Source organism: Lepisosteus oculatus, chromosome 4 (genome assembly GCF_040954835.1).
Source record: "Lepisosteus oculatus isolate fLepOcu1 chromosome 4, fLepOcu1.hap2, whole genome shotgun sequence".
Lineage (NCBI taxonomy): Eukaryota > Metazoa > Chordata > Actinopteri > Semionotiformes > Lepisosteidae > Lepisosteus > Lepisosteus oculatus.
The window spans coordinates 4,732,907-4,804,080 of NC_090699.1; the positions used below are offsets into that span (position 1 = coordinate 4,732,907).

The 71,174-nt window shown below is 44.5% G+C and overlaps 3 protein-coding genes, 2 long non-coding RNA genes and 1 pseudogene across 5 annotated transcripts; 3 read left to right on the forward strand and 3 right to left on the reverse strand.

Moving 5' to 3' along the window:
* The first annotated feature begins 5,721 nt into the window (after window positions 1–5,721).
* On the forward strand, window positions 5,722–11,481 carry LOC138238086 (E3 ubiquitin/ISG15 ligase TRIM25-like). The gene is made up of 6 exons (XM_069187961.1): window positions 5,722–6,364; window positions 9,245–9,340; window positions 9,486–9,719; window positions 9,846–10,005; window positions 10,790–10,849; window positions 11,394–11,481. Exons 1-6 carry the CDS (start codon window positions 5,774–5,776, stop codon window positions 11,456–11,458), a joined length of 1,206 nt encoding a protein of 401 aa, XP_069044062.1. The 5' UTR covers window positions 5,722–5,773; the 3' UTR covers window positions 11,459–11,481.
* A 3,533-nt stretch (window positions 11,482–15,014) lies between these two features.
* On the forward strand, window positions 15,015–15,783 carry LOC138238197 (E3 ubiquitin-protein ligase TRIM39 pseudogene; annotated as a pseudogene).
* A 2,915-nt stretch (window positions 15,784–18,698) lies between these two features.
* Window positions 18,699–19,992, forward strand: LOC138238117 (uncharacterized). The gene is made up of 2 exons (XR_011189276.1): window positions 18,699–19,109; window positions 19,606–19,992. It is a non-coding gene; the product is annotated as an uncharacterized lncRNA (long non-coding RNA).
* A 4,189-nt stretch (window positions 19,993–24,181) lies between these two features.
* On the reverse strand, window positions 24,182–25,734 carry LOC107075992 (uncharacterized). The gene is made up of 2 exons (XR_001477440.2): window positions 25,011–25,734; window positions 24,182–24,695 (listed from the first exon to the last, which is right to left on the reverse strand). It is a non-coding gene; the product is annotated as an uncharacterized lncRNA (long non-coding RNA).
* A 10,072-nt stretch (window positions 25,735–35,806) lies between these two features.
* On the reverse strand, window positions 35,807–38,996 carry LOC138238107 (testisin-like). The gene is made up of 4 exons (XM_069187991.1): window positions 38,797–38,996; window positions 38,456–38,712; window positions 37,654–37,751; window positions 35,807–37,549 (listed from the first exon to the last, which is right to left on the reverse strand). The coding sequence occupies exons 1-4, from the start codon at window positions 38,799–38,801 to the stop codon at window positions 37,241–37,243; spliced, it is 669 nt and encodes a 222-aa protein (XP_069044092.1). The 5' UTR covers window positions 38,802–38,996; the 3' UTR covers window positions 35,807–37,240.
* Window positions 38,997–43,358: 4,362 nt separating this feature from the next.
* LOC138238109 (serine protease 27-like) lies at window positions 43,359–57,896 on the reverse strand. The gene is made up of 4 exons (XM_069187993.1): window positions 56,248–57,896; window positions 45,823–45,985; window positions 45,259–45,530; window positions 43,359–43,441 (listed from the first exon to the last, which is right to left on the reverse strand). Exons 1-4 carry the CDS (start codon window positions 56,300–56,302, stop codon window positions 43,392–43,394), a joined length of 540 nt encoding a protein of 179 aa, XP_069044094.1. The 5' UTR covers window positions 56,303–57,896; the 3' UTR covers window positions 43,359–43,391.
* Between the last annotated feature and the right edge of the window lie 13,278 nt (window positions 57,897–71,174).

Sequence of the window (71,174 nt, forward strand, 5' to 3'; positions counted from 1 at the left end):
CTGTGTTCTTTAGTTCTCCCTGGCAGACTTGCATAGCGCGATCTACGTATGAGCACTGTGAATCAGGGCCCAGCTGTGGTCACTCTTGGTGGTACATTTAGAGTTGTAATAACCATGTTTCGTGAGACAATTTTTTAAACAAGACATGGTGTGATCATTTGTCAAAATTTCAGACACCAGTAATGGAGGCTTGTTCTTTCCCCCTCCTGTAGTACTGAATTTATATTTTCTGCCATTACATTTTTGTGACTACCCCTCCTGTTGCATCCAAGTAAAGGCTCACTTTTTCCTTCCTCCTTAGATGGGCACCTAGAATTCCCATACCCTGTTCTGGGTAAAGATGGGCAGCAAAGGGGTCAACCTGCAAACCCTGTATACATCCGGGCCTCTGGACATGGTCTGTGTCTCTCTCATTATCTTCTGGGTCAACTTTAATTCTACTGTCATATCACAGTGAAGGCATGTTCACTGAACCCCGATGACATCATTTCAGGACATCCTGTGTTAGTGAGATGAATAAACTGAAGCTACAGTTTCAGCTGCCAGGGTTCTACTGTGTGAAACAGTCAGTGTGAGACTCTTGGGCGTAGTTGTGAAAAAGCTATTAACTCATTAAGGTCACCCCCCATCCCAGTGTATTGCCTATCAAATGATGCCATATTCTAAGAATCTTTAAAAACTAAAGAAAAGTTTCACAAGTCAAAGCAAGACCGTGAAAGGTCAAGAGGCCTGCCTACTGTGTAAAACACTCAGTTGAGGCCTCTGGGTGTGGTTGTGTAGAAGCTTTTGACTCGTGAAGAGCCCCTCCTATCCCAGTGTATTTCCTGTCTAATGGTGCCACATTAAAAAAAAAAATCATACAGAAAGAAAAGTTTCACAAATCAAAGCAAAGCTGTGAAAGGTCAGTCTTCTGCGTACAACATTTGCTTTGAACATCATGAACGCTGTTTTTAATAAGCTCTTGAGAACAGAAGAGGATGTTTCCTGCTGTCAGCAGTAATGTGTACGTAGTTACCTGAATGAATACAGCACATAAAGAAAAAGTTTCAGAAATGAAACAAAGTTTAATTCCCATCTGTTACTATCCCTGCCTCCCGGCAACGGAGGAGGCAGAAGTAGGCGTAGCCCCTATCCGTAGTTCACCTATCAGTTTTCCCATTCACCACCACACCCCCGTCTCATCCTACTTAAACACCTGTCGTTCCCTACCTCTTTGCTCAGTATTGGTTTTCCCTTTCGAGCTTCCTGGTTGCGCTACTCCTACTTCTACCTTGTGTTCGTCTTGGCTTTCGGTTTGCGGTTTTTCTCTTTGGACTTCGGCTTTTCGGATCTCGGCTTGGATTGGTTACTTACGCTCTGTTTCGGATCACTGGCTACCCCTGGATTATCGGATTGCTCTACTGACTACGACTTCGGATCACGCTTCGGCTTCGGTACTCGTTCCCTTTCGGATATCTGGCTTCCCCTGGACTCTCGGCTCGTTCCTACGATTACGGCTTGCTTTCGGATTACGGCTTGGCTTTGTTCGCTCCTGCAAGTGGGTTCACTCACTGGTTTCGGTCCCTCTTACCGAATCCTTAACACCATCCTTACAGGCTGGATAATTGGAGACTAGATTAAGTTTCTCTTTGTGCTATTTAGGTGCGTGAACACATACTGAGCAGTATTTCTCGCATTGTGAACGTATGCACACAGCGGTCCCACAGTATTCCAGTTGGCGTGCAATTGCACAACAATCAAAAAGCTAAGGTTTATAAAAAGACGATTAGCTGACTGCTAACTGATGTGAAGGTTGTGAACATTTTTACAAATTGTGATCTTTAAAATGTGTCTGGTTTGAAGGCTTTATGTGTTTCCCTTGCAAAGGTATTGACAACAGAATACTCCCGTGTGGGAAGAAAAGGTGTCAAAATGACTACAGTAAGTGAAGGTGTGAAAACACTCACAAATCATTTCATGCACGATGCAAGTAGTTTTCTATCACTAGGAGGTTTCGTGAAACAGCTCTTGACATGAATATGGAACTTTGAGCTAGCTGTACCGCAGTCAGGAGTCCCTCCATGGAAATTCGAAGGAGAATGTTGTAGCCGATCACCTGCTTAGCTTTGGGGGCATTTTTCCGTAGGCCGGAGAGTTATAGCAGAGTTGTCTCTTGTGAAACTGCCTGCTTCATTTTAACGAACAGTTTGTTACAAGGGTGGGGGTGGTTGTTAATTGGACTAAGCGGGCTTGTCTGGGTTGTGGGTGTTTTTCCTTTGCGGGACTGTGTGGGACTGGCGTGGTGTGTTAGGGCACTGGTGTGTAACCAGTCAGCACTCCGTCAGCAAGGGAGCTCTGCGAGTTTGAAGCCTGCTGCTGGACTCCTGGAGAGAAGGAGGGTGGAACTTTGGTCTGCTAATAATAAAATAAGAATATTTTAGATGCTTGTTGGGTGTCAGGCAGTGTTACATTGTTTTATTGATTTTGGGAGGAGGGGTTATGTTGGAGAGCTGGGATTTTTTTTCTTCTAGGTTTGTTTATTTCAATGTAGCCAGTTAGTTGCGAAGAAGATTTTTTTGGCATTGCCATCGTTGTTGTTTTTCGGGAAAGGGATTTGTGAAAATGTGTGATCGAGAATAGCTTCTCTTTAAAAAAACAAAATCTTCCCAGAGTTCGAGGGAGATAAAAACATATTTTGAATTGGGTTTCATGATACCACTAATCTTTGTTTGTGAGGTTAATGCCACTTCTGGCTGAACCGTCATGGCACTAAGGAGGCTGTTGGTCAGCAGAACTGTGTTTTACACTCCTCACTGTCGGTATTCACACGTTTGCTCATTCACACCTGAAGAAGCTTCCTCAGCCTCTCTTTCTTCTGAATAAAACTTCATCTTCCTGCAGCCTACACATGCTGATGCAACTCCCTGCTCAAACTTTTCTCACTTATGTTCATTCATGTACAGATGCAGCCATTCAAAATGCGCGGACGATACCGCATTATTTTGCGGTACGCTGTACGCAGTCTACCGCGAGTTACCGGTAAATACCGCAAGTTACCGGTAAATACCACTAGTTACCGTAAATTCTCCTATAATACCGCAAGCAAAATAATAGTAACCGGAATTTCCGCAAGGTGGAGCTAATAAAGCTCAACCTCTCATGTTTGAGCTGTCGCCATCAAAGTCTTTAATGAAGATATTACTAATAGTATTAATAATGAACGACCTTGGACAAGCTGTAAACTCAAAGTATTGCCCTGGTCCACATTCTTTTTTTCATTGACCGTCTTTGTAAAAGTAACACCACAGCATTTCACAATCACGCATTTGTTTCCAATCATGCAAAGTACAGTAATTTTTGAGAATCGATTCACCATGCCTTTCACATGCTCATAAAAGAGATTGAATTAGGAACATAAACATATTACTGTATGCAATAAAACCTCACTCACACCAAACAAATTTATATTTCTACATATCACAACATGATCGAATTTAAGTCATTTTAATAACAATGAATAGTCACCTAGGCGTTACAATATAAACATTTATATTGATTTAAATCGCATTTAAATCACCTTTATTTAAAACCCATAAATAAAGCTGATACTGTTTAGACTTTTAATTATTTTAAACTGTATTACAGCAGCACAATGCACAATGCAACGTAAATCGCTATCTTTGTCTTCTGCGTAATAATGTTCACCTCTTTGTCCAACAAATTAACAATAGTAATAATAATTAACTTTATTGTATATGGTGCCTTTAAAGCTGGCTCCTCAAAGCGCTTTACAGGTTAAAAACAATAACAACAATACTGTTAGGCTGGGCAAACGATTTTTTAAAATAGAAATTGATACATATACATACTGTATACAGTACAGTTTTCATATGGTAATATGTTTATGTTCCTAAATCAATCTCTTTTATGAGCATGTGAAAGGCATGGTGAATCACTGTACTTTGCATGATTGGAAACAAATGCGTGATTGTGAAATGCTGTGGTGTTACTTTTACAAAGACGGTCAATGAAAAAAAGAATGTGGACCAGGGCAATACTTTGAGTTTACAGCTTGTCCAAGGTCGTTCATTATTAATACTATTAGTAATATCTTCGTTAAAGACTTTGATGGCGACAGCTCAAACATGAGAGGTTGAGCTTTATTAGCTCCACCTTGTGGAAATTCTGGATACTATTATTTTACTTGCGGTATTATAGGAGAATTTACGGTAACTCGCGGTAGACTGCGTAAAGCGCACCGCAAAATAATGCGGAATCGCCCGCTTGTTTTGAATGGCTGCATCTGTACAATTCCATATTAATATTCCATATGAAGTGGATTTAAGCATGCACAGTAGAGATACAGATTCAATGAAGCAATCGTTTCACTAACATCTAATGCACCACTTATTGATCATCTTCAACCAGCGAACTGCATAACGCAATGCACCGCACGACCTTTACTGTATTAGGAAGATATACTGTGTGTTCTGAGTGCCTGAATCTGGAGTTAGGGGTCTTTTGTTTGAGAACGATTTGAAAGTCTTATTTTTGGTGGTGGCTTGTCTTGGACAAAGGACAAAGTGAGTAATCCTGCAGTTTGGTGTTTGTATTAAGGATCCCATTTGCTTGTGGTTTTCTTCCTAAAAGAGGGAACTTGCTTGTGTCTTTGGATACCTTTGTTTTAAAAGACTTGAGGACAAAATCCTGGCTTTTCTCAAAAATCCAAATTTTCTCAGGACAAAATCCTGGCTTTTCTTACTGTATCCAGACTGATTAACTTCTCAGAGGTGTTGACAAGAAAGTGGGTTTCCATCACAGCACAGGAGTACTACTTTACACAAACAGTGGTGGGAGTGTGAAACAGGTTTCACAACCCCTTAGAGTAACATGAGATGAGATGGTCAGACTAATTAGTTTTTAGCAATTATCAGACACGCGGGGTGTTGTCAGTCCCTTTGGATGGAAGGAGAGCTGCTGCACACAGAGATCAGGGGCTCACTGTTGCGCTGGGTGGATGGAGATCACAATCACACCCACATGACACTACCCTGTCCATCTGCTCCTCCAGCGTCTCTCGGGGGAGAGATGGGCTCGTGACTCTCTGCAGCGCTCCGCAGGTCTGTGCGGCTCACAGGGGGGTCACTGCGCAGGTGAAGCACGAAGCCCTGGACATACCCTGCTGGCCCACACGCTGCAGGGCAGAGCCAGACAGCAGGCTGGGCTCACTGGCCTGGAGAGAGAGACACAGCAGGCTGGACTGCTCGCAGTAAGAGCTCACACCCGGACAGTGAAATCCTCTGAACCATGTGGAGCTGTGACGCCCCTCTGTCAAAACACAGCTGGAGGAGATCCTGGAGCCAAATAACTCCCAACGATTAAACAGCTGGATGGGCCAGCTGGCCTCCTCTTGTCTGTCACCATCATGCTCTGATCTTCTCATGCTGTGTGAGTGAGTTAGTATTTTATTGTTTTGATTATTGGGAACACAAACAACTGGATTGACTCCACATGAGCAGCTACTAACATCCAAGTTTATTAAAAATACTTTAATTAAATTTAAATGTAAAATTAAAACCTTTAATTTAAATTAAACACCTCCCCTACAACACCAGACCTTCTTTTAAACAACAACCACCAACAACCACCAAAGCCGTTTCATAACTGCAGCATTAAACCACATCCGCTAATAACCCTGCAGATCCAGGAAATGTCAATCAATTTCGTTTCAAACAGCCTCACTGCAGCTCTGTCTCTACTGTTCCTCTCTGTGCAGCTTTTACTTGTCAGAAAAATGGCAGAAGGCACTTTTCCATTTTCTCAGGACCAGTTCAGGTGCTCAGAGTGTCTGGATTTGCTGAAGGATCCAGTGACTCTGCTCTGTGGACACAGTTACTGTAAGGGCTGTATTAAGAACTGCTGGGATCAGGAAGATCAGACTGGGATCTACAGCTGCCCCCAGTGCAGACAGACCTTCACCCCAAGACCTGATCTTCACAGGAACACCATCCTGGCTGAAGTGGTGGAGAAACTGAAGGAGACAGGGCTCAGTGGTCCTCCTCCTGCTCACAGTCCTGCTGGCCCTGGAGATGTGCTGTGTGATGTCTGCACTGGGAGACAGAGGGGAGCTGTGAAATCCTGTCTGGTGTGTCTGGCCTCTTACTGTCAGACTCACCTCGATCTACACAATGAGCTCAATCCAGGAAAAAAACACAAGCTGGTTGATGGCACAGGACAACTGCAGGAGAAGATCTGCTCCACTCATGACAAACCTCTGGAGGTCTATTGCCGTACTAATGAGAAGTGTGTTTGTTATCTTTGTGTAATGGATGAACACAGAGGCCATGATACTGTCTCAGCTGCAGCAGGAAGGACAGAAAAACAGGTGAGGACTTTGAGTATGTATTTAAAGTGTCTAGTACAACATGTAAAAAGGATATGTAGTATATCTGGGGCTCCAAGTGATCTCTGGACTGTATTTACTGTATATGTAATGCTGGATCTCCACTGCTGATGTCACGGACGTCCAAAGGGACTAACCGTGGGGAGCAGGAGAGCGGAAAAAGACCCATATGCGTAGCGGCGAGACGGGAAAAAGGCCCGGGCTCGTTAGTGCAAAGAGTTCAGGATTGCCGTATAGAAACCTATGCCCTCAGGGAGCGGACGTGGGGCGCCCTGGTGCTAGGCGGGTCTCAGGACATCCGAACGTCAGTGCTGAGTCAGGACAGAGTGCAAGACCCGGAAATATATAGCCCAAGGGAAAGAGAGGGACAGGAAGGACAGCAGACCGGAAACCAGGGACAGGACAGAGAAGGAGCGCCCTCTGGCTGCAGAGGGCGTGACAGCTGAGTCCTGCTCATGTACTCAGCTGTGATCCACACTGGTTGTGTCTCTGAAGTGTCTCCTGTTCTTCTGTCTGTTGTTCATTATCTCCTCCTCCTCACCTGCACTGTTTCCCTCTTTACTGTCCTCTTGTAGCATCAATGAACCTGTACAACTACACACCACACTCAACACTTCTAGAACAGACTGCACCTTCATTAATGCACAACACACTAAACACCTCTAGAACAGACTGCATCCTCATTAAAGAAGTCCTACTTTAATTTCACCACAACTGTATGATCAATAATAATAAACATTATTTTTATATGACACCTTTACAAGAGGTGGTAAAAAAAGCAAAGGGTAGAAACAGACCCAGTTAAATTTAAGCTCTTGAATGAATGAATAGAAGATTGTGAGTCTGAATTTGAAAGAGCTCAGAGAAAGTGACTCTATGATACCCATAGGGATAGAATTCCAGAGCTTTGGGCTGCAGCAGGAGAAGCCCTGTCACCCAGAGTGCTGGTTTGGAGGACAGACAGGAGACCAGGATTAGAAGAGTGAAGGTTGTAAGGTGGGGAGTAGGATGATAGTAACTCTGACAGGTACTGAGGTGTCAAGCCATGCAGAGACTTTTAGGGGAGCATGAGGACATTGAAGTCGACATGAAACCTGATAGGAAGCCAGTGCAGGGACTCCAGGAAAGGAGTAATGTGATCAGTTGCACTAGACCTGGTCAGAATCCTGGCTGTCAAATTCTGGACATACTGAATTTTGTTCAGTGTTGGTTTAGATACCCCAGTGAGTGGAGTGTTACTGTAGTCAATAAGAGGAAAGATGAAAGAGTTGACAAGCTTTTCAGCAACAGTTAGCTCTAACATAGGACGCAGCCTGGCAGTATTTCTGAGGTGGAAGAATGATGTTTTGATAATTTGTTGAATATGTCATCGTGGATCAGATATCACCCCCAAGTTCTTCAATTTTGTCTGTGACTCCAGTACAGTGTCATCCACAGATAAGGATACTGCATTGGTGTGCCAAGAAGCATGACTTCTGTCTTGTCGCAGTTTAAATGAAGGAAATTGTGAGTCGTCCATGAGTTTATGTCAGAGAAGCAATTAGAGCAGAGACATGTCAGTGTCAGTTTAGTATGGACAGACTGTACTGCAGATTTGAGTATCATCAGAACTCATACATGCTGAAGGGTAGGGGGCCAGTGTCAACACCTGAGGAAGACCAGACTTAATTTGTCCAATTTCAGAGCTACAATCGCCGAGAGAGACAAAGTGAAAGTGATCAGTGAGGTAAGACTGGAACCATTGAAGAGCAGTGTCAGAAACTCCAAACCGTCTCAAGACAAGAAAGTGAGAGGTCATGGCTGACAGTGTCAAAAGCAGCACTGAGCTCAGTAAGAATGAGGACAGAAAGAGAACCAGAATCAGAAGTCATTAGAAGATTGTTAGTGACTTTGACCAGGGTGGTTTTTGTGCTGTGAAGTTGTCTGAAACCAGATTGGAGTTTAAAGAGGATTCTTTAACTGAAATCTAGCAGCACATTCTAAAATTTTTGCAAGAAAAGGTAATGAAAGGGTATGAATGTTGGATATAGGTCGACATTTGTTTAGGTTATCGAGACCCTTGATTCTTTTTTTTTCACGCAGGGGTAACAGCAGCAGTTGTGAAGCCTCTGGTACCACATCAGTGCTCAAGGATTCATTTATTATATTGAGGACTATGGGGCAGAAAACAGAGAAACAGGATTGAAATAAAGTGCTGGGAATGGGATCTAATAGGCAGGTGGTGGATCTCAGACACAAAAAACAGTTAACTGTGGTATAATATCTTCACATGCGCTATTAAATACAAGACTCACGCTGGGCTCTGCTGGAGTCAATCTGACACAGAACATGTTTCCTTTTCTCCTTTGAAATGATCTGAATTTTCCCAGAAGCAGACAGGATGTGAGATGTGGTCAGACACATGGTCTGCCTGGTCCAGAACCTCCTCCAGAGGTCAAGCACATTCAGCCACGGGTCTCAACTGACTGCAGGGGAAACTAGTAGCAACAGGGCTCATCAGCACTGCTGAAATCCTCTGTTTGGAGATGCAGAGAGCAGTCAGGACACTATATTGAGATTAATGAAATCTGAAATCTCTAGATTATGTTTTATATATAATTAGAAACATGATTATTTCATTTTTACATTTCACTTCACATACAGATGTGCAGACCCAGGTGTCAGGTGTCTGCTGCGCTGCACATGCTGCCGGTGTAGATTAGACAAGAAACAGGAGCATGTCAGACAGGACCAGGAAACATCTCGTGTGGATTAGACATCAGGGATAGAGAGTGTGAATTTTCCAGGGTGACTCTAAGGGGTGTCTCTGTGACGTGATTCTCTTACAGCAGAAATGTCCTGAGTGTCTCTGTTTCTCCACAGAAGCAGCTGGGGGCGACACAGACACAAACCCAGCAGAGACTACAGGAGAGAGAGAAGGAACTGCAGGAACTGAGACAGGCTGTGGAGTCACTCAGAGTGGGTATTGAACAGAGGAGTGGACACACTGGCACACATTTCCACAGCTGGACACTGGACAGTACCCTTTGGAAACAGAGTATACAGCATAATGTAGTTTGAGTGTTTTCCTGTGTAATAATCCAGTGTGTGTCTCCTCCCTCAGAGATCTGCAAGCACAGCAGTACAGGACACTGACAGGATCTTTACTGAGCTCATCCGCTCCATTGAGAGAACACGCTCTGAGGTCACACAGCTGATCAGAGCTCAAGAGAGGGCTGCAGTGAGTCAGGCTGAAGGACTTCTAGAGCAACTGGAGAAGGAGATTACTGAGCTGAAGAGGAGAGACTCTGAGCTGAACCAGCTCTCCCACACAGAGGATCACATCCATTTCCTCCAGGTAACATCACTGCTCTGTGACTCTGCAGTACAGAAGGGTGTCTCTCACACAGAGCTGCTCCTGGCTTCTCCCCAGGAATGTGTGTTGTGTTTGACTGGAAACTCCTCTTTCTCTTCCCTGCTGCAGAATTTCCAGTCTGTCTGTGTCCCTCCTGGAGCTGGAGACTCACCCAGTGTCCCTGTCAGTCCACACTTCTCTCCTGAGGCAGTGAGGAGAGCTGTCTCTGGACTGAAAGAGCGACTGGAGGATCTCTGCAAGAAGGAATCAATAAAGATTTCCACAACAGGTTAGTGGAGAAACACACTGATGTCTTTCTGGTTAACTTATAAATGTCACGTTTTTCTCTTATATAGAGTTTATTTAACTAAAGTTCAGGAGGGATGACAACAACCATGCTCAATCATTCCCAGCCGACAGTGATAAGCGATCACTTCCTTCGTCCTTCCTACACCGAATGTTGTAAATACCAAATGCAATATCTCCCTCTCCCTCATGTGCGTCTTTTGCATCCAACCTCCACCCCAACTCCAGCTCTGCAGCTGCCCCTTGGTTACCTTGCAGGGGGGTCCTGGCCTCTTTGTGCAATGGCCAGGAGGTCGGCCCTCAGCCAAGAGGGTTAAGCCAAATATCCACTCCAATAGTTCGCCACACTTTGATTTCGGGGCGTTGTCATTCCTCGTGAAATTGTTAATGGATTTTCTGTGCAGTGACTGTATGTATCAAAGCAGCTTATCAGTCAAGGATTCAAATTCTAGGTGAAATAACTTAAATTCTCTAATCTCACAAATCTTTATGACAGTAACTGTATTGTTATATTGTGCTGTATATAGTTTAACAGGAACATTTTAATATGAGCTACAGGCTCAGTATAGTAGAACAGTTCTGTTACAACGTGTGTTAATTTGATTAACAGTGTCTGTATCTCTGTGTTCCAGTGTGTGTCTACAGTACCAATACAGTAGGACAGTCCTGTTACAATAGGAGCTACGGCTCAAGTGAAGAAGAACAGCTCTGTTATTCCTGTTACTCTGTTACTGCAGCCCTGATGCTACATTTCTCTGTCTCCCCAGTGACTGAAGTCTACAGTCTGCTGAATCCAGAGCCCGGGTCCAGAGCAGAGCTTTTACACTGTGAGTCTGTTTTCACAACAGTTCCCCTCTGAAATATACCTGGAGCTCAAACACACAGCAGGAACAGTGATACAGAAACTGATACACACTCTGACACACACTGATTCACACAGTGAAGCATACTGGTCACTGTGGGTACAGGTCTCTCAGTCAGTGATACTGGTCACTGTGGGTACAGGACAATGATGACTGAGCAATGCTCAGTTCTCAGTATCACAGCTGGTTCTTTATGAAATCACTGCTCACTGCTGTGGACAGACTGTGTTTCTTTCTTATCTCTCTCAATGGCTCAAGCACCAGACTCCAGGGTGTCCTGTGATGTGTCTGTATGTCTTATTGCCTTGTGCTGCTCAGTCTTATTGAGTGAGACTCCAGTCTTACAGCCACTGCTGCTCACACTCACTGACACTCTGATCCACACTGCAGTGGAGACTGGGGATCCTGAAATGGACTGACTGCAGACTGTAGTATAAATTCTGCTATAATGACAGGTAAGAAGCAAGAATGGTCTTTAATACAATAAAGATCTACTTCTCCTCTGCAGATCCTGTGAAGCGAGTTCCTCTACCTAAATCACGTATGTACACAGTGGGAAACTCTGCTGACTGACTGTACTGACATCTTATGACCAGTTTGTGACTGTGATTAACAGTGTCTGTATATCTGAGTTCCAGTGTGTGTCTGTGATTAACAGTGTCTGTATCTCTGTGTTCCAGTGTGTGACTGTGATTAACAGTGTCTGTATCTCTCTGTTCCAGTGTTTGACTGTGATTCACAGTGTCTGTATCTCTGTGTTCCAGTGTGTGACTGTGATTAACTGTGTCTGTATCTCTCTGTTCCAGTGTTTGACTGTGATTCACAGTGTCTGTATCTCTGCGTTCCAGTGTGAAAGTGTGATTAACCGTGTCTGTATCTCTTTGTTCCAGTGTGTGACTGTGATTAACAATGTCTGTAACTCTATGTTCCAGTGTGTGTCTGTGATCAACAATGTCTGTATCCCTGTGTTTCAGTGTGTGTCTGTGATTAACAGTGTCTGTATCCCTGTGTTCCAGTGTGTGTCTGTGATTAACAGTGTCTGTATCTCTGTGTTCCAGTGTGTGTCTGTGATTAACAGTGTCTGTATCTCTGTGCTCCATTGTGTGTCTGTGATAAACAGTGTCTGTATTTCTGTGTTTCAGAATGGCAGTGGCTGTGCAGTGCTGCAGGTAGGTCTGTCTCTTCTTGATGATAGAGATGCTGTTTTAAGCCCTAGTGTCTGGGGTTATTGAGGTCTTGAGTCTATTTAGAAAGTCTATTTAGAGTGAGATGGTTATTCCTGGTGTGTAAACAGGAGATGTATTTCAATCTCATGTTTCTGTAACATCCTACGTGAAATCTCAGTGAGCTATGAAGATCATTCAAAGTTCCATGGTGGGAATTTTCTGTAGGCCTCTCTGTTGTCTGAGAAATGGCTTCTTCTCTTCACATATCAACCAGTCTGATGGGTCAGCAGGAAGAAACATTCAGGACTTAATCTGTCTGGAAAATCAGAGCAAAGGACACCTCTCAGCAAAATCATGTGTCCTTCTATAGTAGGAGAGAGGGTATCTTCTTAATTTGTTGTGAGAGTGAACGACTTACAGTGATTTATGCTTGGATACATTGTGGTAGAATATTCTGGTGTTTCTGCTCCACTGTCTCGTTATTGAAGGTGACTGGTACTGATTTAGGTGAAGTTGGAAAACTTGGTGTAAAGGGTGTTTCTGTTTGTGATTACTGTATTAGAGAGAAATGGAGTAGCTGAGAGGAATTCTCCTGTTCTGGACTTCCTGAGTTTGATTGAAGGTGGAAGAGTTCATCTGAAGAGTGAAAGTCTGAACAGTGTACTCTGCAGGCTTCTACTAAAGGGGACCAGCAGGAAATCTGGGAGCCTGGAGGGGTTCCCTCTGCCAGAATTAATTACAGGACTCTCTGATGTGCACATTTTAATGTGATGTGTTTACTGAGAGCTGTAATTTAAGGTTCATCGTTTGGTGCCACTACACCTGTCTGGTTACCTGTCTGGGGCAGATGCCTATAGCCTCTCAGTCAGGAGGTATTTATTCGGGAATGAGGGACTCTTCCCAGAACAGGGGGCATATCTGTGTGTCCTGACAGAGGTCTCAGGTCCAGTCAGTAAGAGACTAGTGGACTGTTTCAAGAGTCTGAGACTCTTGCCCATCAGGTGTCTTATTAGTACTGGTAAGATTGGGGTGTTGGGGGTATTTATCCCCCACACAGCCTGTTACACAGTTTGTCCATTGCTGGCTTGCTGTTTACTGGGACCAACAGTAAGAGTGACAGGAAGCCAACAGGAGGTATAAGTCATCATAAATGTATTCCATTCAGTGTTTAAAGAGTGAGCAAACACCCTGTACAGGACATGTTTTTGCAGTTTCACATCAAGAGTAACAGACATTTGGAAATCTGTGTCAATTCTCTTTGTCACAGAAATGGTAAAAACGACACACGTTTAACCCTGGAACACTCACAGACAGCTTTCTGTACTTCATGTGTACAGGACAGGACATGTGCTCCTTTAGATTATTGTTTTTCCAGAAAGAGGAGTGTGATGATATTCTTCTGTTGTTAAAGTCAATGCTGCTTTACACAAGACAATATTATTGCATATATAATACCAGATATTCAAACAGTAGGCAGGATTGTTCACAAATTAACTACTGCATTCAAACACAATACTATCTCATCTAACCACAATAAATACTTTCACTCTGTGACACAAAAAAGCTTCTGTAAATTTCAGTTACTCATGCCAGCACTGTGAATGGAAGGGGCGGTAGAGTATTGAGCTGAGAATTGCCCTCCTCTCAGGACAGGGGGTAATTAATTCTGATCTCTCTTTACTGACAGTATTTCAATTAAATGATTTCAGTCAGTGTCTCTGTGGCCTGTTTTCCTCAGCTCTGACATGTCAGAGTCAGGTGCTTATGGTTAGATTAAGAGGGGTATTTACTGGGACTGTAGGGCTCCTTTTACTGGCCAGGGGTAATAACCCAGTGGTGTGTTTCACTAAGAATGACACTGGAGTATCAATATTCTTTCATTAGTCCCACCAGAGTGAGTGTGTATTGGGGTGTTTGCCTGTGATATTGGGGACCTCATTTCAGGACAGGAGTGATCTAGATGTTGTCTGTGTTTCCAGACTGATAAACTCTCCTGTGAATAAGTCAGTGTTTGACACTTTGTCCTGTTCTACACAGAATAAGTGTCAAATATCAGTGGAAGATGTTGGCTTCAGAGCTGCAGTGTCCAGCAGAGGGCACCCTCTCTCATCACTGAAATACAGGTGCTCTGAGTCCAGAAATGAATGTGGTGGTTTTATAAATTCATGTAGGTAGCTGTGTCAGCCTTTCTAGACTCCAGGAGTAAAGAAAAGAAATAAGACCTGAGAGGAATCTCTTTGATTTTCACTAATATTGACAGGCAAACAAAGGGAGAGTATTTATTCAGTATTATATATTAAGAATTAAGAGTTAATACTGCTTCCACTGTCTCCTATCAGAGATTATTATTCTTGTTATTTCTAGTTTAATTTGAATACTTTGGATTTTTTTTCACATTTTCAAAGTAAGTATGAAGTCCTTTATTTCAACAAGGTTTTGCTTTTTCCATTATATTTTTTTCTGTAACAAACAAGCATTATGCAGTCTTTGAATTCAGCACTTTTTTATTCTGCCTCATCAGGAAAATGGTCTTAGAGAAGATGAACGAGCTGCTGAACTGGGATTTGAAATAAACCGGTTTAACAGACAGGCTGTCCAGTTTCTTACAGTATACAGGTCGCTGTGGTGGGTTGTGAAGTGTTTGAAAGCGAGTGGTCGGGCTGTAGTTATTCCTGCAGTCCGGTCGGTCCTGTGTTTATTAATAATGTTGTTTAAAAAAAATAAAGCTTCATCGCTGTGAAAACAAATGTTTAATGTATGTATTTAGAGGATATTAGGGATCACTTGCATGTGTAATACTTAGTGAAAAAATGAAAGAATATATTGTTTCTCTGGAAGGGAAGAGAAGTAATAAGTAACTTACTTGTTTTTCTCTCTTGGTGTGTTTGGGGACAAAGACATTTCACAGTATAATGGAGTTGATTTAGAAATGTAATTGGAGCCTGTTGTGATGTTTTCTGTTTAATTCCCCAGCTGTTGTGACTCTGGACCCAGATACAGCTCACTGTGAGCTCAGCCTGTCTGAGGATGGGAAGAGAGTGAGATGGGGACAGAGGAAGAGTCTCTCTGACAATCCTCACAGATTTGATCTCTATCCCTGTGTTGTGAGCAGGGAGGCCTTCACCTCAAGGAGACACTACTGGGAGGTTGAGGTGAATCAATACTGGAGAATAGGAGTGACCAGAGAGTCAGCAGAGAGGAAAGGATGGATCAGCTCCTCTCCCCAGCAGGGTTACTGGTGTCTGAACTCTGGCTCTGCTGGTTTCTCTGCTCTCACTGCTCCTGTGACCCCTCTCCCCCTCAGTCTGTGGCCCAGGAAGCTGGGGGTGTGTGTGGATATTGAGGAAAGGAAGGTCTCTTTTTACACAGTGGAGTCCAGAGCTCATCTCTACACTTTCACTGACATGGTCTTTGCTCAGGGGGAGAAGATCTATCCTGTCTTCTGTACGGAGGATTCAGATAAAGACCTTGAGCTGCTGCCTGCTGTCAGTTTGGAGATTAATCCCGTCACTGACTCATGAACACAGGCTGACTCTCTCCCAGCTCTCTGACCTACTGCTCATATTGGGAGACGGGTTTACTGAAAGGTAGTAAGATGATGTAATAAATATAATAGTAATTTTAGATGATGACGATGTTGTTTAAACATGTTATATTACAGTAAAGGTTTTAAACAGGGGAAAGCAACATGTACAAAAGAGGGTGAGATAGATAACTCGCCACCAGCCTGCTGTACTCCTGACCTGTAAATATCTCTGGAAACCCTCCCGTGTTTTTTTTTCTAATTTTAAGAAAAACTTTTAAAAAAGAAATCCCGTGTGAGTGTCTCCTGTGCGCCGGTGACTGTGAAGCTGCCAGACCAGGGAGGGACCCGCTGACGTCACCACAGCCAGGAGGAATAGGGACTGTGACGCAGATGACAGGAAGTGGGTCAGGGTGTTTATGGGAGTTGTAGTTTGTAGGCAGCCCTGCGTCTGTGAGCAGTTACAGCCAGTCTAATACCCTGCTCCCCTTAGTCAGGGTTACATCAGCTTATTCTGTATTGTGTATTTTTTTGTTTTTATTGGGTTTATTTTTCCTGTGGCGGTTTGTTTAGTGTGAGAAGTTCTATTTGATTTCTGTCTCAGAGGGAAGTGCGGTATCCTTTTCTCTTTTTTTCCTCTCGTCTTTTCTATATTTTCATTTCCAATCAAGTGTGATAATCGGCCAGTGAAAGCTCTGTTGTTCTTCATATGAAAGCCCAAAACCCTAAAATACCAACCCTCAAAATTTGTGGGATTCCATCCCTGCCCTTTAGCTATTTCTCTATATGGCTGCGTTAAGTTACAAATTGAAATATTAGACAAAGATAACACAAGTAAACACAAAATGCAGTTTTTAAATGAAGGTTTTTATTATTAAGAGGAAAAAAATCCAAACCTACCTGGCCCTGTGTGAAAAAGTGATTGCCCCCCTGTTAAAACATAAATCAACTGTGGTTTATCACATCTTCGGAAAGCGGAATTCAATTTCTAATATTTCAATTTGTTTGATGATCTGAAACATTTCAGTGTGACAAACATGCAAAAAAATAAGAAATCAGGAAGGGGGCAAACACTTTTTCACACCACTGTATATGTTCAGAGTACTTCCATTTGTCCAATCTAGTATACCTAGATTGTCATTCATATTAAAAGGAATGACTCCCAAGGGCAGCCCTCCTTGTAACGTGTGACGTGGTTTGGCAATACATACCCAGCACGAGCTCTGATTATTCCTTACTGACAGAAACAGCCTTTCTCCCTGATCCCTATGTTGTTCCTGGTCCCCTGTTGGACCCACTTCTCTTACATCAAACAGCAAAATGGCAGAATACAACAGCTTTAGCTGGTCAAATCTGCTTCTCTTGGAGAAGCTCGCCGACAGTGAGTGACGTGGATCCAGCGGTCTTTCCCCTCCAGCCTGACGGCCGATGCAGTGGTCAACAGCACCTGGAACGCTCCTTCCCAATGGGGCTGCAAGGTGCTTGAAGGAAACTTCTTGACCCAAACCCACTCGCCAGGGAGCAGATCATGTCCTCCTTCTGGTTGTGTCCTCAGGCCTCCAGCACCCGGTCTCTGTCAACAGCTGTACGTACTGCCACTGACAATCAGTAATTCAACTCAAAGTTCCTTTGGTTAAGTCTGGGCTGCCCTGTGTCCTGACAGCGCTAGAGAGCATCGTCTTGCAGGCCTGAGGAGCCTCCTGTAATTCCTGCAGCCGTTTGCCAGCATGTACCATCCTGACGTGGCCTCACCTTCTCTGTCCTGTTCTCCAGGCCTTAAGGCCGCCTGTCTTCGGCTAGGGCGTTCCCCCCTTAACCACCAGTGAATCACTTTTACAATGTCCCTTACACTGCATTTTTAAAGCACAATGTTTTTGCAAAATTTATAATGGTTTTCTGTGTCTGTCAATGACATTTCTGTAGTTAGCAATCAGCTGACACCTGTATTTACTGCACAGGACCTCCCACTGGTCATGTTAATGGTCTGTCTTTGATGGTGTTGAGGTGCTGTATCCCCTGTGTGTTCAGGAAAGGAGAAGGAGGAGAACTCATAGACTCACAGGACACTTCCAGGAGAGAAGCTGTGCAGGAAGTTGCTCTGAGACTCCTGTCAAGATTCTGATCACCCAGTAATTAAACCTGTGAATTTTGGTTTGACTGTTTTTTTGCCTAAATAATGCTTTTGAATATGTAGTAATATGGTTATACATTAATCAATGTTATACTCAAATAATTTTAAGATCAAAATTGTAATCAAGACTGATAACTTTAAAGGCTAATAAAACTAAATCATAACAAAATGATTACAGTATCTTCACATACATGATTTGTGTGTCTAGGAGAGAGCTGTAATCCGCTACGTCCACATGCATTTGTTCATTACCGTTTTTTATTTCTCTCAGTAATTGCATGCTTTTTGTTTTCTTTTTTGGTCACCACGCGTACAGTTTTCTTCCTGCACATCGCTTTTACGGTTTCGGCTGCCCGCATATTCGGACGGCTTTTTCCACATCCAAATCTTGCTCTCTTAGCAACCTTCCCCTGAGTGCCTGATCTTTTATTACAGGTTCTGTTAACTCTCCACACTCACGTTTTGCTCCGTATTCGCTACTCAGATATCGATCAATCGTTTCACCTGGTTTCTGTGCACAAGTGGAGAATCCGTGTCTCTCATAAGTCATGTATCGTTTCGGAAGGCTGTATTTTCACACGTATCCAGTATAACTTCTAACTTCACGTGTTCTCCGGCTTCAGACTGAAAGCTGTTCTAAACCTCCAGCGCTTCCTCCCCGATTATATGTTTAATCACTTCTTTCATCCGCAACAACTGCCGATGAATACACTTCGAATCGCCGTTTAAATCGATTCCAGTTTCCAGCAGTATTACCTGAGGACTGCAGACTGGGGGCGGCTGGAACTTCTCCACTTTCACCGGAGTTTTCTTCCCTTTGTTCAGTTTGCTGCAATTCCTTCCCCGACCCGTGTTTACTGCAGCAGGACCGCTTCTGACAACATATCGTGATTTAAGGTTCGTTTATATAAAAATATCTCCAACACAAGCAATGTGTTTAACTGAACTTGAACGGTGAGTCAGCAGTTCGCTCACGGGTCAGCCACCTGCGATCTCACGCACTAGCTTACTCCAGGGAGTGTCTCAAAATTACTAGACTAACTAAAACACAAGGGAGTGTGTTAAAACTACCCATCATGACAACCCCTATGTGTGTCTCCAGTGTCCAGCTCTCCCCTGTCCAGGAGCTCTGTAGTGGTCAGTCAGAGTGTGAAGGAGGGACAGTGGTCCTGGATGACTGATCTCAAGCCTGTTCTGTATGAACCCCTCTGTGTCTCTCTTGTGTCCAGCTCTCCTCTGTCCAGGAGCTCTGTAGTGGGTGGTCAGGATGCATCAGAGGGAGAATGGCCCTGGATGGTTTATTTTCAGATCACTTCTGTCAACATGAAACCGAGAGTATTTTGAATGTGGTGGCTCCCTGATCAGTAGTTGCTGGGTTCTCACTGCAGCACACTGCCCGGAACTGTGAGTAACTACAACTGTACTTTACCCAAAATATAATAATAATAATAATAATAATAATAATAATAATAATAATAATAATAATAATAATAATAATAATAATAATTTCTTACACTCTGGACACTCCACTCAAAGCACTTTACAGATAACGGGGATCCCCACCACCCCCACCAGTGTGCTCTCTCTCTCATTACAAGGTGACTCTGGGGGCCTGAAGGACTGGGAGATATGGAGCTGTTATTTATTCTAATTAATCAAAAGAACCGCTTCTTTTACCCTGAAAGTCAACATACTGCTAGTTTGAAGTTACTTCTGTTATTTATTAATTTAAGTCAATACGTTACTGTATACAGAACCCAACGATCTAGCTGTAAAGAGTTCATTCAGCACCGATCACAGACTCACACCTGGAGAATTAGTCTTTACTGAAGTAGACATTCATTATGAATTTCTCTCTCTTATTGTCTTCTGTCTCACTGTCATTGTCTTTCTCTCTTAGGGTGACACTGGAGGCCCTCTGGTGTGCAAAAATAATCATAAATGGGTTCAGGTTGGGGTTGTGAGTTTTGGAAGTGATGTCATCTGTGAAGACCCCAAGACCCTCGAGGTCTTCACCCGGGTGCTCACCTTCAGGCCCTGGATCAAGAAGAATACAGGTGTTTGAAGCTTCACCTAATGCTGGGGAACAGCACCGCCTGCTGCTTCAGAAGCTCATTGCAGGCTCTTCAGTTCACAGATCTGACTGTTTGTAACAAGAGCAGATTATCTGACCTGCTGCACAGTTCCTCTCCCCCCTCCGATCCCTCCCCCTGCGACTCTTGGCTCTGCTCTGCCTGCTGTGAGAGATCACTTGTACTGAGACTCAATAAAGCTCCAGTCATTCACACTCCTGTCTGCAGTGATTTATTCACCTTGTGGTCCATTGTGTACAAACCTGACCTGGGCTCATTCCTCACCTGGCCTGAGTGTGTGTGACATTTCAGAAATAACAGCAAGGAGAGGATGACATCAGGAATAGTGACTGTGTAAATTTTATCATTTAAATTATATTAAAGAGAATATTACAGCTAACAAAAATATGAACAATTATTTAACCAAATACAGTATTTTCTATACACCAGGTTATTTTTTGCAAGAATACCAAAAATATTTTGTTAAACACCAATTTCAAATGCCAAATTTGAAAGGAACAGTGCACACTTTGGTTGTAAGGAAAAGAACCTGACTGTTTTAGCTGACCTGTAAACTGGGGTAACTTGTAGCATCATCTGTCTTGTGTGTGATTAACTGGCCATGTTCATTTTTAAGCTGCACCTCTGAGTGGAGTTTTAAATTTGCAGTATTTCTGTAATTCACACTTTTTCTTTTTGCACACAATCTCCAGACATGATATTGCTTTGTGGATCCTTGTAAATTGACCTTTTATGAAGGCCCTAAAGCCAGTGTTTGAGATATGGAAGGTGTTTCTAAGCTCCTCTTGGACATTCTGGACAGTGTTAAGTTACCTGAGAACAACAGACAACTTGCACAGGTAGTGAAATGTTTTCAAAAACACTTTAATATTGGGGGTGATTAAGCATGGTAGGAAAAAATGTAAATGTGAGGCTTTTTAAATCATGTATGTGAAGATACTGTAATCATTTTATTATGATTTAGTTTTATTAGCCTTTAAATTTATCAGTCCTTATTAAGTTTCAATCTTAAAATGATTAATGTATAACTTTGAATCATGTATAATTAAAAGTATTATTTAGGCAAAAAAAAAACAGTAAAACCAAAGTTCACAGGTTTATTTACTGGGTGATCAGAATCTTGACAGGAGTCTCAGAGCAACATCCTGCACAGCTTCTCTCCTGGAAGTGTCCTGTGAGCCTAAGAGTTCTCCTCCTTCTCCTTTCCTGAACACACAGAGGATACAGCACCTCAACACCATCAAAGACAGACCACTAACATGACCAGTGGGAGATCCTGTGCAGTAAATACAGTTGTCAGCTGATTGCTAACTACAGAAATGTCATTGCCAGACACAGAAAACCATTATAAATTTTGCAAAAACATTGTGCTTTAAAAATGAAGTGTAAGGGAGATTGTAAAAGTGATTCACTGGTGGCTAAGGGAAACGCCCTAGCCGAAGACAGGCGGCATTAAGGCCTGGACAACAGGACAGAGAAGGTGAGGCCACGTCAGGATGGTGCATGCTGGCATATGGCTGCAGGAATTACAGGAGGCTCCTCAGGCCTGCAAGACGATGCTCTCTAGCGCTGTCAGGACACAGGGCAGCCCAGACTTAACCAAAGGAACTTTGAGTTGAATTACTGATTGTCAGTGGCAGTACATACAGCTCTTGACAGAGACCGGGTGCTGGAGGCCTGGGGACACAACCAGAAGGAGGACATGATCTGCTCCCTGGCGAGTGGGTTTGGGTCAAGAAGTTTCCTTTAGGCACCTTGCAGCCCCCGTTGGGAAGGTGCTGCTGACCACTGCATCGGCTGTCAGGCTGGAGGGGAAAGACCGCTGGATCCACGTCGCTCCCTGTCGGAGAGCTTCTCCAAGAGAAGCAGATTTGACCAGCTAAAGATGTTGTATTCTGCCATTTTGCTGTTTGATGTAAGAGAAGCGGATCCAACAGGGGACCCGGAACAACATAGGGATCAGGGAGAAAAGCTGTTTCTATCAGTAAGGAATAATCAGAGCTCGTGCTGGGTATGTATTGCCATATCACGTCCAGCTACAAGGAGGGCTGCCCTTGGGGGTCATTCCTTTTAATATGAATGACCATGTAGGTATAGTAGATTGGACAAATAGAACTACTCTGAACATATCTGCCAATGTAAAGGGAGATAACTTAACGCATATGTATAGAGAAATAGCTAAAGGGCAGGGATGGAATCCCACAGATTCTGAGGGCTGGTACGCACCTCGTTATAAGCACAGTACACGTCCACCTGCCTTGCGCCTTGCCAGGCCATACAGGGGCTGGTAATGTTTTAACAGGACACATAATCAGAATACACAGTTCATGGGAAGAAGTGTGTGTAATCGAACAGAAAACAGCGGAGCTCTATTCTTTATGATGAAAGGCGACAATAATACCTGGGGAGTGAGGAAGTACCCGTTAGATGGGTTACTGTCCAACAGCACCTACTGAGTATGTGGGAAGAATGCCTACCCCTGGCTTCCTGCAGAGTGGTCAGGAACGTGCTATCTAGGCTGAGTGGTGCCACACGCCTGGATATTGGCACATAGTCCATTCTCCCCAGATCACTCTAAAATGCACCCCCGAGCAATTACTGAAGTAGAACGATTCTTTGCTATAGCTTTCCCTTGGTATGGAACAGGGAAACTTGCTAGAGAATCTATTCACACCTGCGTCTTTAGAAAAACTCGCTAACGAAACGTCCGAAGGGTTAAGAACCATCAGTGACGAGATGGTGGCCATGAGGACTGTCGCAATGCAAAATCGATTGGCTTTAGATGACTTGTTAGCCTCTCAAGAGGGGACGTGCGCAGTAATTGGAGCTGAGTGTTGTACCGACATCCCTGACAATTCGGAACACATCCCGGATTTAGCACAGCACATCTATGATGAAGGACAGAAGTATCACACTTATAATCTTGATGATTGGGGCATCAGCTCATGGTGGAAGTCAGTGTTCGGCTCGTGGGGGGGTACTCTGGCTCAATATGTATTGATGGGATTGGTAGTGTTTGTTATTTTTGTCATATCAGGTATTAAAACTTTATGCTCAAAGGTGACCACATCTATAATGATAGTCCATTCTGAAGACAAAAAAACATCAGAACGTTTGTTACATTTGTTTGTTGTGTAGAACATGATTGGCAAATGTGTCAATATGTTCTAAGGGGGGACTGAGGGATCAAACATTTATTTCTCTTTTTTCACCAGTTTGCTTTTACTGTGTAAATAACTGACTAACTATCCTGCTAGAATAATGGAAGATGACTAACTGCAGCTCAAGTGTGAGCTGGCTGCGTGCCTGAACCGTGAAGGGCAGAGCCAGCCTCGGGCAGCCTGACCTGAACTGAGACACGATTAACACAATCTAGAAGTATGTACTGTCTGCTTAAACACTAAATAAAGGAACACAAGAATATTCTTACAGTTTCTCACGTACCAGGGCTAGCCGCCTTGGCTTTACTCCATATATGGCATGGGATTGTACTGGAACTGTTCTGGGTGGGTTTTCTGTCTGTGATTTTGTATAAAAAGCCTCCTTTTGTATCAGTGAGTTGAGTCAGTGCTTCATTGGCTTTGGCTTCCGTGTACACACCTGATAAAGGTCATTCCTTCTTCATACTGTAACGCTCGGGGGTTCACGTGGGTACGCGCCCTCGCCACTGCCACCTCAGGTTGCCCCCCAGCGTTGGGGACTCGAACCCGGACCTCTGGCGTCACTCAACAGGGACCCAGCCACTTGAGCTAAAGGGAAATCTCCCATCAGCCCGGCAGCTGCGGTCCCAGCTATTCACATGGAAGGGAAACATGACGTCACCATGCAGGTAAGCAGGCTCTCACAACTAATGGTGGCCCTATGCGTTACAATATGGATCGTATCTCCTTTGTTGGAAAAACACCCACCGCTGCCACCAAAACCCTGGGCTCGGTTTAGGGTTTTGGACTTTCATATTAAGAAAAACAGAGCTTTTACTGGCCGATTATCACACTTGTTTGGAAACCAAAATACAGAAAAGTCCAGAAAAAAAGAGTAACGGACACAAAGCGTCCATGCCGCACTTTCCCCTGAGACAGAGATCAAATAGAACAGCTCTCACACTAAACAAACCACCACTGGAAAAAAAAAACAATAAGAGCATAAAATACACAATACTGAACATGCTGATGTGACCCTGTCTTAAGGGGAGCTGGGTATTAGACCGGCTGTAGCTGCTCACAGATGCAGCGCTGCCTACAAACTACAACTCCCATAAACACCCTGAGCCACTTCCTGTCTGCGTCACAGTCCCTATTCCTCCTGGCTGTGGTGACGTCAGCGGGTCCCTCCCTGTTCTGGCAGCTTCACAGTCACCGACGCGCAGGAGAGACTCACACGGGATTTCATTTTTAAAAGTTTATTTTCTTAAAATTAGAAAAAAAAACAAAGGAGGGTTTGCAGAGATATTTACAAGTCAGGAGTACAGCAGACTGGTAGTGAGGTATATCTCACTCTCTGGTATATGTTATTTTTCCTCATTTGATTTTTTTAAATTTAATATAATGCATTTAAACACAACACAACATCGTCATCATCTAAAATTACTATTATGTTTATGACATCACCTCACTGCCCGTCAGTAAACCCGTCTCCCTGTGTGAGCAGTGGACAGAGAGCTGGGAGAGAGTCAGCCTGTGTTCATGAGTCAGTGACGGGTTTAATCTCCACACTTACAGCAGGCAGCAGCTCAAGGTCTTTATACTGATCCTCAGTCCTGAAGACAGGATAGATCTTCTCCCCCTGAGTGAAGACCATGTCAGTGAAAGTGTAGACATGAGCTCTGGACTCCACTGTGTAAAAGGAGACCTTCCTCTCCTCAATATCCACACACACCCCCGGCTTCCTGGGCCGCAGACTGAGGGGGAGATCAGTCATAGGGTCAGTGAGAGCAGAGAAAACAGACCAGTAAGACTGCATGCACCAGTACTAAGTATTACACATGGGAGTGATCCCCAATATCCTCTTAATACAAACATTAAACATTTCTTTGCACAGCGATGAAACTTTTCTTTTTAAAACGACATTATTAAACACAGGACCGACTGGACTGCAAGAGAAAGAAAATATTGAAATATGCGAAGAAATATCCAAAGTGTTTAATTTAAACCAGAAATAACACATCCAGAAACCCGGAGAGAAAGACGAGAGAAACAGGGGCGCTCATACTGACTTCAGACTGCTCGCACTCACTGTCCGCCTCTCTGATAGGAGACTCCAGCTGTCAATCAGTGAGCTCTGACCACTGACACACTTCTGGTCAATACGGCAATAGACCTCCAACGGTTTGTCATGAGTGGAGCAGATCTTCTCCTGCAGTTGTCCTGTGGCCTCAACCAGCTTGTGTTTCTTCAATGGAGCAGCTTCATAGTGAGGCTGGAGGTGAGTCTGACAGTAAGAGGCCAGACACACCAGACAGGATTTCACAGCTCCCCTCTGTCTCCCAGTGCAGACATCACACAGCACATCTCCAGGGCCAGCAGGACTGTGAGCAGGAGGAGGACCACTGAGCCCTGTCTCCTTCAGTTTCTCCACCACTTTAGTCAGGATGGTGTTTCTGCGAAGATCAGGTCTTGGGATGAAGATCTCTCTGCACTGGGGGCAGCTGTAGATCCCAGTCTGATCTTCCTGATCCCAGCATTTCTTAATACAGCCCTTACAGTAACTGTGTCCACAGAGCAGAGCCACTGGATCCTTCAGCAAATCCAGACACACTGAGCAGCTGAACTAGTCCTGAGAAAATGGAAAAGTGCCTTCTGCCATTTTTCTGACAAGTAAAAACTGCACAGAGAGGAGCAGTATAGACGGAGCTGCAGTGAGCCTGTTTCTAGTGAAATGAAACTGATCTCTGAGTTTCACTTCCTGGATCTGCACAGAGCTGCAGGGGTGTGATTATTAGGGGGTGTGGTTGTTAGGGGTGTGATTAGGGTTGTTAGGGGGAGTGGTTTAGAGCTGCATTTATGAAACAGCTTTGGTGGTTGTTGTTTGGGGAAGGTGTGGTGTTGTAAGAGATGTGACTTTCTGTGTCATTTTGGATGTACAGAAAGAAGTTTTTTTAATAAACGTCGATGTCAGTAGCTGCTCAGGTGAAGTCAATCCAGTTGTTTGTGTTCCCAATAATCAAAACAATAAAATACTTCCTCGCTCACACAGCATGAGAAGATCAGAGCATGATGGTGACAGACAAGAGGAGGCCAGCTGGCCCATCCAGCTGTTTAATCATTGGGAGTTATTTGGCTCCAGGATCTCCTCCAGCTGTGTTGTGACAGAGGGGTGTCACAGCTCCACATGGTGCAGAGGATTTCACTGTCCGGGTGTGAGCTCTTACTGCGAGCAGTCCAGCCTGCTGTGTCTCTCTCTCCAGGCCAGTGAGCCCAGCCTGCTGTCTGGCTCTGCCCTGCAGCCTGTGGGCCAGCAGGGTACGTCCAGGGCTTCGTGCTTCACCTGCGCAGTGACCCCCCTGTGAGCCGCACAGACCTGCGGAGCGCTGCAGAGAGTCACGAGCCCATCTCTCCCCCGAGAGACGCTAGAGGAGCAGATGGACAGGGCAGTGTCATGTGGGTGTGATTGTGATCTCCATCCACCCAGCGCAACAGCGAGCCCCTGATCTCTGTGTGCAGCAGCTCTCCTTCTGTCCACAGGGACTGACAACACCCCGCGTGTCTGATAATTACTAGAAACTCATTAGTCTGACCATCTCATCTCATGTTACTCTAAGGTGTTGTGGAACCTGTTTCACACTCCCACCACTGTTTGTGTAAAGCAGTACTCCTGTGCTGTGATGGAAACCCACTTTCTTGTCAACACCTCTGAGAAGTTAATCAGTCTGGATACAGTAAGTCCCTCCTGAATCTCCTGCAGCTGAGATTGTGTGAGAAAAGATATGGAGGTATGTGAAGTGAGTGAGGACGGTGTGTTCGACAGAGACAAGTGGAGAAGAGCAACCAAAGCAGCTGACCCCAGGACAGTCTGGGACTAAGGCTGTGAAAAAGAAGAAAAAGCAGTAAAAGTCGGGCAGTGTTTTGGGATATGCAGTTCACTGGCCGATCAATAGGTGGCACTTGTGCTGCATTAGATGTTAGTAAATCGATTTCTTCATTTAATCTGTATCTCTCCTGTACATGTTTAAATCCACTTCATATGGAAAATTAATATGGAATTGTACAACTAAAGGGAAATTTTGGTGGATGAACATAAAAAAGTATAACATAATATATACCTAATGTAATGCAAATTTCAACAACAAATAATCATGAAACAATCTAACTTTACATTTTTATTATTAAAATATATTTCACACATACTGCTCTGTAGTGGCTTCAAAGCCATACAGTCATATGTAACATATACCTTATGTACACACAGTACAGTAGATGGTAGTGGTAGCTAAATAAAAAAATAAGTACACAGTATTCCACCATTTTCATAAATATTTTATGCAGCAAATTCTTTAACTCAGTTACGGTAATGTATGGTGGTTATTTGTAGAAAGTTTTGATGTGCTTGTTCTATGTATATAATGTTTATATACTTCATAAATACTATAATAGTTTATCCTTTCCTAAGAATATGTAATAAGAACACTTCCCGTCATTGTTGTAAAAAAAGGTGTAATACTGTTTTAAAACCACATGATAGGGAACATTAATATGGAATTGTGTAACTAAAGCAATCTGGGCAGTTAAAATTATTACTTGTGGATATTTTGGAAACATTTTGATATTCTTTTTAAAAAGACGTCATTGTCCTTATAGCAGCAATGAACAATGAAACACTCATAGACTGTAATGTAGGGCACTGCACTGGGTGGCAGTATAGCACAGCACTTAAGACAAGTAGTTGCTGTTCTGAGGAAGGTGGTTCAAGTCCCGATCAAAGCTCTCCTTTTGGCTATGTCTTTTACAAAGCTGGATGTATAAAAAATAGTTTATTATTAGAGTTTGTTGTGAGCGTGATGTGCCTCGTTCAGGTTTGCATCCACATCTACAATCTATATTTTGTCTTTATGCAAATTTCAGCAATGAGTTATCATCAAACAATTTAACTTTAAATTCTGATAATGAAAAATATTTCACACTACTGTATGTACTGTAGTTACTTTAAAACCATATGGTATCATAGTATACAGTATATACAGAACAGAGGGGCAAGTAGCCCCATACAGCTCTTCCTTGTTCCTTTATATCCAGTGTATCTTTAAGGCATCCGATCACACTGCTGTTCATTGCCCTGTGTGCTACTGTTTCGGTATATCTGTGGATCTGACTTCATGGGATTTGTGTGTGTGGAACAGCGGGACATAGGACCCAGTGGGGGTTTTGTTCTGATTATACTATGAATGACTCCCTGAGGCATACCATCCAAGTCCCAAAATTATAAAAAAAATAAACCCTGTTAAGTTTGGTCGAGAGAAAAAGGTAAGTTTTGAGAAGTTGTGTACCTCTTGCCAAGATTCTGATTTTGACAAACAGCTGATTTGTTTGAAGAATTTAGAATCTGTCTGTACTGTAGCTTTCATTTAACTGAGCAGAAAGGCACCTTGCTCTTCCAAGCGGCTCTATTAGCAGAGTCTGTGTTAACACACTGCCCCCTTTTAGCACTTTTATCAGCTTTGTCTGTCCGGATGGTGGGGGAGAGTGAAATAAAAGCTCACACCCAGTTTCCCTTCCCCTTACTGCCAGGCGAGGGTGCACTAGCTACAGATGGTCTGGAGGTTCATTCATTCATGTGTTTACTTTATTAATATTAAGATTTTCACTTAGCAGAAATCTGGAATGAGTTTGCATATTATTTTATTGCGAAAGAATCACAATTGTATTTGTCATTGTATGTACAGTTTACAACAGATATTTCAGTCCTGGAAACATGTTTATTGCAGTGTGCTGTGGAACTGAACAGTAGTTGTTCCTGCCCTTTCTCAGCGGAAGTGGGGGTTTACGTTATGTGTTTCTGGGGAAAGTAGTTTTCATAGCTTCAGTTAGCTGCTCAGTGGAAGCTATGCTGTTCAATATAGTTGGCTTTCAGCATGATGCTTGAGTGCCTCCACATTGTGAAGCAGATATAACACAGGCGACGAGGGGGAGGGAAGAGGTAAGCAGAAGTTCTTCTGAAAGTTTGTGATAGGGAGGCTGGAGTGTTTGTTTGTTTTCTCATGCAAGCGACATAGTGAGCCCTGCAAAGAAACGTTCAATTCTTTTAAGTGTGTGCAGTGCAGCTACGTATTCAACACCCAGATCTCTCGCAGGCCCATGAAAACCTACTGAAGTGGCTTATGCAGAATTCATTGAGTGCTTGCAGAAACATTATTGTCACGTCCACCAGCAACCATATCCTATCCCACAAGCGACCTCTCACTAATCAGGCCACACCTACAGGTAATTCCATGAAACACCAGCGCGCTGATCAAATATCCAACCACGACACCACACTCCTGACCTCCACTTCCCGGGATATTTAAATCCTGTCTACCCTCAGATCGGCGCTCGGTATTTTTTAGGAGCTCCTACCTCGCCGTTCTTTGCTGAGAAATTCTCTTCCTGACCGAACCTCTGGCCTTCGATACACAACCTTCATCCCTTGACCTCAACTTCAGCCCAGTGTCTTGGAAAAATAGCCATCGATCTCCTCTCCCTTTACCCTTTTCTCCGACCCTCCGGAAATCTCAGAATAACACACAGAGTCCTTCCTCGCTCTTGTGGACACAGTATTCGTAACAATTATGACCCGACGCCGTCCACTATAGTGCAGCGATATCATTGCCATCATTGTAAACAGCAGCAAGACAAACCCATAGCCACGTAGAGGAGCTGAGGAAATTGTCGGTGTCTGTGAGTTCGGAGACCAGCTGGAGGACATGTTGCGAGACCGGTTAGTGTGTGGCATCCGTGATGAAGCTGCCTGCTGGCAGAACCAACACTAACTTTTTAAACTGGATGAGGAAGAAGCACTGGCTGAAAAAACAGTCACCATAAGTTCTTGCCAGTTGAGGTCAGAACCTGAAACAAGCACTGTCATGCCAGTGGAGCAGCATCAGACAAGACTTAAAACAAAAACAGACAAAACAGGGTTCTGTATGACGGCAGAGAACATGAAGATAAACTGTGTTTTCGACTGGGAGGTTCACACGATCCGAATGATTGCCCCTTTTCTACAGCTGTGTGCTGCAGCTACAACAAAGGACACATTGCTCAAGTTGGCTGGATGAGACAGAGCTCGCTAAAACTGCTGTCAGTGTCTCAAACAGAGGACGAGCAGCTCACAGGACAGACGAGGTGTCTAGAATGACAGCCTGGAGTGTAGAATTAAGAGCATACATCAAAGACAACGATGGTAAACATAAAATGGAAGTGGATTCAGAATCCAACTGCTCACTTCCAAAATGATGAAACACATCACTCTTTGTGTTCCGATGCACCGCCTGAAATAAAACTGCACTCAGCAGTGCTCAGACACAAGCTGCCCGTGTTGGGAGAGATCAGGGTAGGGTTGGAAACAGGATAATCGATGCAGATCACCGCTGCTCATCACTGAGGGAAGAGGGAGCAGTCTGCAGGGGTGTGACTGGTTTGAACCATGCAGCATCAAGCTCACAGGGGTAGAGACCACCAGGCTACTGTACAACTGTACATTTTCAAAGAGTGAGGAGCCTGTCGTGGTCCACCAGTGACCATTGAGGTGCACCCCTTCGTCGCCCCCAGGTTCCTAAAACCATGGCCAGTCCCACTTGCAATACGCCGCGAGATGCATGAGACACTGGACAGCTCAGAGTAGCAGGAGATTTTCAGTCCAGTCCACTTCTCTAATCGGGCAACCCCCATGGTCCCAGTGGCAAAGAAAGATGGGGCATCAAGGATATGTGGAGACTCTCAATGCACAGTCAACACAGCCGTGAAGCCAGGTGTTTACCCTCTCCCTGCTGTCTCAGAACTCTTTGCATCATTGGCTTGAGGGGCAGTGTTCACCAACCTGGATCTGAAACACTACCAGCAGTGACCCTGCATTACACTCCACACACTCACCAGCAGTGACCCTGCATTACACTCGACACACTCACCAGCAGTGACCCTGCGTTACACTCCACACACTCGCCGGCAGTGACCCTGCGTTACACTCCACACACTCGCCGGCAGTGACCCTGCGTTACACTCCACACACTACCAGCAGTGACCCTGTGTTACACTCCACACACTCGCCGGCAGTGACCCTGTGTTACACTCCACACACTCACCAGCAGTGACCTACTGAGAACACTCCACCCCCTGATGGGGACACGCCCCCTGTCATGACATCATCATGGTGGGGGCAGGACTCTCGAGGGGAGACGTGCTGGTCAGTCTCTGCTGTAGGGAACAGGTGGTCAGTCCAGTCGGCTGTCCAGATGGTTCTGTCTTTTGATTTCACCTAGCTGAACTAGAAAAGGCTAAACTCAGGCTCATAACTGAGCTCCTTAGGTGGTTTCCCAGTAGCGTTAGTGGTCTTGACAGGCAGCTCTGAGCTTGATAGCCGATACATGTATTACCCCAGTACTGGACACCACAGGAACACCGGTCAGCTCAGATACTCGACACAGCTGGAGCTGATGCTGACCAGCACACACTTCCACAGGAAGAAGCATTAACAGATAATTCCCCTCCGGTGTGTGTGACAACAGGAGATACAGGAGTCCTCAGGTGTGTGTGTGTATGTGTGTGTGACAACAGGAGAGACAGGAGTCCTCAGGTGTGTGTGTGTGTGACAACAGGAGAGACAGGAGTCCTCAGGTGCGTGTGTGTGACAACAGGAGAGACAGGAGTCCTCAGGTGTGTGTGTGTGTGACAACAGGAGGGACAGGAGTCCTCAGGTGTGGGTGTGACAACAGGAGAGACAGGAGTCCTCAGGTGTGTGTGTGTGTGTGACAACAGGAGAGACAGGAGTCCTCAGGTGTGTGTGTGTGTGTGACAACAAGAGGGACAGGAGTCCTCAGGTGTGGGTGTGACAACAGGAGAGACAGGAGTCCTCAGGTGTGTGTGTGTGTGAGACAACAGGAGAGACAGGTGTCCTCAGGTGTGTGTGCGTGACAACAGGAGGGACAGGAGTCCTCAGGTGTGTGTGTGTGTGTGTGTGTGTGTGTGTGTGTGTGTGTGTTGTGTGTGTGTGTCTGTGACAACAAGAGAGACAGGAGTCCTCAGGTGTGTGTGTGTGTGAGACAACAGGAGAGACAGGTGTCCTCAGGTGTGTGTGCGTGACAACAGGAGAGACAGGAGTCCTCAGGTGTGTGTGTGTGACAACAGGAGAGACAGGAGTCCTCAGGTGTGTGTGTGTGTGTGACAACAGGAGGGACAGGTGTCCTCAGGTGTGTGTGTGACTGTGTGTGTGACAACAGGAGAGACAGGTGTCCTCAGGTGTGTGTGTGTGACATCAGGAGAGACAGGAGTCCTCAGGTGTGTGTTTGACAACAGGAGAGACAGGTGTCATCAGGTGTGTGTGTGTGACAACAGGAGAGACAGGAGTCCTCAGGTGTGTGTGTGTGACAACAGGAGAGACAGGAGTCCTCAGGTGTGTGTGTGTGTGACAGACAGGAGTCCTCAAGGGTGTGTGTGAGACCAGTTCTTCTGCACAGGTACATTTAAACACTAAAACACATTTGTCACACCAACAACAGGCCTGTGCTCAAAATAACGTGGCCCTTGTGTGCTTCTGAGATCCAGCCCTGTGGTTTGGGGGGGATTGAGAAGAGTAAAAACAACACTATTATCTTAATGAGAACTGAGACCACTGATATGGAGATGAACGTCTTCATGTCGGAAACCGTCTTTAGCTGATCCCTCTCTCATTTTGAGGCAGCAGGAAACTGTCATAATAATAATAATAATTGATATTATTTTAAAATATTATTAATTAAAATAAAATATAGCTATTTTCTGGATACTCCACTTAAAGCCCTTTACAAGTAATGGGCTTACTTCCACCACCACCAGTGTGTCCCCCCACCTGGATGATGCACCAGAACACTCACCACACAACAGCTCTCAGTGGGGAGGAGAGCAGAGGGATGGAGCCAGTTCAGAGAGGGGGGTTATTAGGAGGCCATGATTGGTAAGGGCCAATGGGACATTTGGCCAGGATGCCGGGGTAACACCCCTACTCTTTTCGAGAAACGCCCTGGGATTTTTAATGACCACAGAGAGTCAGGACCTTGGTTTTATGTCTGATCCGAAGGATGGGGCCTTTTTCCAGTATAGTGTCCCCATCACTATACTGGGGCATTAGGACCCAGGACCCACATAGATCATAGGGTGAGCACCCCCAGCTGGCCCACTAACTTACTTCTTCCAGCAGCAACCTTAGCTTTTCCCAGGTGGTCTCCCCTCCAGGTCCTGACCAGACTCACTGAGCTTCAGTGGGCTGCCAGCTGTTAGTTGCAGGGTGACATGACTGGCTAATATATAAGACATGACCACATTCCACAGACACCACCAGACACTTTTGAAGAGCTCTGGCCTGGCCATCCCAGAGACCTGCTCCATCACACACTGAGACTCTGGACTGACCAACACCAACTTCTGAAGAGCTCTGGACTGACCATCCCAGAGACCTGCTCCATCACACACTGAGACTCTGGACTGACCCACACCAACTTCTGAAGAGCTCTGGACTGACCATCCCAGAGACCTGCTCCATCACACACTGAGACTCTGGACTGACCAACACCAGCTTCTGAAGAGCTCTGGACTGACCCAGAGACCTGCTCCATCACACACTGAGATAAAGACTTTACAGATCAAGACCCATGACTTTTTTTCAAAGTTCCAAAGCAATACTAATATACATTTGGTTCAATGCTCCTGACAATACTGAATTTGCAATAACAACAGGGGAATTACTGCATGAGTTACTTAACAATATTAAAATTGGAGAGGATGAGTAATATACAGTACACATTCTTTAACTCACTAGTTAGTTCAAGACTAGTTATTATTAATAACTAGCCCTTTTAACCATAATATTCCAGTGGAAAAACGACCGCAGTCTAAGAGTGGTCTAAGTGCTAATGACTGTGCCAGTATCATGCTAACAAAGTGGCAGGCCTGTGCTTCAGTGTGTCACTGCGCTCCACAGACACTCTTCTGAAGAAATAAGCAAATAAGCTGTTGGTGCTACAATCATTTAAAAATAAAAGAAATGTAATTCATAATTAAATATGTTTTCTTGCTTAGCTTAACACCCAGCCACATATGTAATTAAAGGACATTCATTTCCAATGGCTTTTACAGGCTGTGAAATGCACAGTACACAAAAGACTCACCATCTCAACATCTGGAAAATAAAATCTGAACAAAAATGACATGTCTGACAGAGCTCCCTTGCGAAGCTGAAATGCTTCCAAGCAGCTTTTACATTTCAGGAGAAACTTACAGTAATTCTCACACATACTGTAAATCTGCAGCCAAGACAAAAACGAGTCATTTCCTAACATGCAGACCATTAACTCGTGCATTCTTGCTTTTCTGGTTAATTTGTTGACGAGCTGCACTGTATGAAAATGGATGTTTTAATGCAAAAGTGCCGGCGAGCTCCGACTCATAAGGAGCTTCAGATGTTTTGTAGATTTCAGCTCTTTACTGTAAGTGTAGCCGCGTTCTGCTGACCTGCTGTGTGTTTTGCTGTATGACGCCCTGTCAGACTCCAGGTCTTTTCCTCCCAGCTGAAGGCGCGGAGAACCACAAGGATTTCTTGCGTCCCCACGGCTGAGCTTTTTCTCAGCCCGCTGCTGCAGTTTTAATACTTGATATAACGAGCGCAGCGTGTACACCTCATTGTTTTATCTGGGAACCGATCCAGGAGGAAACGAGAAGAAAGCATCAGACGAGGTGTGGAAAAGACTGGCCGGGAGTCTGAGGAAGAAGAGAGGAGGGAAAGAGGCACACGAGGTGTGGAAAAGACTGGCCAGGAGTCTGAGGAAGAAGAGAGGAGGGAAAGAGGCGCACCCCTGATTCCCCCCTGGGAGTGTGCTCGTCAATCGTTACACCGGACAGAAAGCAGGCGCGCAAACACGCCGAAACTGCATGTGAGGGAATTTCATTTCTGCACGAGTTTGACTCAGACAGGTCAGTTCGTCTCGCCTCAATTCCCTCGAGCAAAACTTGCAGAGGAATTTCGTCTTTGTAGCCATCATTGTGGATTATTTTCGTGAGCGCTTTGTCCTTGGTGACTAAACTGAAAAACAGGTCATTGGTGGACGTTTTCATCACCGTTTCCGTCAACTGCATTAACCCCGATTCCCACGTACAGCAGCTGACAGGGAGGCGAGCGCTGAGCCGAATTCCTGGTTCTGTGAGGCCCTCTAGTGGTCACCAGCAGGATTGCGGCTTGCTGTGCCACAGCCAGCAATGGGAACATCCAGGTGGGGCTGCACACTGGTGGTGGTGGAGGGGATCCCCATGACCTGTAAAGCCTTTTGAGTGGAGTGTCCACAAAAGTGCTATATACAGTAAGTGTAAGCAATTATTATTATTACAGCAGTGCCTAAGGGACTGATTTTCTCTATGACTCTACAATGAAGGCTCTCAGTGGAACAGGAGGAACAGAAGACAGGGGTCCCCCAGGACCAGTGCTGGGAGCCCCTGTTCCAGATCCTCTCAATGTGTCTGGAGCTGCTCTGCTCTTTGCTGGGGACTCAGAGACGGGGGGACCCCTTGATCACATGTGAGGGGAAGGAGTTCCAGTCAGTTCAGCCCCATGAGGAAACAAACAGGAGACGCCCCCCACAGCCCCCACAAGACCAGGGGGTTCTAGATCACATGGCTCCCTGTGTGTGCTTTGTCTTTTACAGCTGTGACACAGAAGGGGAACATTTCAAGAGATGATCTTCCCAGGCAGCTTGGAGGTGGGGTGGGGTTTGAGGTTTGGGGTCCCCCGTGTGCCCCACTGCTGTGTCTCCTGAGCAAGAAGCAAGAACAGAGGCTGGTGGAGAGAGAACAGATGTCTGATGCAACAAGGTAGATTTTTATTAAGTGCTGTTTAGTTACTTTTGTTTTACTGAGGACAGTGAAACAGAGAGCAGCCCAGAGCAGCACAGGAGGAGCCTTCATCATCGTGACAGAGAACAGACCAGAGCTGAGTCCACTGGGACACAGCAGGCTGGGGGAGACAGGACATGTGGTACAAAGAGGTAACGTTTATCTTGAAGTGAATCATGGGTAATGCTTTAGTTATTCAGTTCTCTGCAAAAAAGCATTAGATCTGTGTTGTGTGTAGAGCTGTGATAAAAGGAATGTCTCAGTGTGAGCGTTGCATTGCCAAATACAAGATGCATTAAATAACAGGAGCAAGAGCTAGGAGCTTAGTGCAATGAGAATGTACCTTTTTCGAATATTATTTTATTTTGTTTGGTAAGTCCAAGTGAACAGTGTCCGTGTGCTCCGGAGAGTGATTTCAAAAACGATCACGATGATGAGGACATAGAGTGAAGGGTGGACTGAAAAAAAAGAGTTTTGTTTTTTTATGCTCGAAAATTAAAAACAATACATTCATAAGTCTTTAGAGGAAATTCATCATAAAAAAACATGTTTAGACAACTGACACTATCTAAATTGTGCTGCAAAGTCCCAGAGGGGTTCAAAGCCAGAAAAAGGAACAGAATATGTACAGAATTACTTCTTCGCTGCTCAGGAACTTGTGGACGAGCAATTGATTGATTGACCTGGTGATAGTAATTTACGCGCATAATGTTATTTGTGTACAGTTGTGTCACAACACTGGGAATTGTTTTAAGTGTTAAAAATCGGTAAGTATGGAATGAAAAATCAATGAGCCTGTCGAAATTGCGCTGGTCTGCATGGCAGTAGGTTTGCAGCCTGTGTACATGTTCCCACAGAAAACGAATCCATGACTTGATCAAAAATGATTGATTAAAAAAAATCTATGCAGAAATCCCTAGGAGAAAATGGATAACCAAAAAACAAAGCATTTTCAGACAGCGGACACAGTCCCAGCAGGATTCAAGGCTGATAAAGACAAGAAGACTTTCAGAATAATTTCACTACTGGTGAGAAACCTGGACTGATTGATTGATTGATTGATTGATTGATTGATTGGGTGGTTGACCAACTTGATCATGGTGTGAGCATAGTTCTCTCACACATTAGGATTTTTTTTACCAGCGCTAGGAAAATAAGCAAAACTTAAAAATCTGACAGGATGAAATGGATATCTGAAAAACAAAGCCTTCTGGGGCAGCTTGTCTGAATCGTGCTGGTATCAAAGTCAGTAATTTTTATAGCCTGTGTATGTGTTCACACAAGAGACAATATCATGAAAGGTATGAAAAGAAGACAGAATATCAGCCTTGAAGTCCAGCCTGCAGCAGGGAGAGAGACACGTCCATGTTCCAGGCTCTAGAGGTGTCCAGTGAGTGGACAGGACTCAGGGTGTGGAGGTCCAGGCTGTCAGCAGTAGGGACAGGACAGCCAGCAGCAGGACAGTGTGTCCCAGGGAGGGGGCGCTGCTGGGGGTGGGGGTGGTGGTGACCACGGTGTTGGGGTTGATGAGGGGCAGGGTGGGGCCCACGTTGCTCTGCAGGAAACTCTGGTATCTGGACACCTTGGGGAACACCCCCTGCTGCAGAGCTCGGGCCACACGCCCCTTTCGTTGGACAGTGTTGTCCACTGCAACAATGCCGGCCTGAATCCAGAGAGAGTCCTGTTGACACACCAGGGGATCCCCTGAGTCTACCTGGACAGAGAGAAACACAAAGATAGAAGGGTTAATACATTGTTGCCTGAATATTGTGTTTTAAAGAAGAAGCAGGAGATTTCAGTGTCTGGAGGTCTGGGTACCTGCTGTAGGTCCAGTGATCCAGTACAGAGGTTGTCAGCTGAAGAGACGTTCACACACGCGGTGATCGCTGTGGACACTTGCTGGAGAGTGTTCTCACCTGACAGTATCGGGACACATGGGAGATCTTAGCTTTCAAGAGAAAGTGGGAAAATCTGACCTCTCCCACTTCCTGACTCATCTACCTGGCACTGAGTGTGGAGAAATGTTGGTCTTGTCACCCCGCCTCCAGGATAGAGGTGTAAGAAAGGAACGTGTTTTGATATTTGATATTACCAGTTCTCAAAGAACAGCAATTTTATCTTCACCCACTCAACACTCAACACTCAACAAGCAGCAATTTCAAAGAGATTCTGAACATTTTTCCCTAGAGTTCAGCCTGTGAGACTGTGTTGCATATAAAGGACTCAAAAAGCTGTAGTGTGATCTAGTCCTCCTCCTGTCCCCTTGATATGCAGCAGTATTTTATTTAATGCAGTTCCTGATATTAAATTAGGAAGCTATTACTGTTTTTTACCATTAACGTTAAAATCAAACTGCTTAAATCCATGGAAACACCACTGTACATAAAGGAACAAATGAAATTGTGCAAACAAGTGGAGCACATGGATAGAGAATGCAATAGCGCTGTCCACACTGGGGACCTGGGGGATCCCACCCCCAATATTGGTGCCCCTGCATACAGATGTACAGCTGGGCCAGTTTGTGTGCAGTACCTTGATCAACGACAACAGCACTGCCCACACGGTAAAGCTTGTGTCCCTCTCTCTGATCCTGGAATATGATCCAAAATTCTGGTCTCACCTGTCCCAGCTGCGTTGCCCCAGCCAGTGACCCAACACTGAGTTCCAGTGGGGAATGAGACTCTCTCCCCAGCCAGGCAGATGGGCTGGATGTAGTCAGTGAAGGAGACCTTGGTGTCCAGTTTCAGGAGGGCGATGTTGGTGCCACCAAGCTGGCTGGTTTGGACACTCTGGACCCCCAGGGATCTCTCGGAGGGGTTTGAGCCATTCTGCTTCAGTCTTCCCAGGATCACTGTCCACTCCTGGACAGTCACCGGACTGGAGGGACATAGAGGAGGGAGTACAGATACATTGGACAGCACAACGTATCAACACTGAAGAGAAACTCGCAGGGACACTGACCTCATTGTCTCTCAGTCTAAAGCCCCCTTGCACTGTCTGTATCTGGAGTCCTGTTGGAACATGTATTTCCACAGCACTGCTGTCACAGTGCCAAAATTAAATGCATCATTCTGAGTCTCAGTTGCATCCATTCCTGTGTTGGTGTGTGAATTACTGTTGTATTAACTCAGAGTGTTTGTGACATGAATCGTTATGTGGTGAGTCATCATTTTTGGCTTTCTAAAGGGTCTTAGTGTCTGACCTTATTCCTTTATTTCTGGCTGTGGTCATTCTCCTGTCTTGGTTTCATGATGTCATTGTGTCTAGTCCCGTGTGTCCCAGTGTCTGAACATGAGAACGATTCTACGACTACCTCGGTATTTATTTAACTGTTTTAATAGCTGTTTTATATGGTCACATCAGAATTGTTTCAACACCATTAGTGGAGTCTTGTTATTTTTCACCTGGGAGTGAGAGACAGGTGGGGTTGGTCTGTACGTGGATAAGAGGGACAGGTAAGGTTGGTCTGTACCTGGGTGAGAGGGACAGGTGGGGCTGGTCTTTACCTGGGTGAGAGGGACAGGTGGGGTTGCTGTGTACTTGGGTGAGAGGGACAGGTGGGGTTGGTCTGTACCTGGGTGAGAGGGACAGGTGGGGTTGGTCTGTACCTGGGTGAGAGGGACAGGTGGGGTTGCTCTGTACTTGGGTGAGAGGGACAGGTGGGGTTAGTCTGTACCTGGGTGAGAGGGACAGGTAGGGTTAGTCTGTACCTGGATAAGCACTGTGCAGTTGTCATCACCCAGTCACCGGTCACAAGGGTCCCTCCACACACATGTCTCCCATTTCTCTGCAGGCTGGCCATCCATGGCCAGGACCCCTCTGCAGCTGACTGACCCACGAGAAGGGATGTATTAAGTTTGGGCTTCCCACAGACTTGTACTGAAAAACGCAGTGAAACAGCAGAATCACCCTAGAGGACTGGACAGATTTCTCACATCCAGCCCTCCAATATCACCACATGACTTTTTATACTCTCATTAGATCCTATGCAGAGGTCATAGGAAGATCATATTCAAAATAATGACAAATAACATACAGTGAAAGAGTGGTGTGAATGAGGACCATACATGTTGCAGGAGTGTGCTTTGTTTGAAGTGGCATTTCCAGACATGCAATGTTTCAATGGAACACTGATGGGTAAGGAAGTGAAGGAGAAGTAATGCAGGTGATGGGACACAAGTCAGGAGGTGGAGGCAGTAAAACCATTGGAATCATGTCCAAACAGACTTAACTCTGTGTTTGCCAGTGGAAGACACTGCAATCACCTGCCAAAATTAGCCTGCGGTGAACTGCACTGATATGGAAGCAGAAATCACTTGCTGGTGTTTGCTAGACTTGAATCGATGGTTGAGAACAGATTCCAAGGGAAACCCCCAAAAGATGAATACTAACACAACCATTGAAAATGCGCTTCAAAACCCGTTGACATGGTAAATTAGGGTGTGCTATACTGCCTTTAGATTCAGAATTACTAATCAAACTGCCCAAAGAATCTTCACTGGGCAAAAAAATGTCAATAGGTGGCACTTGTGTTGCGTTGGATGTTAGTGAATTTGTTGCTTCATTTAATCTACACTTAATATGGGAGTCATGTAACTAAAGAAAAAATTCAGTAGATGAAAATAAAAATAAACAAAGGATAACACCTTTCCCAGTATCGTTAACAATATTAATTTTTTGAATATACCTATATTTATAGAGCTTGGAGAGGGTCGACACCCCACCTGTTGGACACCAACACAGTGGGGGTTAAGCGGGCAGCAGGGGGAAGGAGAGTAGCACAAACAGAAGAGTGATAGGGGGTACAGTTGTTCCAGTGTTCCAGGGAGGCTTGACAATATTTCAGGGGAAATGGAATAAAAGAGCAGACAGCATGGCAAGTATAGAATGAAAGAAACATCGATCTCTACTGTCCTTCACCCTGACATCTGCCTAACGATACCATTGTGCATCAAGGTGCATAAAATAACCTTACTGACCCACACAGATTGTTGACTGACCTCTATGTGAAATAACAGTGATTTCAGAATTAATACACCTATCTTTGTAAGATCCCCATAGTCAGGTACCGAATCTAAAAATAAAAATTCAGACAGGTGCTTTCAGGACAACTGAGAGATGAAGAAAACACAAATAAGGAGAAACATTTGAACAAAACCTTGAAACCACAGACTATCACCTTCAGCACTCTGAAGATAATAATTAAGATGTGGACTGTGTCATAAGCACTCAGCATAAATCAGACTGTTCTTTCTAAATGAGCTGTTGGGTAAGGAGGAAACTGTTTAGGGATGTGACAGTAAGGTTAAAGATTGCTTTAAGAGAACTACAGAGGTCAATGACTGAGATGTGAATAAATGTCCGTGTGTCAACAATATACAGTAAGTTCTGGACATTCATGAGGGTTCAGTGTCATGATCCGTGGCAAATAGCCTAATTCATATAAACCAAGTCCACAGCTATACAGTTGCATAACGTATACATTATATGATACAGCATGTATGGTTAAAACACATAATATAAGAAAGGGTTACCTATGATTAAAATACTAATGCATTGGTTAATTAAAATAGCATTGATCAGATAAAATAAACAAAAGTAATCAAAACCTTATAGCAATTGGTTAATATAAACAACATCCAGCCTGCAGTTTCTATCACTGTGTCAGTGATTGTGATGATGTTAACAAAACCATCAGTGAGCCTGTAAAGCTGTCTCCAGCCTATCATTCCTCACACTGCCAACACAGATTCAGGAGTGTCTGTTACAATATCAAAACAAGACCACGCTGAGTTATGGACACTAGGCAATATTTGGGCAGACCAGAAGGAGAGGCTCCATTACGAGCTAGATATGTCTCATGGTCCGGGACCGTTGTGCCTCTAATTAGAAAGTTTCTGTAATTACTGCAATTGATGCCAAAGGTGCTTTCACATCAACTCTCAGATGACATAAAGCTCTGAATTATTTGCAGTTCACCATTTTATCATGAACACTAGACACAACTGTGTTATTCACAGATATGTGCGGATATTAACTCACTGGGGAGTGCATCAGAAGTGGTTACTGTAGATGTATGAATAGTAGAGGAAACAGTGGACTCTGGTGCTGTAGTATCAGAGGGACTAGTAGTCACTGGTGCTGTAGTAGGAGAGGAGGCAGTGGACACTGGTGTTGTAGTAGTAGAGGTGGCAGTGGACACTGGTGCTGTAGTAGTAGAGGAGGCAGTGGACACTGGTGCTGTAGTAGTAGAGGAGGCAGTGGACACTGGTGTTGTAGTAGTAGAGGAGGCAGTGGACACTGGTGTTGTAGTAGTAGAGGAGGCAGTGGTCACTGGTGCTGTAGTAGTAGAGGGAGTGGTGGCCACTGGTGCTGTAGTAGTAGAGGAGGCAGTGGACACTGGTGCTGTAGTAGTAGAGGAGGCAGTGGACACTGGTGCTGTAGTAGTAGAGGGAGTAGTGGACACTGGTGCTGTAGTAGTAGAGGAGGCAGTGGCCACTGGTGCTGTAGTAGGAGAGGAGGCAGTGGACACTGGTGCTGTAGTAGTAGAGGAGGCAGTGGACACTGGTGCTGTAGTAGTAGAGGAGGCAGTGGACACTGGTGCTGTAGTAGTAGAGGGAACAGTGGACACTGGTGCTGTAGTAGTAGAGGAGGCAGTGGACACTGGTGCTGTAGTAGTAGAGGGAACAGTGGACACTGGTGCTGTAGTAGTAGAGGAGGCAGTGGTCACTGGTGCTGTAGTAGTAGAGGAGGCAGTGGCCACTGGTGCTGTAGTAGGAGAGGAGGCAGTGGACACTGGTGCTGTAGTAGTAGAGGAGGCAGTGGACACTGGTGCTGTAGTAGTAGAGGAGGCAGTGGACACTGGTGCTGTAGTAGTAGAGGAGGCAGTGGTCACTGGTGCTGTAGTAGTAGAGGAGGCAGTGGCCACTGGTGCTGTAGTAGGAGAGGAGGCAGTGGACACTGGTGCTGTAGTAGTAGAGGAGGCAGTGGACACTGGTGCTGTAGTAGTAGAGGGAGTAGTGGACACTGGTGCTGTAGTAGTAGATGAGGCAGTGGTCTCTGGTGCTGCAGTAGTAGAGGAGGCAGTGGACACTGGTGCTGTAGTAGTAGAGGAGGCAGTGGACACTGGTGCTGTAGTAGTAGAGGGAGTAGTGGACACTGGTCCTGTAGTAGTAGAGGAGGCAGTGGACACTGGTGCTGTAGTAGTAGAGGAGGCAGTGGTCTCTGGTGCTGTAGTAGGAGAGGAGGCAGTGGACACTGGTGCTGTAGTAGTAGAGGAGGCAGTGGACACTGGTGCTGTAGTAGTAGAGGAGGCAGTGGACACTGGTGCTGTAGTAGTAGAGGGAGTAGTGGACACTGGTCCTGTAGTAGTAGAGGAGGCAGTTGGGTCGTTACATATGGAATTGTTGTTAAATTGCACAAATTCCGCAGTGTTTGAACCAACTTGTGCTTTAATCCAGGAATTGTAATTGGATACTCCAGCATAAGACACTAAGTATTTGGGACAGTAGTTTCTAAAATTTACAACTCCAGCCTGAATCCAGTAAGATCCCTGTTTACACACCACTGGACTCCCTGTGATTCCAGGGGAAGCATAATTTGCATTCTGTAAAGAGAAATAGAATAGGGTTAATACAGACACACTGACTGGACACTCCAGTACATTAACACTGCACTGAGAGAGAGAGGGGTTAATACAGACACACTGACTGGACACTCCAGTACATTAACACTGCACTGAGAGAGAGAGGGGTTAATACACACACACTGACTGGACACTCCAGTACATTAACACTGCACTGAGAGAGAGAGGGGTTAATACACACACACTGACTGGACACTCCAGTACATTAACACTGCACTGAGAGAGAGGGGGGTTCATACACACACACTGACTGGACACTCCAGTACATTAACACTGCACTGAGAGAGAGAGGGGTTAATACAGACACACTGACTGGACACTCCAGTACATTAACACTGCACTGAGAGAGAGAGGGGTTAATACAGACACACTGACTGGACACTCCAGCACATTAACACTACACTGAGAGAGAGAGGGGTTCATACACACACACTGACTGGACACTCCAGTACATTAACACTGCACTGAGAGAGAGAGGGGTTAATACAGACACACTGACTGGACACTCCAGTACATTAACACTGCACTGAGAGAGAGAGGGGTTAATACAGACACACTGACTGGACACTCCAGTACATTAACACTGCACTGAGAGAGAGAGGGGTTAATACACACACACTGACTGGACACTCCAGTACATTAACACTGCACTGAGAGAGAGAGGGGGGCTAATACTAATAAAGAGGTTTAAATAGTGTTTTAATGCTGTGTTGTCAGAATCAGGATATCAGTTCCCATTTACTTGTGAGCAAAGAGGGAGAAAAGGCTTAGTGAGGTTTCTTCCCAGCCTGTTACAAATTTTACAAATGTATATGATAGTGGCAGAATTTCTGTAGGGGGTGGAATTTTCATACCTGTTAGTGTTGATATTGTGCGATATTTCATATCATTTATTGGAAGAAAGATTGTTTTACTTTGAAAGTTTGGGTCTGGTTATCAAGCTGTACTGTAGAATATAGATGTGTTGTGAAATGCACACTAATCCCACAATAGTTGTTCTTTATCATTTGCTGGTGTAGCGTTTTGGTGTCAATATCTCATTATTATGTTTTATTTTCATCAGTTCCCCCTAAATAACAGCAATAACAATAAGATGTGTAGAGAAGAAAGATCTACTTCAGATACCATGCATGATTTGTCCTTTGGAGTCTCTCCAGTGCAGATCATTGTTTCTGTTACCAATTTAAAATTATAGATCGCATTGGTCTGATTCATACAGTCTGTGTTCTCAATGATGGGCAGCTGGACCTGCTGTAGGGTCTGGTTCCCTGGCAGGGATGCTGTTGAAAGAAACAGATTCTCAGTGTCCTTCCCTCAGTCAGTGACAGACTCTCCCAGCAGCTCTACAGTGTGGAGATCCTGAGGTCTCACTCCTCTTGGTTCAGAGCCCCATCTCTGCCTCTCCTCAGGGTCTCAGACACTCAGCAGGATGACCATGGGCTCATGGGCTCACAGGTGTGTGACACAGGGACAGGTGGAGACCTGCTGTAGAGCCCTGAAGGACCCAGTGGTACAGCTGTGGAGTGAGAGTGTGCTGCAGCAGTGAGCTGTGTGGGAGCTGATGGAAAGTGACCAGTGGACAGACGACAAGAGTGACTTGTGTCACCTCTGACCCCCTGTCTGCTGGCAGAGATCAGTGTCCACAGGAGGCAGAGTCAGAGACAGGGGCTGCTGAAGGGGATTGAACTGAGGTTCATCTCTGGGTTTGAGAGACAGGAGTTAATGAATAAAAGTGTTATATCCACATGGGCACGGATACAAAAATTAGATTAACCTACTTCCATCAGTCATGTTGCCCCAGCCCGTGAGCCAGCAGCTGGTGCATCTGTGGAAGGAGCTGTTGGTGTCGGCCAGACAGATGGGCTGGATGTAGTCAGTGAAGTTCACAGGGTTTCTCAGCTTCAGCAGGGCGATGTTATTAGGAGTGATATCAAAAGTGAAGGGGTAAAAAATGATCGTCTGGACCCCTCTGGTCACTTCATGAGGATTCATGCCCAGCTGTGTCTGTCTGCCCAGGTACACTGTCCACAGACTGGCATTGGTACTGCTCCTGGAGAGAGAGAGAGAGAGAGAGAGAGAGAGTTACAGAACCTCAGATCCCCAGCACTGCAGGTGCTTTGCTTGTTGTTTGCAGTGATACAGCATCTGTAATTGTCTGACTTCAGAGTTGGCATTTTTACACTGACTCTTCTTCAGTGTCACAACATGTGAAGACTGACAATATCTCAGCCTCTATTCATGAAACTGAACAACAGAACCCAAGAGGAATGGAAAGCAGTTCCATTTGTTACATTGTCAGTATCTATTGGATAATACAGAGGAGATGTCTTCTGCTCCCCTACCAGATAAGGCAAGCTGCAGAGGTCAGCACCCAGTCGCTGTTGATCAGTGAGCCTCCACACGAGTATTGACCATTCACGTGCAGGCTGGCCTGCCAGGGCCAGGACCCCTCCTGGGCAGAGTCTCCCTGCAGGACACTGGGACTCAGGGGCGCCTGGCCGCAGGCTGGAGAGATACACCCAAGAGAGAGAGAGAGACAGGTAGTGAGAGCGAGCTGTCAATCTCCCATATACAAAATCTCAAAAACAAAGGTTTTTTATTTCACAGAAACATCTGTTAAAACAAATTCAGCTGCACACTCAACACTATCAAAAAATAGAAAATGTATTTAAAACAGATGTATGTGTTATAGCCTACAGGTCTTCAGCAATCATAGTGATGCACACAATTCTGAAATTGAGCAATGAGTCCCCTGGCTTTGAGCCAAACTGTCCCCCTCTCAGGGAGACCTCGTTCCCCACAGAGAGGGGGCTCCCTCTTCCCCAGTGCATGCTCCCCTAGAGACTACCTTCCTTATTTAGCTCAGCCAGTTAATGCTCAGTGGTGCATGCTCCTATGTTGGTGTGACAAACGCCACTGTTACTCCACTCTTCCTCTGGGTGCATTACCTGAACAACATCCACTGGGCGCACCCTGCCTAAACTCACATGTGGGTGTGTAACAGGGTTAATAACGTCTAGTTTAACAGATTTAAGGAGGAACTGAAACATTATTTTTATATTTCAGGGTTGGAAAGTATCAGCATTGATAAGTAAATTTTGAACCACAACAAAAATAAACTGTACACAGTAACCTCTAAAACCTCCAATTTACATCACAAAATAGAAAAAAGTTCCAGGTCTGCGCAGCGCCATGTTCTGAGATTCAGAACGAGGCAACAAAACATCCGGTGACCTGTTGCGACTCTATGAGACTGTAAACAAGCAGGCTTGTGAATACATCTCTTAATCCAATAGAAATATTGCTTTTGATATCCAGACAATTTTGGTGACATACTACTTACTTGTTAACTCTGCATGGGACTTTTCTGCAGCAAAATGTCTGCGGCACAGCCTGTACTTACTCACTCGTCCATCTCAATACATTAGTCAGAGACTAGTGAGCAGGAAGGGCCTCTTCACATCACAGTACACCAATCAGTACAGGTACTAGTGAGCAGGAAGGGCTACGTCACATTGCAAAAACAAGCAGACTTGTGAGTCCACCTCTCTTAATCCAGTAGACACACTGCTCTGAACTTTGAGGCGGTTCTGCCTACAAATACTGCTTACTTATTAACTCTGCACGCAGATCGCCTTGGAACATCGTCACGGTGAAATATCTGCTGCACAGCCTGTACTTACTCACTCGTCCATCACAGTACATCTATCATGACAGAGACTAGTGAGCAGGAAGGGCTACCTCACATCACAGTACAGCAGTCAGTACAGGGACTAGTGAGCAAGAAGGGCCTCTTCACATCACACTACATCAGTCAGTACAGGGACTAGTGAGCAGGAAGGGTCTCTTCACATCACAGTACATCAGTCAGTACAGGGACTAGTGAGCAGGAAGGGCCACTTCACATCATAGTACAGCAGTCAGTACAGGGACTAGTGAGCAGGAAGGGCCACTTCACATCGCAATTCACACAAACTCTCGCCTGTGGTGAGACCACGGGTTTGCACCAACATGACAACTTACAGTACTTTCACCAGGTTCACGATTCTGTGCTTCATCTGAAATTTGTGAAATTGCCGGACGGCCTCAATGGGATTTATTCTGTGACAAAGATGTAATGACCAGTCTGTAACGAAGTGAACCGGGTAGATGTCAGAATTCCTAGGAGAGCAGTAGAAAGCCAGGGGTACTTATCCGAGAACTCAAATCCAAAGCCGCAGTCTAAGAAGACGAATTGGTCACAAAGCCGGGAGATCAGGAAGAACAAGGTAAGACGCGCTGGGCTGACACGAGAGAGGGAAAGCTCTGCTCATAGATTCGATGCCAAGCAAGCTGGGGCAGGTAAGCAGTCCTTAAATAGTGTGGGATAGGATAGTCGGCTCAGGTGGTGCTGTTATTGGTCATTAGGAGCCGGTTGGCGGTGATTAACGGAAGCTGAGTCTCCTTGGGACAGGTGGAACCGTGACACAGTCTGAGAAATTGGGACTGCAGGTGCCCTTTCAAACTTGTGTTTGAATTTGTATCCTCCTCTAACTTTTGATACAGTGGTGATCATGATTGCATTCTACCGTTTATCACCTCATATTGCACGTCATGCATGTGTGTTTTAGCAGTGATATGGTTTGGTGCACAGTATGAATGAAACAAGTTCGGTCTTCACATTTTCACAATGAAAAAAATATGCAGCTGTGTACAGATGCAGCCATTCAAAGTGCGCGGCACAGACACGTACCGGAGGTAATTGGCTATAACCTCGCGCATCGTGACGCGCGTTGACGCAAAATACCGCGGTACGTGATTGGTTGACCGACAGGGGCACTCGTGGTCTGTTGATCGGTCGTAGAAAGATTTAAATGTCTTTACTGTGCCCGTTTTAGTATTGAATATTTATATGGAATTTTACCACTGAAGGGAAATCTTAGTAGCTGAGCATAAAAAGAATAGGAGCATACTGTAACGCGTGTGAACTTAAACGATATTAAGTTTGGAACATAAACATACAGTATATGGCTGGTCTCTGTACTTTAAATAAAAAATACACACCAGTATTCCATTTCTCCCTAAACATTTTAAGCATCAAAGTCTTTAACTAACAAGATACCGGAGTCAACAAGCATACTTTTAGAATTTGATTAAAAGGGAATATAATATGGAATCACGTATCTAAAGAAATTAATAACGATATAATTATATTCATGTACTGCAACACAAGAATAGTACACGCTGTACATTGTCTGTTGATAATGTCTCTATAGGGCTTTTTCAGCACTCCACATGTGACCTTGCCAGTGGTGCTGTGGGTTAGGTTCCTGACTCCCATGTCACATGGTGAGTGTTTGAATCCAGCTGAAGACATGACTTTTTTTTTAACAAACATTTCTTTGAAAAAATAAAACTTTTCCCTGGCTCAGAGATTAAATAAAACGTCACTCGCACCAAACAAATTTATATTTCTAAATATCACAACATGATCGAATTTAAGTCATTTTAATAACGATGAATAGTCACCTATGCGTTACAATTTATATTGATTATATTGATTTAAATCGCGTCTTGATTTAAATCGCAAATGCGTGTTTAAATATATGTGTTTTTTTATTCACAATCAGAAAAATGCAACATAAATTGATATCTTTGTCTTCTAAGTATCTTAATAAACTTTCAGCATAGCTTTCTCCCCATTTAGATTTATTTTTCTTGGGATCTTGGGATCAAATGTGGAAAGATTAGATTGTTTTTATTTTTTTAAATACATTTTAGAAAAGTGTCATCTATACTAAAAAGCTGTACACCACCTGCTATAAAGATACATATTGTAATACTTTCGGGTTCGGATAGGACAGACACAAGAACTCAGACTTGCGGAATTAAAGCAAGTTAAAGCCTTGATTTTATAAATCACCTTTAAAAGTGGCATCTCAAAGCAAAGTAAATATCCAACACTGATTGTACCCATCTGTCATGCTAATAAAGCACCTTGAATTGAATTGAATTGAGATAGAGAGAGAGAGAGAGAGAGAGAGAGAGAGGGGAGCGAGAGAGCACTGCCAGGACAGGCAAATAAGATACACTCCACAGACATTCACAACAGCGACATATCATAAAACGTTTGCACATATAGTTAAATTATAACTTGTTTTTCAGGAAGTTAAAAAAACACTTGAATTACTTATCCAGTCTCTCGAAATAAAATTATTTTTCAAGCAATGCAACTAACGTCGGGCACCGTGTTTTTTTTAATCCAACATTGACAGCCGCATCTTAAATCTTGTCAGTCAGCTCTTTTTTCTCTATCTGAATTGTGGCGATTCAATCAACCTGGGATAACAAGTGGTCTCAAAGTCACCGAGCTCACAGAGCTACAACAACAGATGACAATTCCCTTAGTCCTTCCTTAGTCTTCCTGAAATTGTCGGATTATGAGTGAATAAAAGCATCTTATTAAAAACACGTTTGCGTTTGTTTGGGAGCTATATTATGTATTTTTCATATGTAAGATATAATGATGTGTTCCCGCTTACACATCGCACGACTTTAAAAGCTAGAAAAACAGGTTTCGATTCACATTATCTGGCGAGCCTTGTTTTGTCAAAGGACAGCACAAAAAAAAACAGACAATACACGGGGGGGGGGGAGGGCAAGCGAGAGAGAGAGTTTTTTGCCCTCTGTCAAAAAACCCCAAATCACCTGGGCAGAGACTCTGGGGGGATCATTGTGTGGTACAGAGTGGAGCTCAGTCACTCCAAACAATTAGTAAAGAGAGAAGAGTCAACAATTGATTTAAGGACGATCTGACGAAGTGCAATGAAATACAATATTGTTGTTGTTGTTATTGTTGTTTTTATCCTGTAAAGCGTTTTGAGAAGCCACCTTTAAAGGTGATATATAAAAGCGCTGATTCTTATGGAATGTGTTTTCTTTCTTCTTTTTTTCTGCATGGAATAAACCTATTCTTATGGATGCCCGGTTCCGCCAGGGATTCAATTTTTTTTTTATTGCGTATGTAAGGAAATAGCAGTATAACCTTGTTCATGCACAAACAGTGGCATGTTACAGTATTAATTTGTGTGTCTCCTCTTGCCAGAAAGCTCTAAATTGCATTTTGAGTGCGGTTTTTGACGTTTTTTAAATTGCAACCCATAAATAAAGCTGATGCTGTTTAGACTTTTAATTATTTTAAACTGTATTATAGCAGCACAATGGATAATGCAACGTAAATTGCAAAAATGCACTTGGAATCTGTCCAAGCCCTACTTTGTCAGGCATTTTCTTTTACTGTAACGGACATAAAAACTCCCTTGCTTTTAACAGACCGTTTCATAATTTCTAACTACTGCGACACTTATCATTCAACCAGAGCTCAGCAAAGACTGTATTAAAAGTATACTAGTGACAAACTAGTGAAGTAAGAGACAAGATGAAAAAGCGTTAACTTAAGTCAGTTCTGCCTGAAAATTAGACTTCTAAGCAACAGGGGTTTATGGCAGGAAAGGGGGTTAACTGATAAGGATTCCAGATGCGAGCAAGGAACCCCCTGGGGGCTTAATCTTAAACTGACCATTTGGCCAGAGTCTCTTAACTGGCCAAATACCATGACCCCCCCCTTACCATAACACCGAATGACGTCCGAAGCAGCAAGCAAGGACTATATAACCTAAAAGTTTGTACCGGCACATCGAACAATACTTCGGTGTTGTTGTTTCTTGCGGGAAACAAGTCTTCGGCTTTATTGTTCCTTGCATGCAATAAACTCATCTGTTTTACTTCATCTCGGGATCAAGAACCTTATTCCTTCTGTTACAACACTAGTATAATTTATATCTTTTTTTCTGAACTGGGGAAAATCTAATCATGTTTCTCTATAACAATAATAAAAAAACATTATTTTACATATCACCTTTATGTGATATCACCTTAAGGAAAGCACATACAAGGGTTAATTGCACAATGGACCGCGCAAAGAAATTTAAAATAGTCTTCTTTAGGGGTGAGGGCAGGAGTGGATCGCAGCAGGCATAATCAGCAAATTAGGAAAACAAAGAACAGGACAGGTGAGACGTGTATCCAGAGAGCGAGTGATCAGAAAAAGGAACATCTGTTACGCCCAGGTTCATTCAACATTCAGAAATACAATTGAGAATAGTTTTGTGGTGTTTGTATAGATGAAACGTTCTTAAAACGTATAACATAACAAAATTAAAGACGATTAAAATCTGTAATCTTTCCACTTGTATGTCATCGGAAAATACAAGAAGTTTCTGCTTTGTGTAAGGATGGTATCAAAAAGTAATCTAAGTGGTGAGAAAGCTGTGCTCAATGATAATTAAGGGACTTAAAAGTAAAAGGAGATGCTTCACATTGCATGACTACTTTTAAAAACTAAGTTATAAATGCAGACACTCCCTTGGTGCCGTGCCGGGTGTAAATATCTAAATATACATTCGCCCCGGGGTGCGCGGGGAAGAGCAGGACAGGAGTGAAAGTGGTCAGGGCGGGGTTTAGGAAGGCCGCCGACCAGTGCGGCTGTCCCACAGTCTGGGGAGGTATCCGTTTTCCTTGTAAATAGTTCCCTGCTTCTGCACCCCTGGGTCTTACTCTCTCTCTTTTCTCTCTCTCTCGGGCGCGTGGGCGATGTGTTGGCTCGCGCTGTTGGCGGGCGGGGGTGCGGGAGAGCTGGGCTGGCAGGTGGTGACGGAGAAGAAAAATAAAGGCTTTCACTTTTCTAAAACGTATTTAAAAAATAAAACCGATTACAATCTAATCCTTCCACGTTTGATCCTAAATTCCCAAGAAAAATAAATCTGAACGGGGAGAAAGCTACACTGAAAGTTTCTTAAGATACTTAGAAGACAAAGATATCAATTTATGTTTCATTTGTCTGATTGCGATTAAAAAAACACATCTAATTAAACACGCGTTTGTGATTTAAATCAATATAAATGTTTATATTGTAACGCATACTGTACAGCCTCCATTTCTCTATGAATATTTTAAAGATCGTGTGCGCAGCCTAAGAGGGGGGTCCACTGTCAGTGACAGCTGACAATCCTCCATACACCTATGTGAAAAATTAGTAATGCCAATGTAAACATCGTATTTACAATTCGTTGATAAGAGAAATGTTAAGTTCTCTAAAGCTTTGTGATAGTTGACCAAGGCAGCAAAAGATCAGCTGCACTGGTAAGATGCAAAACCAAAGATATGATTAATAACCTTTTAAATCTGAAGGGAGATCTAAAGGGATCCCCCCCCACACACACACACATTATAGAAGCAGGAAGCAGAAGCAGGGACCGTTGTCAGAAGGGAAGAAGGTGACTATTCATTGTTATCAAAAATGACTGAAATTCGATCATGTTGTGATATTTAGAAATATAAAAGTCAATTAATTGTCCATTATATTGCTATTCTATTTTTTCAAAGAAATGTTTGTTAAAAGGGAAGTCACGGCGCCAGCTGGATTTGAACACACAACCTGTAGGTTAGTAATCAGGCATGTAGACCAGTGGGCTACTAGGAAAGTCACAATAAGAGAGAGGCGAAACAGCCCTACACAGCCCTGTCGCAGTACGTGAATATAATCATATCGCTATTAATTTCTTTAGATACACGATTCCATATTATATTAGCAGAAAAGCTTAAAACTACCACTTTATTACACGCTATTTCACATGTTAGTTAAAGACTTCGATGCTTAAAATATTTAGGGAGAAATGGAATACCTGTGTGTATTTTTCCTTTAAAGTACCGATTCCTGGAATCTAACTGGCTGACACCCTTCTGAAGTGGTTCCATAATATCTGGTATACGGAAAAGAAAGTGTAGATAAAAAAGCCTGGGTTCTCATGTATCTGATACAAGTATCTTTTAATACAGTCTTCGTTATGCTCTTGAGGATCCTTGTGATATTTTGAGCTCTGGTTGAATGATAAGTGTCGCAGTTTAAATAATTTTCGTAGTTAGAAATTATGAAACGCTCTGTTAAAAGAAAGGGAGTTTTTATGTCCGTTGCAGTAAAAGAAAATGCCTGACAAAGTAGGGCTTGGACAGATTCCAAGTGCTTGTACAAATGTGCTAAAGAAATTATACTTTGAGTTCACAGCTTGTCCAAAGTCATTCATTATTAATACTATTAGTAATATCTTCGGTAAAGGCTTTGATGCATAAATATTTCTGATAAAGGTAGGTTGTGTACTTTTGTCCAACTGAGCAATCTTGCTTTCATAAAATATACCAACTTTTTATTGACTGATGATTAACATGCTGTAATACACAGTTTAAATTTAAAAGCTCAAATGCTGTACATGAGAGGCTAAGCTTTATTGGCTCCTCCTGGCGGTTTTACAAGGTGATGCCGGATACTTTCCAGCATGACGTTAAATGACGCGATTTACCCCGTGATACTGCGTGATACTGCGACACGCCCACCGGGGTATACCGCGAAATACCCCACCCATTTTGAATGGCTGCATCTGTATGTTGATTTAGGAAAAGTTTCATTACATTTGTTTCTGTGCAAACCCATGCAGAAAAGAAAACACAAGACGTTTGCCGGCTCCGATTTTGTTAGATTGCAATTCTCGATATTGAATCTTTCTCAAAGGGAAAAGAATAACCAGTTTCTGGGTCGGTAGAGAGAAATGATAAAGACACCTCTAGCAGTGTTTTGAGTAGGGAACAAGGTAATGATGAGATTCATGCTAATGTTTTATAATAAATCTAATATGCATTTTTACATATTTGTGAAATATATTGTCTTACTTATTTTAAGAAGCATTAAAATAAAGATTAAAATGTAGTGCCCCCCCCCCATGTACAATGCCGTACATGAGACATTAATTAAGAAATTAATTACGATATTATTATATGTAATTATAATGTATTATATGTATATAATATGTGTACCTTATATGCCTCAAGTCAGGGTTCAAACCCAGCCGTCACCATGTGGTTTTCTTTTAACATAAAAATGTCTTTGAAAAGCTAAAATGGCTAATTTTATGGACACTATATTGACGTTTCAGAATTTTTATTAATACGGAATATAATATGGCATCACGTTTCTAAAGAAATGAATAACAATATAATTATATTCATATACCGTAGCTCAAATCCTGCTAAACTAGAAATTAGAAGAGTATTATTGGACAATGTTGTGAGGCTCTGGCAGGATTTCGCCATAAACTGAAAAGGTATAGAGGAGACACGTTGTGTATCGCCTTTTTTTACACTTGTAAAAAAAATAACATCAAATCATCAATATAGCTGCGTTCAAACCCCCCACCTAGCATATACAAGGTACAAGCTTAAGCCATTATACCACAGACATAATCACATGTGAAAGAGTGAAACTGAAGCAGACATATCAAAAGAAAGTGTACTACTGCGATAATTTGAGCTACAGCATATGAATATAAATATATCGTTATTAATTTCTTTAGATACGCGATTCCATATTATATCCCTATTAATCAAATTCTAAAAAGTATGCTTTTGTTTGTTGTGATAACGAGCATATTCACAGAAAAGGTTAAAACATTATAACTTTTTACAAAGTATATAAATATAGTCAGAAGGAACACATAAAACATTTCCAAAATAACCACATGTAACCACATGCAAGACTTTGATGCTTTAAATGTTTAGGAAGAAAGTGGAATAATGGTGTATATTTTTTATTTAAACTACCAATACCATTCATATACAGTTTATATAATATGTTTATGTTCCCAAATCAATATTGTTTATGAGCATGTGAAAGGCACGGTGAATCAGAGATTCTCAAAAACGTATAATTGGAAATGAATACGTGATTGGATCAACGAAATTCTGTGGTGTAAAATATTTCTGCATAATTAAAATATTTATGATGAAGGTGGAGGGCTGTGTACTTTTGTCCAACTGAGCAATCTTACCGACTAATGTTTAATGATTAACATGCTGTAATACACAGTTTAAAATTATTAAAAAACTAAAGAGTATACAACTTAAATTCTAAATTGGAAAAAGATCTGCAGTTTATTTCTGGTGACAGCTCAAATGCTGTACATGAGAGGTTAAGCTTTATAAGCTTCACCTGGTGGTTTTACAAGGCTCATGCGCTGAATTGAAAACTAAGTGCTGTGCCTGATGAGGCACACACTTCCTGTTCTCTTTAAAAAGAAATAAAATAATTTTATAAATATAATATTAATACATGTGACTCATATGTAAAATACAAAATATATCAAAATATAAAATACAAAATATAGTACAAAAAATAAAATTATACTGTACATAAAAGTTTAATTTGAAAGCTGTGTGTTGCTTTCATCTGTGTGCTTACTGTACATATGAGATAAACTGCATGTTAAAATGATGAAAATGATAGATGTAAATAAGAGTTCTGCTTACAAATGTCATCACTCACTCTCTCTCACACACACAAAATCTCCCTGTTTAAATTCTCTCCTTCGAAGATGAATAAAATATTTTGAATTCAATTGACTTAAAGGGTCATTATAGAAATGACACATAGAAAACATAAAAGTATTTCAAGAAAATCCTTTAATATTTTTAAGAAAAACTTTTGTTATTGGACACAGACTCATTAACTAATCTCCTCTTTGTACTCCATACTAAATGTACTAAATACTTTGTATTTCCAGAGCTCGTCAGTTACTCGTCAGCTCTCCTGTGGATACACTGTGCTGGTAAATGAGGGCAGTAGAGCTCATGAGAGCCCTGAGAGACACAGCTCAGCCACTGGCCAGACAGACACCACCTACCTCTCACTGTCAGGACCAGAGCCGCCAACACGCAGAGACTGATGCCCACCGCCATGACTGCTAGTGTGTCAGAGTCCTGTCTGCAGCTTCTCCTTTCTCTCCTCTCCTCTCTCCCTCTGTCTGTCTGTCTCCTGTTCTATACACACCTGGAGAGACACGCCTCCTCTCCCTCCTTCTCTCCCTCCCTCCTCTGTTCTCTCTCTCTGCACCTCTCTCTTCCTCTCTGTCCTCCTCTCTCTCAGTTCAGTAATGCAGCTCAGTGATTTTTTAAAAAAGAAACAATCAGTAATAAACACACACAACAGGATAGGAGACACAGTGAGAGAGAGAGGAGATCATCGACAATCCCTCAGTAATAAGCACACAAAACAGGACAGGAGATACAGTGAGAGAGAGATTATTTACTTCCATTTGCTCTAATTTTAGTATAAGCCCCATATACAGTACATTACTGCTCAGTGCTTTTGTCACTATGCTTTACTGCACTGTACTGTGTGTTACCATGGCCCAACTCCCTGCACTCTGCTTTTACCATCATTTCACTGGGCTTTAGTAAAACGTACTGTGCTTTTATCACAGTCCAGCTGGGCTTTACTGTGCTGTGCACTTACCCTGATCTTTTCTGAGCTTTACTGCACTGCACTGTGCTTTAAGACCAATCTCTATGGTCTCTGCTGCACTGCACTGTGTTTTTAACACAGTCTGACTGTGGTAGCACTTTTCAGCACTCTGCTGCAGTTTGAGCTTGAATACACTGTTCTGGATTTTGTGGAATAGAATTAAATCAATTCTTTTGGGGTTGTATACAAACATGGTTTCCTGGTAGTCTGGGAGGTAAAGTAAACAGACATTAGTAACCCTTTACAATTTCTTGCATTAGGAATTGTCTTTTCACATATCCCAGCTTGCTCTCTATGAGACACAGACACAGAGAGCGCTTGGGGTCTGCCATTGTACAGCACCCCTGGAGCAGTTGGGGTTCAGGGCTTCACTCAGGGGCCCAATGGTGTAGGATTCCTCTGCCAGCTGCAGGATTTGAACCAGCAACCCTCCAGCCACAGCCACAGCGCCACCGCTCCGTCCCCAGGTAGGCGTAGATGTAGTTTTCCTTACAGGAATGTGGTCTAACGACTCAGACAGAAAGTCAAGGAGCTCTTATTCGCTTTGACATCTCAAAGAATTTGTTTTTCAGCAGTTTTGTAACCCTCCACCCCAGTGCCTTCGGGCCCAGATTATTAATTTATCACACATCACGAGACTTCTCCTTACTGGGCTGGTAGCTTTCACACGGAGGTATATGACACAGCCTTCAGACACACAGTAGGACTTCACAGTTTCAGGCTTATTTGTGGCCAATATGCTGAGGTGCTGATTGAAATGTTGAATACCTTGGAATGGTCAAGTCTGTGCTGAATTACCAAAACTTAAACTCCCCTGATTTGAACAATATTTCAGATATTTTGACTCATTTCCTTGTGTCCTTGTCTAACTGGCTGTCTAATTGAAAGCCGGTTTCTAATTGAAGGCCAATCAGAGCCCATGTTCCCGGGCTAGTCGGACGTGGGGTCCTGTTTGAGCTCAGTGTGATCTGGCCACACACACACATGTACACAGGGAGCCCACACACACACACACACACACACACACACACACACACATACACGTACACAGGGAGCCCACACACACACACGTACGTACACACACACACGTACACAGGGAGCCCACACACACACACACACACATATGTATGTACACAGGGAGCCCACACACACACATGTACAACTTGTTTTCCACTCATCGCTTGCACCTGCTCCCTGTTCCAGCCCTTTTCAGTTCCCCTTAAAAGCCAGACGCTGACGCCAAGCCGGACTCTGCACTGGTTCCCATACCAGACGAGTCTGGGACCTGGAAGTTAATGATGTTAATAGATTACAGCTCGGCCTTTAACACAATTGTTCCCACCAAGATGGTCCTAAAGCTCAGGAATCTGGGGTTAAAGTGTGAATCAGTGGTAGTGGTAGCATTTCATAATCTGACAGCTTGTGGGAAGACATTGTCTCTGAATCTGGAGGTTCATGTCTTGGTGACCAGAGGGCAGGGAGAGAAAATGAGGAACCAGGATGACTGGTATCCTTAGCGATACTTCCAGCCTTCCTGAGACAGTGGGTTGTAAAAACGTCCACAATAGCGGGGAGCTGTGCTCCAGTGATGGACTGGGCTGACCTGATCACCCCCTGTAATGCCATCCGGTCAGACAACGAGCTGCTGCCAGACCACACTGTGATCCCACAGGTGATCCCACACTCTCAACAGAGCACCTGCAGACTGGAGTAAGAATACCTGCAGATAGATCAATATTTTTCATCTGTCTGAGGAAGTAAAGGTGCTGTTGCGTCTTCTCTGTAGCTCCAGTTACACGCTGGGACCCCGTTATCATCAGTAACGAAGGTACCCAGGAACCTGAAGCTGCGGACCATCTCTACGATCTCCCCATCGATGTGAATAGGGGTGTGGTCCCCACCCTGCTGTCTAAAATTCACAACCAGCTCTTTGGTTTTGCTGAAGTTGAGGGAGAGAACACCAGGGTCCTGACCTCATCCCCATAGGCCCTCTCAACGTTACTGGTGAACATAAAGGAGAAAGGGTTGCAGGTGAATGGAGCCTATCCCAGAAAGCAACGTGGGCAGGGCAGGGAACACTCTCGCTGGGATGCCAGTCGATCACAGGGCGCTACAACTCCCACCAAGATCAAATTTCCTAGAAGCCCTTAAGACTACCGGTATGTGGTGTGTGTTTATTACAGAGGGATTCTCTGTGATCTCCTCTCTCACTGTGTCTCCTGTCCTGCTGTGTGTGTTTATTACTGAGAGATTCTCTGTGATCTCCTCTCTTTCTCACTGTGTCTCCTGTCCTTTTGTGTGTGTTTATTACTGAGTGAGTCTCTGTGATCTCCTCTCTCTCTCTCACTGTGTCTCCTGTCCTGTTGTGTGTGTCAATGTGGTTTGATGGCACTGGAAGCCCCTGAGCTCTGAGCTGCTGTGGGGTGGTGGAGGAATGTGTTTTTCACTGGAATGTCGTTCTGCAGGTACAGAGGCCCCGGAGGCTGACAGCTTATTTTCAGGGATGTTCGAGAGGATGACAGCCCCTTTACAGATCTGACAGGTTTTTTTCTACAATTTGATAATTGAAAAAATGTCAAAACACCTAGTAAATCCATCCAAAAATGTTTTTGAGGCCAGACTCACTGTACAGACTAGCTGTACTGTAGCTAAGGAGCAATCTTCAGTGACTGGTTGCATTGAGAAAGATGTAAAAAAAACAGTTCATATAAATGACATTACAGGAGCTGATGATAGTGAAGCACACAGCTCTTTGAAATTCACTGTTCTTCTTTTTATGTCCATCTAAGGGTCAAAACTGAGCATTCAAAGGTTGTCTTGTTTTCCATCTCACAGGACATCTACAAAAATATAAAGATCTTCCAGCATATTGTGTCCAGGTAACTTGAAAGCCTGAATTCTCTCCCCATGTGAGCTACAGTCCCAGTACAGTACAACAGTCCTGTTACAATAGGAGCTACAGTCCCAGTACAGTAGCACACTCCTGTTACAAGAGGAGCTCCAGTCCCAGTACAGTACAACACTCCTGTTGCAATAGGAGCCACAGTCCCAGTACAGTACAACAGTATGTTACAATAGGAGCTACAGTCCCAGTACAGTAGCACACTCCTGTTACAATAGGAGCTACAGTCCCAGTACAGTACAACAGTATGTTACAATAGGAGCTACAGTCCCAGTACAGTAGCACACTCCTGTTACAATAGGGGCTACAGTCCCAGTACAGTAGCAAACCCCTGTTACAATAGGAGCTACAGTCCCAGTACAGTAGCACACTCCTGTTACAATAGGGGCTACAGTTTTAGTAAATCACTATAGTTTACTATAGTTTTCATTTTAAATCCTCTTCCTGGTATAGAAAACCATCACGTCTTTTTTCTCCAATCAGAGGGGTGTCAGATGGTGTCAGCCAATCACCATTCTGCGTTGGGTAGCAACGGGTGACTGTTCTCAGGCGGAAGATGTTAACAGCTTAATGTTCATGTTAAATATTTTTTTTTTAATTCAATTAAACGGGCACAGTTAAGACATTAAATATACATATACATACTGTATACAGTACAGTTTGCATACGGTAATATGTTTATGTTACGCGATTAAAAAATAAATAAATAAAACTGAAAGGTCCAGCACCAGCTGGATTCAAACACACAACCTGCCAGTTGGTAGTCACGCACCTAGACCAGTAGGCTACAAGACAGCTCGCATAAGCAGGCAGGCGAAACAGCCCTCCCGCAGTACACGGATATAATCATACCGTTATTAAATTCTTGAGATACGCGATTCCATATTATATTCCCTTTTAATCAAATTCTAAAAGTATGCTTGTTGACTCCGGTATCACGTTAGTTAAAGACTTCGAAGCTTACAATGTTTAGGGAGAAATGGAATACTGGTGTGTATTTTTTTCTTTTCATGATAGGTGTCGCATTTTAAATCATTTTCGTAGTTCTTCAATTAGAAACCGGCTTTTGCCTTTTTGGGGGTTGGAACAATAATGTTTTTTTTAAAGCAGATGGGGACCATGGACTGTGACAGGGAGGAATTAAAGATTAGTGAGTTACTGAACACAGAGACTGTGTTACTGAACTGGAACTGTAGCTGCTATTGTAACAGGAGTTTGCTACTGTATTGGGACTGTAGCTCCTATTGTAACAGGAGTATGCTACTGTACTGGGACTGGAGCTGCTATTGTAACAGGAGTGTGCTACTGTACTGGGACTGGAGCTGCTATTGTAATAGGAGTGTTTTATTGTACTGGGACTGTAGCTCCTATTGTAAGAGGACTGTTCTAATGTACTGGGACTGTAGCTGCTATTGTTACATTTTGTAACATTTTGAGGCATGTTGCCAACAGTACATCTGACATGTAGTTGAACTTCTTGCATGCTTGACATGCTTCTATAATGACAGGCTCTACAAGCCCTGAGCCATGTGGCAGGAGAAAGCTGCCCACAGTCCCAGGACACTTCTGGGTTTCTCAAGAGTTAAGAGCTGAGTGTGATCAATGACTCAGATCACAGATTCCAGGCTGAAACGACCTTTGCAAATGCCATCGTCCCAGGTCATCTGCATTTCTCCTCATGGTGAGAGAGGGTGTGGCACAGCCAACAGCAAGTTACTGGAGAAAGAACTTTACTTCCGGCTGCTGATGTCCACAAAACCTGCATGAAAGACTCTTGGGCGTAAGTCTGCAGTTACTGCTGGTTGTACAGGCTTCTCACTCATATTATTATTTTTCCCCAAACCTATTTTTATGAGTCATATCAATGTATAAATTTACAGTGCGATTCTACTGGTTTGTATAAAGATCTGTGTCATTTTATCATTCATTATTAATAAAAATAATAATAAACTTTAATTTCTATAGCACCTTTAAAGGTGTCTTCTCAAAGCGCTTTACAGGATGAAATGTAATGTGAACACTTGCACTAGACCTGGTCAGGATTCTGGCTGCTGAATTTTAGACATACTGCAGTTTGTTCAGAGTAGATTTAGATACCCCATCGCGTAGAGCATTGCAGTAGTCAATTCGAGAGAATACAAGTATTTTGATCAGTTTTTCAGCAACAGTTAATGATAGCATAGGATGTAGTCTTGCCATATTTCTAAGGTGAAAAAAAGATGTTTTGACAGTATGCTACACATGTGGGTCAAATGTTAAGCCAGAATTGAATATTACCCCAAGGTTTTTCAATTTTGATTGAAGCTCAAGTACAGAGCCATCTACAGATAGGGTTACAGGACTGGCTTTACGAAGTTGATGGGGGGTACCAATAAGCATGACTTCAGTCTTGTCGCAGTTAAGATGAAGGAAGTTTTGAGTCATCTAAATTTTTATGTCAGAGATGCAATTAGATAGAATAGGGACAGCCACATCAGTGTCAGGTTTGGTATGGATGTATATTTGAGTATCGTCAGCGTAGAAATGAAAGCTGACCAAATGGGAACATGTAAATGCTGAAGAGCAAGGGGCCCAGTATTGGGCCCTGGGGGACACCAGACTTGACAAGACCAATTTCAGACCTGTACCCATTGAGAGAGACAAAGTGACAGCAATCAGTGAGGTAAGACTCAAACCATTTTAGGGCAGTGTCAGAAACTCCAAACACAGTCTCGAGACGAGAAAAAAAGATGTTATGGTCAACAGTGTCAAAGGCAGCACTGAGATCAAGAAGGATGAGTATGGAAAGAGAACCAGAATCAGAAGCTATTAGAAGATCGTTGGTGACTTTTACCAGGGCAGTTTCTGTGCTATGAAGTTGACGGAAGCCAGATTGGAGGGGTTCGAAAAGGTTGTTTGTCGTGAGGTGGTCATGTTACTGAAGTGTTAAAGCATGTTCTAGAATTTTAGAGAGAAAGGGTAAGTTGGAGATGGGGCGAAAATTGTTGAGATTGTCGAGAGCCATGTTAGGCTTCTTTGGCACGGGGGTAATGGCAGCAGTTTTGAGGACCGTTGGTACAACGCCGGTGCTCAAGGATTCATGTATTATATTGAGGACAATGGGACAGAAAGAAGAGAAACAGGACTGGAATAAAGTGGTGGGAATGGTATCAAAAATAGATGTGGTGGGTTTCATGCGTGTAACTAGTTTGTTGAGGGATGCTGAGTCAAGAAGAGAGAAGCTGGAGAGATGGGAACCAGAGAAGTTGGATGAGGAGGGAGGAGGTATGGAAATGATAGGCATAGTGGAGAGAATGTGATGCCGGATGTTGTCAATCTTAGAACTAAAGAAATCTAAGAATGTATTGTATTTATTGTATTATTGTATTTATTCACAGATATTAGTAGTATTGGTATCAGATTTGATCGTGTTGTTGTTTTCCATCAAGGTAAAAACAAACAACACATTGTCAGGATGTCCAAACAGTTGAATGAATTCAAGGACAAATAACACATCTGTGCTCCAAAAAAATTAAAACGAAATGCCAAAAACGAACAGACAAGTCGGGAGAGGCTGCTAGCTTCAATTGCAGTTCAGGTGAGGTGGTGAAGGAGGAGAATCTCTCTCACCTGGAGGGCTGTGAAATTAATGCCCCAGAAGCATTAATCTACTGAGTTTTCATTTCTGCAATTAGTGTCCACTGTTCTTAAACACATACAAAATAAACAGAGTTGTAATTGATTTAAGAAGACATGTCCTAAGGCCTGTGACTGTTAAATGGGAGAGACAGTTTATTAACTCTGGTAAAAATGGTAACAAAATAAATTCATTGGTGCTATAATATAATTGTACAAATTTCAAACTGGGCACAAAATCGTGAACTCTGTGAAAGCACTGTATGGTCGCCATTTTGTTGCAAACTGCTGATATGGCCTGTGTACTGTGATGTGAAGAGGCCCTTCCTGCTCACTAGTCCCTGTACTGACTGGTGTACTGTGATGTGAAGAGGCCCTTCCTGCTCACTAGTCCCTGTACTGACTGGTGTACTGGGATGTGAAGAGGTCCTTCCTGCTCACTAGTCACTGTAATAACTGATGTGATGTGATGTGATGGACGAGCGAGTAAGTACAGGCTGTGCAGGAGACATTTCACTCCAGAAATGTTCCACTGTGATCTACAGGCGAGTTAACAAGTGAGGAGTATTTGTCTCGAAATCGAGAGCAATATGTCTATTGGATTGAAAGAGGAGTTTTCACAAGCCTGCTTGTTTACAGCGTCAGAGGGCTGCTTCACCTCACCGGAGGTTTTGTTGCCTTGCTCTGAATTGCAGAACATGGTGCTGCGCAGCCCTGGAAATTTGGTCTAATGGGAGGTTTAACATGTTAACAAAAAAAACCTCTTAATTTAGAAGTCTTGTAGGGATCACAGATTTGCAGCAGTACAGGATTCCGATGGCGATACTAAGAAGGGCTAAGCGAGCACAAGAAGAGAGAAAACAGTAAGCTTGCGGATTACAGGAGTCTTCTTAAGAAGAAAAAGAATAATAAAACAATTTTGAGTATAAAGCCAAAAAATGATTTCCTAGTCCCACTGGTCCCTAATCTAATCCTAATGTTGTCCAACCTTTAATCTAATTAAAGAAAATCTGACCTTGAGTAAAAGACTAACCTACTACTGAAGCAATACGGAGACAATTCCCCCTATTAAAAATGTTTCACCAGTCCGTTCTCTCAAACCAGACCCAGAGCTCATTCTGTTCTGGCACCAGTGCTTGGGCTCTGTTTCCAGGGCTGATGTTATCTGCTGCCCATTTAGGAGTCTCTCCCTGTGCTGGTCTAGAGTAGAGTATTCTCACTGGTGGTATGGTTGTCGGTACAACCTTGCACTCAAGAACCTTGGACTCTCCTCTTGTCAAACACACACACACACCTGAGGACTCCTGTCTCTCCTGTGGTCACACACACACACCTGAGGACTCCTGTCTCTCCTGTGGTCACACACACACACCTGAGGACTCCTGTCTCTCCTGTTGTCACACACACACACACACACACACCTGAGGACTCCTGTCTCTCCTGTTGTCAAACACACACACACCTGTGGACTACTGTCTCTCCTGTTGTCACACACACACACCTGAGGACTCCTGTCTCTCCTGTGGTCACACACACACACACCTGAGGACTCCTGTCTCTCCTGTGGTCACACACACACACCTGAGGACTCCTGTCTCTCCTGTTGTCACACACACACACACACACCTGAGGACTCCTGTCTCTCCTGTTGTCAAACACACACACACCTGTGGACTCCTGTCTCTCCTGTTGTCACACACACACACCTGAGGACTCCTGTCTCTCCTGTTGTCACACACACACACACACCTAAGGACTCCTGTCTCTCCTGTTGTCACACACACCTGACGACTTCTGTCTCTCCTGTTGTCACACACACACACACCTGAGGACTCCTGTCTCTCCTGTTGTCACACACACAGATGAGGACTCCAGTTGTCTCACACACACACAAACACACACACACACACCTGAGGACTCCTCTCTCTTCCGTCTCTTGTCTCTCCAGCCTGCAGCCAGGCGCCCCTGAGTCCCAGTGTCCTGCAGGGAGACTCTGCTCAGGAGGGGTCCTGGCCCTGGAAAGGCCAGCCTGCACGTGAATGGTCAATACTGGTGTGGAGGCTCACTGATCAACAGCGACTGGGTGCTGACAGCTGCAGGTTGCTTCTATGGGTAAAGAACTAGAAGACATCTTTTCTATATCTGCTCAGAGATACATCTGATGAATGAGTTTCATCGCCTCTCAGTATGTTATGTTAAGTTTGATGTACAAGTGGCTGAGAATCACTGATTACAGGAAGTGCCACAGCAATGACAAATCCAATGAAATGAAACAGAACAGCAATGAGCAATGAACCAGTTTACACATTATAACACACGCGTCTTGACACTGATGACCCCCCTCTCTCTCTCCAGGAGCAGTACAATCCCAGTCTGTGGACAGTGTACCTGGGCAGACAGACACAGCTGGGCTCGAATCCTCATGAAGTGTCCAGAGGGGTCCGGATGATCATTATTTACCCCTACACATCCTATATTTTTTATGATAACATCGCCCTGCTGAAGCTCAGCAGCCCTGTGAACTTCACTGACTACATCCAACCCATCTGTCTGGACGATGTCAACAGCTCCTTCCTCAACTGCACCAGCTGTTGGGTCACCGGCTGGGCCAACATGACAGACAGTAGGTTAATCTAATACTCCCGTGTCCTTCCACAGAGCAGATTTCAGATTTGATTTCCTTCTGCATCAAGCCCTCCTGTCTCTGATTGTCAGGAACGAGCCTCAGTTCAATCCCCTTCAGCAGCCCCTGTCCCTGACTCTGCCTCCTATGGGCACTGATCTCTGCCAGCAGACAGGGGGTCAGAAGTGACACAAGTCACTCTTGTCGTCTGTCCACTGGTCACTTTCCATCAGCTCCCACACAGCTCGCTGCTGCAGCACACTCTCACTCCACAGCTGTACCACTGGGTCCTTCAGGGCTCTACAGCAGGTCTCCACCTGTCCCTGTGTCACACACCTGTGAGCCCTCAGTGCTGAGTGTCTGAGACCCTGAAGAGAGGCGGAGATGGGGCTCTGAACCAAGAGGAGTGAGATCTCAGGATCTCCACACTGCAGAGCTGCTGGGAGAGTCTGTCACTGACTGAGAGAAGGACACTGACCACCTGTCTTGTCTTTCAGACTTGGCCTTGTCAGGGAACAAGACCCTACAGCAGGTCCAGCTGCCCATCATTGAGAACACAGACTGTATGAATCAGACCAATGCGATCTATAATTTTAAATTGGTAACAGAAACAATGATCTACACTGGAGAGACTCCAAAGGACAAATCATGCAAGGTATCTGAAGTAGATCTTTCTTCTCTACGCATCTTATTGTTATTGCTGTTATTTAGGGGGAAGTGATGAAAATAAAAATAAAACATAATAATGAGATATCGACAGCAAAACGCTACACCAGCAAATGATAAAGAACAACTACTGTGGGATTAGTGTGCATTTCACAACACATATTCTATATTCCACAGTACAGCTTGGACCAGGAAAACACATACAAAAAGTAACACAATCTTTTGTCCAATAAATGATATAAAATTTTAGGCCATAAACATACATTTAAAGGTAAGTAAATTCTTACAGTCCAACTCCCTATAGAAATTCTGCCACTATTATATACATCCCTAAAATCTGTAACAGATTGGGAAGAAAACTCACTAAACCTTGATTTTCCTCTTCGCTCACGAGTGAATGGGAACTGATATCCCGATTCTGACAACACATCATTAAAACACTATCTTAAACCCCTTTATTAATATTAACCCCTCTCTCTCAGTGCAGTGTTAAGGTACTGGAGTGTCCAGTCAGTGTGTGTGTGTGTATTAACCCCTCTCTCTCAGTGCAGTGTTAATGTACTGGAGTGTCCAGTCAGTGTGTCTGTATTCACCCCTCTCTCTCTCTCTGTGTGTGTGTTTCCCGCGAGTGAGTGGGCGGAGCTTCGGATGTGTTTGAATCGTGTGGCGGTGTTTCTTCACTGGTTTTTATGTTTTTCTGTCTTTTTTGGGGAAAAGAGGGGTTAATTATCTCATCATGGCCGGTTCTGGAGGCTCTGATCCTCCAGACCTCTCCTTTGAGAAATTAACTCGACAACATGGTGTGAAAATCTCCCCTTCGGAGTTCTGTCCGCTGGAGAGGTGCGTTCTTGCGGTCGGGGAGGTCGTGGGCTGCAGGAACATCAGGTCCGCTTCCTGCATGAGTGGAGGGATAGTCATTTTCCTGCAATCTACCAATCTGGCAAACGCCCTGGTGGAGAAGGGATTCGTCCTGGACGGCACCTTCACCCCGGTTCTGCCTCTCACGGCCCGGCTCGAAAGATCACCCTCTCCAACGTGCCTCCGTTCATGAGGAACGAGCTGCTGGAGAGGGAGCTGTCCTGGTACGGACAGGTGGTCTCTCCGATCAAGAGGGTCCCTCTGGGCTGCAGGGCACCGCAGCTGAAGCACGTCGTCTCTTTCCGGAGACAAGTCTACGTCATCTTAAAAAACCCCACAGAAGAGATCAATGTGGCCCTTAAATTTCGAATTGACAGCTGTGACTACGTTGTATTCGTGACTTCGGAATCGATGAAGTGCTTCAGGTGCGGGCGCGAGGGGCATGTGGTCAAGAACTGCCCGGAGGTGGAGGACGAGACGGGCAGGGAGCCTCAGTCCCAGGGCGCACAGGAGGCTAGCAGACAGCGTCAGGCAGCGGGGAGTGAGAGCCCACGGCCGGGGTGCAGGAGAGGAGATCGCTGGAGGGAGCAGGTGAGCCCGAGCCGGTGGTGTCCCAAGCAGGAGAACAGACAGTAAAGAGTGGACCACCACAGCCCTCGGAAGAGCAGGGAGCCCCCCACACCGGAGAACAAGATACGAGCGCTGGCGGAGCAGGGGAGCTGCAGAGGTAGGTAAGATCAGGGCAGGACAGCGGAACGCACCTCAGCACGAATGAGTCCTGTCTCTCACGTCACATCACAATCCGTCTGTGTGCTACATGTCTGTTCGTGTTTTATGTTCTTTCTTTTTTTCTTTTCCGCAAACATAGGCGACATTAGAAGAGGGAGTTTGAACACCAATAGGTGCAGGAGGGCTTTGAAGCGAGCTGCAGTGTTGGAGATTATCAAAGGAAAGAGCCTGCAGGTGATTTTCCTGCAGGAGACCCACACTGACAGCTCCAACATCGTAGCCTGGCAGCGGAGTGGCAGGGGGACATCGTGTACAGTCACGGGTCCCCTGTGAGCGCGGGGGTCACGGTGCTGTTCTCTGTGGGGTTCAAGCCCCTCTCTATCGCCGTTCTCGGGAAGAAAACCTTGTTTTTATTAACGTTTACGCACCCACCGACGGCGGGGAGAGGGTCACCCTCTTCAGGGAGCTTGAGACTGCACTGGCGACCTGCCAGCCTGAAGAGCTGGTCTTCCTGGGGGGTGATTTTAACTGCACAGAGAAGAGCACACTGGACAGGAATCACGCAGAGCCACATGGCCCGTCGGCCCGTCGGCCAGGGAGCTGCGCAGGATCCCATTGATATCTGGAGGAGATGTAATGGGGACACGAGGCAGTACACCTGGGCCCAGGTCAGGGGGGATTACCCTCTCTCTGGCCAGGCTAGACCGATTCTACTGCCGTAAACATCATTACAGCATCGTCTCTAGGGTTCAGAGTGCATCACAGGTAGACGCTTCGACTCGCTACTTTTTCGGCCTTGAGAAGAAACCGGGCCTGAGTCGGCAAATCCACTGCCTGCGCTCGGAGACAGGGCAGGAGCTGCACGAGGCCGGGCAGATCCAGAAGAGGACCGTGCAGTTCTACAAAGTGCTCTTCTCCATCGAGGTTAGTGAGGACTCGGTCCGCACACGCAGGTTCCTTGACGACCTTCCACAGGTCCCCGAAGAGGAGAGGGCAGGGCTGGAAAGGCCTCTCTCCCTGGAAGAGCTCTCCACTGCACTCAGTGGCTTGAGCAATGGCAAGACCCCTGGCTTCAATGGCCTTCCAGCTGAATTCTATTGGGCCTTCTGGGCTGTGCTGGGACCTGACCTGCTGGATGTATATTTGGAAAGTCTGGAGCAGGGGGACCTGCCACTGAGCTGCAGGAGAGCTGTTGTCACCCTGCTGTCTAAAAAAGGGGACCTGTGTGACATTAAGAACTGGAGACCTGTTGCCCTGCTGTGTGTGGATTATAAAATCCTGTCCAAGGCTCTGGCCAACAGGCTGAGGGTGGTGCTGGGGTCCGTGGTGCACTCCGACCAATCGGACTGCGTGTCCGGAAGGTCAATCTTTGATAACATATTTTTGATTCGAGATGTTTTGGCCACCTCCAGCCTATTGGGTTTAGATACTGGTCTAATAGTCATTAGACCAGGAAAAGGTCTTTGATAGGGTTGAACATCAGTATCTGTGGAGGACCATGAGGTCCTTCGGGTTCAGCCCCGTCTTTGTTGCCATGATTCAGGTGCTGTACAGTGACATCTTCAGTGTGCTAAAGGTCAACGGAGGGCTGAGTGCTCCGTTTCCAGTGCGGAGGGGAGTCAGGCAGGGCTGTGCACTCTCAGGAATGCTCTACTCCCTTGCCATTGAGCCTCTGCTACATCAGCTGCGCCGGGTCATCAGGGGCCTGTCCATCCCGGGCTGCCCCGATTCCACTGTCAAGATCTCGGCGTACGCTGATGACATCATGGTCGTGGTCGGAGGAGAACAGGATGTCAGGGCGCTACAGACAACTTTGAGTGATTTCCAGCGGCTATCATCAGCCAAAGTAAACTGGGCCAAGAGTAGCGCCCTACTCCTGGGGGAGTGGAGCGAGATGGGTCCCCCAGTCTTGCCAGAGAGGCTCAGCTGGACCAGAGGGGGACTCAAATACCTGGGGGTGCACCTGGGGGACAAGGCCAGCGTGAAAAAGAACTGGGAGGGGCTCCTCAAAAAAGTGAAAGGTCGTCTGGACTCCTGGCGCTGGCTGCTCCCCCAGATCTCTTACAGAGGCCGGGTTCTGATTGTCAACACCCTGGTGGCTTCGATGTTGTGGCATTGCCTGGTGTGCCTGGAGCAGGCCACGCTCCTCGACTTCTTCTGGGACGGACTGCACTGGCTGCGGAGGGGCGTCCTCTATCTGCCCAGAGAGGACGGAGGGCAAGGACTTATCAACATCCGGAGCCGGGAGGACGCCTTTCGCTTGCAGGCAGTGCAGAAGCTGCTGTTCGGCCCGGCCTCGCTGTCCTGGAGGGAGCTGACCTTCACCCTGCTGCGTCGAGCAGGACACCTCGGGCTCGACTGTGTGCTCTTCCTGATGGACACCAGCAGGGTTGACCTATCTCCACTGGCGCCTTTCCAGCGCAGTCTCCTGGAGGCCTGGCGGCATCTGCGCGTGCAGAGAGAAGAGGAGTGGCCCAGTCTATACTGGACACTCAGAGAACCGTTAATACACAATCCACGAATGGACACACAACCAGGCCGCTCCTTGGACTTTACCAGCAGACTGGTCCACGCCAACATCACAAAGCTCCACCACCTGCTGGACATGGATCAGGGCTGCTGGCGCAGCGTGGAGTGGAGTGGACGTGCGACGCCCTGGGACTACACTCGCGGCAATGTGTAGACAGGTTTCTTAGTCAGCTTCGCTCTGCTCTGCCTCTCGAGGAGATGCTGTTGGTCCAGGGTCTGTTTGAGGACCATCGCCTTCCAACCACACAGCCTCCTTTCCCTGGTCTGCTAGTGTCTCCTGCGCTCAGTCCCGGACCGACGGGATCTCTCCTTGAGCCCCTTGCTTCAGAGGAGAGGTCTCTAGCTGGTGTTGGGGGGAAATGTCTGTACAGACTAGTCATAACAT

Excerpts from the sequence above, each read along its gene's own strand:
- LOC138238086 (XM_069187961.1), top strand. The coding sequence starts at position 5,774 with ATGGCAGAAGGCACTTTTCCATTTTCTCAGGACCAGTTCAGGTGCTCA. Across the intron at positions 9,720-9,845 it reads ATCACATCCATTTCCTCCAG|AATTTCCAGTCTGTCTGTGT; the intron begins GTAACATCACTG and ends TCCCTGCTGCAG. Across the intron at positions 10,850-11,393 it reads CAGAGCAGAGCTTTTACACT|ATCCTGTGAAGCGAGTTCCT; the intron begins GTGAGTCTGTTT and ends TCTCCTCTGCAG.
- LOC138238109 (XM_069187993.1), bottom strand. The coding sequence starts at position 56,302 with ATGGCGGTGGGCATCAGTCTCTGCGTGTTGGCGGCTCTGGTCCTGACA. Across the intron at positions 45,986-56,247 it reads TCTGGTCCTGACAGTGAGAG|CCTGCGGCCAGGCGCCCCTG; the intron begins GTAGGTGGTGTC and ends GTATCTCTCCAG. Across the intron at positions 43,442-45,258 it reads GGGCAACATGACTGATGGAA|AATGCAAATTATGCTTCCCC; the intron begins GTAGGTTAATCT and ends TTCTCTTTACAG.
- LOC138238107 (XM_069187991.1), bottom strand. Across the intron at positions 37,752-38,455 it reads GGGCAACGCAGCTGGGACAG|GTGAGAACACTCTCCAGCAA; the intron begins GTGAGACCAGAA and ends CGATACTGTCAG. Across the intron at positions 37,550-37,653 it reads GATCACTGGACCTACAGCAG|GTAGACTCAGGGGATCCCCT; the intron begins GTACCCAGACCT and ends CTCTCTGTCCAG.